The sequence below is a fragment of the Atractosteus spatula genome, chromosome 13 (assembly GCF_055471065.1).
Source record: "Atractosteus spatula isolate fAtrSpa1 chromosome 13, fAtrSpa1.hap1, whole genome shotgun sequence".
Lineage (NCBI taxonomy): Eukaryota > Metazoa > Chordata > Actinopteri > Semionotiformes > Lepisosteidae > Atractosteus > Atractosteus spatula.
In genome coordinates, this window is record NC_142718.1 from 11973919 (window position 1) to 12046007 (window position 72089).

Consider the following 72089-nt stretch of genomic DNA (forward strand, 5'->3'; position numbering starts at 1 on the left):
AACTGATTTTTTTTTATGCCCCGCTCAGTGTCATTTGTATGGTGTACGAACCCAGACACCTGGCGGTGTACAGAACAGCTGATAAAATTCGGGCTAAACTGAGAGACTTATAAATTTCGAAAGTGGCAAGCGTCACATCTTCAAACATATCTGTGTAGCCAACAGACAGGCATGTATGGCCCCGCTGACTGGGGTGGTCAATCAAACAGGCCGGGCAGTCATCAATCAGAACCCCCTTTAAACAGTGTTTGAAGATGCAATAAACTACTGCTTTCACAATCTAGGGCATAACATTGGGCTCTTGAGGGACTTCGTTAGCTTAACCTGGTTGGGCATCAGCTTTATTAACATTTGGTCGAACACACATGCATAGACACGAAATATTCAGTTGGGCTGGTAGCTTGAAGACTGATGCTTCGACCTCCTCTTTATTCTATTAAAGGAAAAAGAAAAGGAAGGCTTAACAAAATAGACATGCTGTGTACCTAAAATATCGAGCATTTAATGCCTCTTTTGAGCAAGGGTTTTTCGTTAATATTTACTATTTGTAGCGAGGTATCATCACAAACACCAGGCAGTTCTTCAATATTCGGTACCCCATCTGAACTCACACGGCCACCGCTGTCACACGTCGCAGAGGGCGGGGTTGGGTTTTGCTAAAAAGAAGACCAAGTATTAAAATGACATACGCTAAGCGCCGATACAACAATTCCACGATCAGGAAAAATATTTTAGCTGCCTACCTCTTCACTTTGTAGAGCAGTGGACCCCGATGTTTCTCCACAAAAAGAAGCCATCTTTACAACTCCCAACAACTGACAGCTCCAGGGACACGCTGCAACCCTGTCAAGCCGGAGCGTTTAAGAATATGCGCCAATGGTGTAACCACGCCTACATAACACAAGACATTTTTCAATTGGCTGTGTTGTTTTAGAACGACCCCCCCCCCCATTGTTTTATCGAAAGCGAAAAGTATTCACTTATCAGTTTATAAGTTTTAAACTTTAAAAGTATTAACACACAACACAAACACAAATGATGTGTTTGCCCAGTGTTGGTCTTAAAGTTTTAAAAATAATGTAATAAGACACACCTTATTTTTAATAACACATTTCCGAAAGTTTGAAATGAATTTCCACACACCGCGAGCGTAAAAGTCTTTAAAGTATTAACAGGCAACAAATGATGGGGTGTTGTTCTTTATATTTTAACGGATTGATCTTAAAGTTTTAAAATAATGTATTAGAGATATTTGAGAGAGGTGGGGGTCGGCGTCACGGTAGTTAAAGGCTCTGGAATGCAGAGTGGGGGTGCTAAAATTGACCACATAGCGAGGGGGGTGCTAAAATTGACCTCAGAGCGAAAGTTTATAAAATTTTTAAATTTTAAGCGGGTACAATTAACAGTGACAATAAACGGTCGGATATAGGAGTTATAGTTTTTCATTTGTTTTAAATGCTGTTTTGTATATACGTTTTATATTAATGTAAAGTTTTCTAGTTTATAATCACCACATGTATTTCACGCAAAAATGTTCTTAACATCGCATCGCGAAAAAATAAAACCTCAAAACGTCAAGGTTGTTTGTGAACACGTCGCTATAAAGAATAGATACATTTTCTTATAGCGATACCATTAATAAAAAAACATTTTGCTTAATAATATTCTTAGTGGTCTGTTGATGAATCAAACACAGACACCGGGGCACATTTTCACCATGTTTTAACCGCTATGAAATTTAGACACCGTTGTATGTCTTAAAATAATATAGATTTTAACATTATAATGGTCTAAAACGTTTTCTAAAATGTTTCTTAAAATAATTTCTACAGCTCAGCACGTGCACACCCATGATACCTAAGGTTAATGGTTTTATGGGGGGGACATGTGAGAAACGTGTTTCTTAGAAGAGAATGTTTATCGGTTTGGGGTATAAGTACCAGCGGTGTAACAGGCGAAGTTTTAGCTGGATTCCAATTCTTACAGTCTCGCGTTATCGACTAACTCGTCAGAATGGATCACACTGATCCATTACAACAGTCTGAAGATAGTCTATTTACAGACTTAACACTGTTCGATTTGATAGACGAAGACGAGGACTCCACAAATCACAGCAGTATGTATATCTGGCTTATTGTGAGAAAATTACAACGTCACGGTGCATGTCTCATGTTGACTTGTTGTTAGCTATAGTTGCAAAACGTTGTCTAATATTTGTATACAAGGCAATATTGAATTATTATAATGGAATTACCAGGGAGTTGTTCCGTAATGTGGCCGTGACTGTGTGTATCCATTCATTTCCATTAGCCCCGAAAACAACAGCTGTAAAAAGACCAGTTACGGCGCAACCCAACGCGGGTGAGTAATTACGACAATGTTTTGAATAACGCTTTACGACCATGTGAGTCTTAAAGACACACAGGTACTTTCTCCACATCAATACACATATGTGTCTATTCCACAGACGGGGGGCAAAGGGATGAAGGGCGAAGGGACAAGTCGATACACATTTAAAAAACCTTGTTTGGGGTTTATAATACCATCGCAAAACCTTGTGGAGACACAGGCAGATGTTTACGTTATACCAGAGGGTGCGGAGCATATTATCAGATCGCCTGGGAGAAGAGGTCGGTATTATATAAAACATTCTTTTAGCATGCACATTTAAACGTGTCTATAATAAAAATTCCCACCATTTTTCTATTTTTTGATAATTTGCGGTGTTGAGTTCTTTCACTAATGGTATTTTCCTTCTCCGTGCAGAACCCGAACCTTCAAAAAATTAAACTGCAATGCCGCGCTAAGACGTTAACAGGGTCAACGAACTCAAAACGTCTCAAATCAACAACCAAAGGTTAATATAATTTAAGCGTGGTCAAGATGTGTTATGATCCACTTACGGCAACCGTTACCTCATTTGTTAGAATGTTAATTCGTTGAAAGATCCTAGTTCGCGTAGTTTTCTGTTTGGGGTTATTAAAAAGCCTTATTTTAAAACTGCTTAGCCTTTAAGACTTTAAAGTGAAAAGCGACTGGTCTGTGCCAAGGGTCTATATGCCATTAACCATACCGCTTGACCCAGTAGCGCCACCACAGTCTTAAAGGAAACCGGTGTAACAACATGTCCGGGTAACTTGTTCCATTCACCCGCAGCCCTTTGTGTAAGGATGCGCCACATGTGTGGCGTTTTTATCATAGTTATCGTAGTTTTCTGATTTTGACCGTTTAGATTGCATTGATTGTTGTGTTGAAAAGTCTTTTATTTTTATCACAGTGTAGTTTTCTGATTTTGAGATATGGAGCATTGGCGTGGTATTAAAAAGTCTTTTATTTTTATTCACACAGCAGCTGTATCGACAAGGGGTGAAACAAATGTGGCGGAAACGTCGGACCCTAAGGTGGTGACTGCATCGAAGACGGCTGTTAATACTCTGACCAAAACCAAACGTGTCAAGCCTTTGGAGAGAAATAATAACGCAATTAGAGACTTGGTGTTTGGTGATGTGCAAGACTCAGTGCGGTATATTGCACAGTTACTATCAACGGTGAGCACTAATGAGGTGGATAAAAAGCGGGATTTAGAGAATCTAAGAGCAGCTTTAGCAAGTGTACATTCCATGTTTCCAAAACTGATCCAGGTTTACGCTGCTAGCCTCTTAGACGTAATTTCTAAAGAGGATGCCACTCTAAACTCTGGATTTCATAACCTGATAATGCTATTTCATGGTTCATTGGCGAAGATCCCCAGTGATAAATGACTAAACATGCGGTCTAAAAAGTGTTTAAAAGACTGACCGCTTGCCAACATCAAGCGTTTGTACATTAATAAAAGAATTAAACTGGCAAAAGCATGTTTGTTGCGCCGTAAAAGATTCAGAGAGAGGCATCAGATTTCCCAAGGGCCGCCCGAACCACGCAATGAGAATGCGTAGAAAATAACTTAATGGCCGGGGGTGCTGTAGCAGAACAGGATGTCGGTAACTTTGAAAACCGAGAACCGGTTGTGCTGAACGATGTGAATCAGATTTGTGGCGGTGCAGGAGTGAATAGAGACCCCTTAGTTTTCCTGGAGCGTATACATAGTTCTAACAGGTCTTATAATAATTTTAGAGCAACAGAGCACCATGAAGAATTTCGTTTTGTTAATCTCGACAGAATAGCCTCGTATGTACAGGCTATAGATGCTGTGCATGGTGTAGTCCAGAGAATATTGGATGAACTTTCTCCAAACATCGGGGCGAATGATTTTGTACAGCTGCGTTTGACTGCGGGTGGTTTTAACAAACCTTTGTTCTCACGCAGGAGACACCTCGGAGAATTAAATGCTGCCAATTTTTTAAGCCACATCTCAGACCTCTTACATAGCCACACAGAAGTTCTCACCGATGATAGCCTCCGATTAGTGGTGACAATAGTTAGGAATATGCAGGGGGATGCCCGCCGAAGATTTAAATCTGTTCTGTACAGCAGGGTAATTGCTCGGAAAAAAGCGCACCTTATCGACTTACATTACACGGGGGGTAATCTGTGTTTCGCCAAGAGTGTGTACGGTTTGTTGAATGGTTGTACCAATGGGGAAATGTTACAGGGCGCTAAACGAATGCACAAAGAGTTGGGTTTTCCAGAGAATCGGAAAATTAGTTTGTCAGACATTACCGCTTTTGAAAAACATTTAAAGGTGGTCATTAAAATTTTGTACCACGACCAGGGTGATTGGAAATATTTTACAATGAGACCCACACCACCAAATTCTAAAATACTTTTTGTTCTACTGCATGAAGAGCATTTTTACGGGGTTTTAAATATTAAAGCTTTTGTGGGGGCGGCGTATTTTTGCACTAACTGCCATGCGGTGTATAGCCACAAGAACGCACACGCCTGTGTTAAAGCTTGTAAAACCTGTTTAGATCCCCAGTGTTGCGAAATTGATGCAGAAATTCAGAATTGCCCGGCCTGTAAGGTCTTTTGTCGTAGCTCTCAGTGTTTGGCGAGACACTTTCAGAAGCTCACACTTACTAACGGGTGTTAGTAAGTGTGAGCGCAGGGTCTTTTGTGAGAAATGTGGGGTTTACAGATGCAGCCATTCAAAATGCGTGGGCAATACCGCATTATTTTGCGGTACGCTGTACGCAGTCTACCGCAAGCTACCGGTAAATACCGCGAGTTACCATAAATTCTCCTATAATACAAGCAAAATAATAGTATCCGGAATTTCCGCAAGGTGGAGCTAATAAAGCTCAACCTCTCATGTTTGAGCTGTGGCCATCAAAGTCTTTAACGAAGATATTACTAATAGTATTAATAATGAATGACCTTGGACAAGCTGTAAGTGTAAACTCAAAGTATTGCCCTGGTCAACATTCTTTTTTTCATTGACCGTCTTTGTAAAAGTAACACCACAGCATTTCGCAATCACGCATTTGTTTCCAATCATGCAAAGTACAGTGATTCACCATGCCTTTCACATGCTCATAAAAGAGATTGATTTAGGAACATAAACATATTACCGTATACAAACTGTACTGTATACAGTATGTATATGTATATTTAATGTCTTAACTGTGCCCGTTTAAGTATTGAATATTCATATCTAATTTTACCACTGAAGGGAAATCTTAGTAGCTGAGCATAAAAAGAATAGGAGCATACTGCAACGCGTGTGAAGGCCATAAACGATATTAATTTTGGAACATAAACATACAGTATATGGCTGGTCTCGGTACTTTAAAGAAAACATACACAAAACATGGTTTCATTATGACCAGAATCGGTCTTGAGATATTTTTAACTTGATTTACAGTATTTGAGAGGTATGTCTTAACACCGATACTACAGTCCTTAAGTACTGCTCACGTATATGTTTCTAGGTTTATATTATGCATTTCATACGGTCAAATTACTTTTGAGCAACTAATAAGAAGCGCGAAACGGTATGCGTTTTAGTTTCGTTTTGTGCTGGGACCCGTGGATTGATTAGAGATATCAAGTACATACAAGTCATTTTTTAAATGTTGTAGTTCGTCTTGAAAAAATGTTACGAGTACATCATCTATCAACAATTACACAGGTTCTGTTTCCATATTGCGGATTTTGGTTACGTAATATTATTTTCTAGATTTCACGTTGTGAATATATGATTTGGGCAAACAGAGCCGCAAAGAAGTACATTATGGGTTGTTGTTTTTTTTTTTGCAGTTTTATCTAGAACAAGCGATGCTTAAACCTTTGTCTGATTCTTGTGAAACTATCCACACGACAGTTACAGTACCTAGGAGTTGACTTCAGTGATGTCACTGATGGGATGTTTCTAAAAATCCATCCTCTGTAAAACGTCTTCTCTAGTTGTCCTGCATATGTATTCGCTAATGAAGCTGTGTGTTCTGAGCCTGGATCTCTACATTTCTGTATGAACCAGCTTAGAGGGCTAAAGACAGCTTGTGTTTAAATTGAGTGTAAGGCAATTTATGCTTCTAAAGTCATGGTCAGCATTTATTATTGTACTGTGCTGTAAACTTGTTCTGTGCCAAGTCACATTATTTTATAGCGTTTTTATAGCGTTATCAAATCCGGTGGCGCTGTGTGTTAGTTTCCTGACTCCCATGTCACATGGTCTGTGATTGAAACCTGTAATACCGGTTTAATTCGTCACAGCCAGCACTCCGGTTGTAAAGTAGAAGCAGGCGAGATTTCCAGCGAAAAACACCTCCCCCTTCTTCAGGTGTGAGGGTCTTCTGCTCAGAATGAAACGCTAAAATGTAATGTAGGCTCTGAATGGGTTCAATTATGATTTGGGCTTGATTAAGGTCGCTGCCTTTCATCTAAAACCCTACTTGAATCCTTCTAAACTAAAAATCAGTGTTAGTGAGTTCTAAATAAAGAGGTATCCAGGTAACAGTGAAACGGGCGGACAGTCTGGGGAGATCGCCCGTTTTCCATGTAAATAGTTCCCTGGTTCCGCACCCCTTGGTGTTTCTCTCGCTCTCTCTCGGGTCACCTGATCATTAGCTCGAAAGATTTGAGTGCTTTGTGTATATTCTAATGGTAGTGGGGGCAGGGTGTGTGGGAACAGGTTTGGTTGAAATTGCATTGGAGATCTATGTTCTTCACACCTGAAACATTTTCTCTGAAAGCATTTTCTTCGCAGTTTAACCGATCTTGTTACAGCATGTTACAGTTTACTATTATTAACCATATTAATTTTAAGTGCTTAATGTAAAATCTTGTAAAAATATATTTTCATTGTTCAAATATACATTAAGTCTGACTATCATATAATAAGTTAAATACAAAACTAAAGAAAAAATAGGGTTAAATATAATTCAAAATATTTTGCTAACAATGTTAACTGTTTATGAATAATAAAATGTATTAACTAAGGAGTAGGATGGCACAGTTGTTAGTATGTTTTTTGTTTTGTTTCTTTTTCATAAATACAACAGTAGTACCTGATGTCTCAGTGGCTTTCAAAATTAAATTATGCATGCAAACCTGTGAACTAGAAAGATAATTAAGATATCCATCCATTATATTCCATAATATCTATGAAATATATGGCGCTGAAATATGTGTGACGCAGTGGTGGCCTGACACGGTGAGGTGCCCTGGCAGCTGTATGATGCAGTGGTGGTCGGGTATGTAGAGGTGCACTGGCAGCTGTGTGTTGTGACGCAGTGGTGGCCTGGCACGGTGAGGTGCGCTGGCAGCTGTGTGGTGTGGCGCAGTTGTGGCCTGGCACGGTGAAGTGCGCTGGCAGCTGTGTGATGCAGTGGTGGCCGGGCACGGTGAGGTGCGCTGGCAGCTGTGTGGTGTGACGCAGTGGTGGAAATGTTCACCATGTTTCACCATGCTGAAAATGTTTGTACCAGACTTTTTTGAGGCCTGTTTAATTTTGTCTTAAGTCTGATGTTGTAAATTTTATTGTTAAAAAGATCCATGAAAATGTCACTACTAAAGTTAGCTGGTACTGTTGGTATTGTAAGTGGCAAGTAGAGCTCATATTTTAGATTTTGTGTAGTTGCTAGCGTTGAACTGTGTGTTGGATGCACATGAATATATTCGTTATATGCCAGCGCACCTCACCGTGCCAGGCCACCACTGCGTCACAACACACAGCTGCCAGTGCACCTCTACATACCCGACCACCACTGCATCACACAGCTGCCAGCGCACCTCACCGTGCCAGGCCACCACTGCGTCACATAGCTGCAAGCGCACCTCACCGTGCCAGGCCACCACTGCATCATACAGCTGCCAGGGCACCTCACCGTGTCAGGCCACCACTGCGTAACACCACACAGCTGCCAGCGCATGTAACCGTGCCAGGCCACCACAGCGTCACACCACACAGCTGCCAGCGCACCTCACCATACCAGGCCACCACTGCGTCACACCACCCACCTGCCAGCGCACTTCACCGTGCCAGGCCACCACTGCGTCACACCACACAGCTGCCAGCGCACTTCACCGTGCCAGGCCACCACTGCGTCACACCACACAGCTGCCAGCGCACCTCACCGTACCAGGCCACCACTGCGTCACACCACACAGCTGCCAGCGCACCTCACCGTGCCAGGCCACCACTGCGTCACACCACACAGATGCCAGCGCACCTCACCGTGCCAGGCCACCACTGCGTCACACCACACAGCTGCCAGCGCACTTCACCGTGCCAGGCCACCACTGCGTCACACCACACAGCTGCCAGCGCACTTCACCGTGCCAGGCCACCACTGCGTCACACCACACAGCTGCCAGCGCACCTCACGGTGCCAGGCCACCACTGCATCACCCACCTGCCAGCACACCTCACCGTGCCCGGCCACCACTGCATCACACAGCTGCCAGCGCACTTCACCGTGCCAGGCCACAACTGCGCCACACCACACAGCTGTCAGCGCACCTCACCGTGCCAGCCCACCACTGCGTCACAACACACAGCTGCCAGTGCACCTCTACATACCCGACCACCACTGCATCACACAGCTGCCAGCGCACCTCACCGTGCCAGGCCACCACTGCGTCACATAGCTGCAAGCGCACCTCACCGTGCCAGGCCACCACTGCATCATACAGCTGCCAGGGCACCTCACCGTGTCAGGCCACCACTGCGTAACACCACATAGCTGCCAGCGCACCTCACCATGCCAGGCCATCACTGAGTCAGAGATTAAATAAAACCTCACTCGCACCAAACAAATTTATATTTCTAAATATCACAACATGATCGAATTTAAGTCATTTTAATAACAATGAATAGTCACCTAGGCGTTACAATATAAACATTTATATTGATTTAAATAACGTTTTGATTTAAATCGCAAATGCGGGTTTAAATATATGTGTTTTTTGATTCACAATCAGACAAATGCAACATAAATTGATATCTTTGTCTTCTAAGTATCTTAATAAACTTTCAGCATAGCTTTCTCCCCGTTTAGATTTATTTTGGGATCAAACGTGGAAAGATTAGATTGTAATCGTTTTTATTTTTTAAATACATTTTAGAAAAGTGTAATCTATACTAAAAAGCTGTACACCACCTGCTATAAAGATACATATTGTAATACTTTCGGGTTCGGATAGGACAGACACAAGAACTCAGACTTGCGGAGATAAAGCAAGTTAAAGCCTTGATTTTATATATCACCTTTAAAAGTGGCATCTCAAAGCAAAGTAAATACCCAACACTGATTGTACCCATCTGTCATGCTAATAAAGCAGCTTGAATTGAATTGAGAGGGGGGAGGGGTATATTTGCTTTGTGTATAAAGTACATTGTGAATGTTTTCACAGCCTTCACTTTGTCGTTTTTATGCCATTTTTTGACCACGCACGAATATTCCTATGTCCGTATCTTCGCAAGGGAATCAGTGCGAATTTTAATACTAATTAAATGACCGCGGGCACTTTCCACCCCCTCTACATTCTCAGAGTAGAACAGACTAACCTTCTAATGAAAGACGGTCCACCCCCCACGGACAGGAAAAGTGCCCACAGGCACTTAAACTTAATATGGTCAGTAACAGTAAACAGTAACATGGTCAGAAGGAGCACGTACAAACGTTTCCGAAATAACCACATGTAAGACTCTGATGCTTAAAATGTTTAGGGAGAAAGTGGAATACTGGTGTGTATTTTTTCTTTAAACTACCAATACCAGCCATATACAGTCTGTAACGTAGGGATTTCTATATGTCTTTATTTAGTGGTTACATTAGTGACAAAGGCTAAACTTTTAGCTTCAGTAACGTGTACATATCTCCCCTTTTTATAAAACGACATGGTTGAAAACTGTTCCAGAGCCACTGTTGTTTCATCAGTGAAAAGTACATCATGAAATGCCTCTCCCTGTTCAATCCACTGGAAAAAAGAAAAGGAGCATAAAGCTTCTGATGGTCATAAACGATATTCATTTAGGAGCAGTATCAGAGGTATGTTTTTAACTGCACTGCATTGGAGAGAATACCATAGTGTGTTTTTTTTTTTTACTCCCTGGCGGAAACTGGCTTCCAGAAGAATCAGTATGGCTCAGAGATTAAATAAAACTTCACTCGCACCAAACAAATGTATATTTCTAAATATCACAACATGATCGAATTTAAGTCATTTTAATGACAATGAATAGTCACCTATGCGTTACAATATAAAAATTTATATTGATTTAAATCGCGTTTAAATCACCTTTATTTAAAACCCATAAATAAAGCTGATACTGTTTAGACTTTTAATTATTTAAAACTGTATTAAAGCAGCACGATACACAATGCAACGTAAATCGCTATCTTTGTCTTCTGTGTAATAATGTTCACCTCTCTGTCCAGCAAATTTACAGGTTAAAAACAATACTGTTAGGCTGGGAAAACGATTTTTTTTTAAGAAATACAAAATGAGATATAATGATATGTTCCGGCTTAGACATTAACGAAGAGCATAACGCGTGTACTGTATACACTGCAAGTACAACCCCCCTCTCTGCAGGAGTGCTGGCTGTGACGAATTGAACCGGTTTCACGGGTATTTTCAAAGTAGGAGGCGAGATTTCCAGCGAAAGACACCTCCCCCCCCCTCAAAAACCCAGTAAGTACAGTACTTACTAGTTAAAGGCTAGGCTCCTCAATGAAATCGCTTTAACATGCTAATGCGTTGGTGTAACAGTCCGGGCGTGGCAAGCTTCTAATTTCAACCCGACTACGGCGAAAGGAACCCTTCTTTCATTAGAAGACAATGAACATATTTTTGCCCTGAATGAATTAATAGCAAACATGGTTTACATAAAAGACGTTTTTCCAAGAAAGTTTAGCCTTTGTCACTAATGAAACCACTAAATAAAGACATAAATATAAAAATCTTAAGATTTTTAAAATACATGACTTTGCTAAAATTTATTTGAAAATAAAAACAATTACAACCGCCAGGGGAGGGAGAGAACAGGGGAGGGATGTTGGTTTTGCATAAGGGGCGGGGCTATGGAAATTAGGTCTGTTTGGGAATGTGTAGTTACATGTTCTGGCTGTTTGTGAATTATCGTTGTTGAGTATGGAGTGTTAAGGTATTGATTTTGTGTAATGCTTTATGTTGAAAATTGAGGTGGATTTTGTTTATGATAAACAGGATAAACTGGGATGGGAGGAAGGTTTGGTTTTGCATAAGGGGCGGGATTATGATAATTGGAGGACTTTGCGAGAGTAAAATGGTTTGATATATTTGATTTTGTATTGTGGTTGTTATCTATGTTTTTGGTTGGTATTATGTTTATATGGTTGTTTTTGTTGGTTGGTTGTTATTATGGTTATTAATAATACGATCTATAGTTGAAATCTGAGCCTAAATAAAAAGAAAAAGCAAGTGATTAGGTTTATGAGCAATCTAATTACTTATTCGTTTAAAACGCTATATAAAATAAAGTTTATTATTAATTTGCTGGACAGAGCGGTGAACATTATTATGAATAAGACAAAGATAACGATCCTGATCAGTTTAGAAATCTGTGTACGCTGTAAGGTTTTTACTTCTTAAACTTTTAAAATACACGTTTTGAATAGAAAGAAATCCTCTTCCTGGTACAGTATGTATAGCAAACCAGCACGTCTTTTTTCTCCAATCAGAGGGGTGTCAGATGGTGTCAGCCAATCACCATTCTGAAGCCCTACCATAATCTCTGGTATGGGGAGACCCCAGAATTCTGTCCCATAGTTTAGACAGATGATAGATACTTTTATTGATCCCGTGAGGGAAATAAAGTAAATCATTTTCATTTTAGGAAATTATTAAACGCTCGGTTAAAAGCAAAGGAGATTGTCTGTTATAGTGGACATAAAAACAAGAGTTCGCTGGCATTATATCCTGGAAGACACAGACCGGCGCCAGACCGGTAAAATGCCTGATGAACTAGGGATTGGACAGTTTCCAAGCGCTTGTACAATCGATGGAAATGTTCAAATAAATGTGCAAAAGAAATAAACAAAATAATCATTTATTTCTTTATCATATTGGGTAGCTAATGTCCTCTCTTTGCTAGTTAGTGGCTGTGTTTCTGCATTGGGTAGCAACGGGTGACTGTTCTCAGGCGGAAGATGTAAACAGCTTAATGTTCGTGTTAAATAATTTTTTTAAATTAAAATTCATTCTATACAGCAATTGCATATTTGGGTACCATTTCATAAAACTTTCATGCTTAAAATGTTTAGGGAGAAATGGAAGACTGGTGTGTATTTTTTCTTTAAACTACCAAGACCAGCCATACACAGTACAGTTTACATACATACAGTAATGTTTATGTTCCTAAATTAATATCGTTTATGACCTTCAGATGCATTATGCTCCTCTTCTTTTTATGCTCAGCTACTAAAATTTCCCTTTAGTGGTAAAATCCATATAAATATTCAAAACTAAGCGGATTAAAATGTGCACAGTAAAGACATTAAATGATTAAATCTTTGCACTACCAACCAATGCACCACGAGTGTACCTGTCGGTCATTTTGGCCAGCCAATCACTTACCGCGGTGCCCTCCGGTGCCCTGCGGTGGCTTGTGGGTAGGTTACTGTACCGCGGGTTTTTACCGCGCATTTTGAATGGCTGCATCTGTATAACCTCGCAAGTCACAAATGTAAAGAGAAACTGTGCTTGCATTGTAACAACGTGATCGACACCCCTGACACACATTTGTGCTACAAATGTGTAGCACAAATGCTTGCCTTTGGACAAACCCAAAATTTCAAACAAGTACATTTTTTTAGACTTTGAATGCATGCAAGAAACGGGGACACACATACCAAATTACGTCCATGCCCTTCATGTTAACAATAAACGAAGCTGGGAATTTTATGGTGAAACTTGTTTAAAGGCTTTTGTGTGTAAATTTATCGACGGGCGTTTCAAAAACTATACTTTCATATCGCACAATGGCAAAAGTTATGACAATTACCTAGTAATCAGACAGTTGCTAGATGAAAAGATGGACATTGAGCTAATTAATCAAGGTGGTAAGATAATGTGTATGACCGTAAAAGCTCTGAACATCAGATTTATCTATTCTCTAAACTTTCTCCCCATGAAATTAAGCAAACTGCCATCAGCCATGGGGTTCCCCGGGGGTAAGGGTCATTTTCCACACTTGATGAACACTTCAGAAAACCAAAATTATGTCGGACCGATGCCGCCGCCAGAACTTTACGGCGTTAACTACATGCTGCCAAGCGAGAAAGCCGAGTTTTTGGTTTGGTATGATGAATGCAGGGGAACTGTGTTTAATTTACAGACTGAGTTGATACGCTACTGCAAGTTGGATGTGTCAATTCTAAGATGAGGCTGTGTCAGGTTCCGGGACGAGGTCATGACTATGACCAGACAGACACGCGTGACTGAGTCAGGGGCCGCCTGCATTGTGTGCATCGACCCCTTTCAGTTTGTGACCATCGCTAGTGTCTGCATGGCCATGTTCAGACTTACGTTTTTACAGGAAGAGACAATAGCGTTGCTACCCCCATGACAATTACCACTGCCAACAAAAATGATTTTCTAAACCCAGCATTCAATGGCTTATGTACATCGAACACACAGAGCCTGTTAAAATCCAACACGCGTTAACCACGGCCGTTGAATTCAAGGTTGGACCATATTTTCTGGATGGTTATGCTGTAATTGACGGAATGCAGACAGCCTTTGAGTTCAATGGTTGCTTTTTTCATGGTTGTAGCGTTTGTTATTGTGAAAACGATTTTAATCCGCTGACAAACACTACTTTTGGTTGGTTGTACAGAAAGACGATAGTGAAAATTAATTTTCTCAAACGAGAGGTTTTAACGTGCGTGTTTTGTGGGAGCACGAGTTCAGAGACATGCTTGTTGAAAATGAAGACTTGGGTAAATTTCTAACAGCGGCGCAGTTACCAGAGCCTCTACAACCGCGCGATTCGCTTTTTGGGGGGAGAACAAATGCTATTTGTTTGCATTACACAGCGCAGCCTGGTGAAAAAATTCATTACTATGATTTCACTAGTCTGTATCCGTTTGTGAACAAAACTAAAAAATACCCACTGGGGCACCCCTGAATAATTTATAACAACTTTGGAGATTTAAAACGGTATTTCGGTTTAGCAAAAGTGAAAGTTTACCCACCCAGATGTTTGTACTTTCCAGTTCTTCCAACCAAAATTGACAAAAAACTGTTTTTCACACTGTGTCATACATGTGCTGAAACAAAACAGACCACTCCCTGCGAGCACAGTGATGAAGATCGCGCTTTGACTGGTGTCTGGTGCACCCCTGAATTACAGATGGCCTTAGATCTGGGGTATAGAGTGTGTAAAATTTACGAAATTTGGCATTTCGAAAAGGCCTCAAACAATCTTTTTTCCGACTACACCAAACTGCATCTGAAAGGGAAACAGGAAGCTTCAGGGTTTCCAGAGTGGTGTACAGATGTCGCGAAACAACAAAGATATATCTGCGAATATTATGAAAAAGAGGGTGTCCGGCTGGACCCCGGCAACATTATAAAGGATCCGGCCAAAAGACAGCTTTCAAAAATTGCCTTGAACAGTTTGTGGGGCAAGTATGGGCAAAAAGACAATTTACCACAGACCACCATTGTGAGAAACCCCGATGAATTGTTCAGGTACTTATTTACACCATATCATTAGGTGTCAGCCTGCGAGTTTATCGATGAAAACACAGCCTGTGTTACGTGGAAACAAACTAAACACCACTATACAGGCCATTCAAACACTAACATTTTCATCGCTAGCTTTACAACCGCCTATGCCTGCTTGGAGTTATACAACCTGCTAAATGCTTTGAAAGGCCACTGTCTGTACCACGACACAGATTCCGTTATCTTTGTGAGCCGGGAGGGTGAGTGGAATCCGGGGCTGGGTGACTATTTGGGTGAGCTGACCAGCGAAATCGATCCTGGACAACACATCACCGAGTTTGTGTCAACAGGACCCAAGTCGTACGGGTACAAGCTGTCTGGTGGGAAAGCCTGTTTAAAGGTGAAAGGCATTACGCTCAATGTGAACAATTGTGAAAAAGTTAACTTTGAGAGTCTGCGGGACTTGGTTTTTGACCACGGCGTTAACCCTTATGCAGAGTGCCGGGAATTTAAACACATTTCTATTCAACAGCCGATGATCGTGCGTGTTAAAAAGGATTGGCGCATTGAGACCCGGACCTTGAAGAAAACCCAGAAGGTGGTGTACGTCAAGCGGGTGATGCAAGAAAATTTAACATCATTGCCCTACGGATATTAACACGATGGATGTCAGGTTAAAACACCCTTTTTCATGCATTTTGTCCGTACCCTCGAGTTGCGGTAAAAGTTATTTTATAAATCAACTCTTGGAGAACGGTGATACCGTTATGACTCGTAAACCCGAAAACATAGTCTGGTGTTACAGCTGCTGGCAACCTCTATACGCTGAGTTGCTTGTGAAATTTCCATACATTCAGTTAATAGAAGGACTACCGACATCGTTTTCCGACGACCAGCTACTACCACCGGGTAGAGTAAATTTGATTATAGTTGATGATTTGATGGAGTCTGTGTGTGAAAATAATGAGATAGAAAAAGCTTTTACCAAACACGTACACCACCGAAACCTCAGCATCATGTATATCATCCAAAATGTGTTTTGTCAAGGTCGGAAAAGTAGAACAATAGCGTTAAATACAAAGTACATGGTGCTGTTTAAAAACCCTAGATTACAACCCTGTCCCGGCAGATGTACCCCAAATTTTTTTTGGAAGCATTCAATGACACTACTAAAAAACCTTTCGGTTACTTGTTGGTGGATTTAAATGCCGACACCCCAGATGACTATCGCTTGCAAACAGGTCTTTTCCCCCCAGATGTACCCACGGGCTTATGTATTTAAAAAATCTAAAAGTCGGTGATCTCGCAAACACAGACTCAGTCGAAAAGACATGTTCGGGGCGTCGTCATGTCTTCACGCGTGCAGAGAAACCTGACTCTCTTACATTTTCTGGTAAAAGCCACCCCCAATCAGTGGAAAGCTATTCTCTGCGGGGCTTCAAATAATCTTGTACAGGCCATAGCTGAAATCGCCTTGAATACCTTGAAAGGGAACATACCGTTATCTGCTAAGCAGTTTGGTACCCTGAAGAGAAAGTGTAAGCTTATAAAGACTTTTAAAGTTGAGTTTAAAAGAAAGAGACTCTTGGTGAACCAGTCCGGCGGTTTTATCAGGACCCTGTTGAGTATTGCAGTACCATTGATTACGGGGCTTCTACAACGTCAATAATGGAGCACGCTGAAAAAATGTACCTGGTACCTCAGAAACAGCTCGATCGACTCCGAGAGCGGTCTGGCCTCGAAAGCGATGTAAGAAAAATAACAACCCACCGGTTGGATGATGAAATGAGAGAAATTCTTTAGAACTCACATCTGGCTGATTATGAAAAAGTGAAATTGTACAGTCAGGTGTTACAACGGTATTTGACATTAGTACGCCAGGAGACTTCCGAAAAGGGGACTTTTAACTGTTCTACTACCGGAAAATGCACCCGCTAAGCTATCACGCCCGTTAGCACAACCGCTGTCATCGAGCGACACTGACTTTGGGTATATTTTGGACAGCGTGTCTCAGCGGTTCCGGAGAAATGCCGAGATATTGTTAAAGACCATGGCCCGCAATGAACCATTAACAGCCTGGAATGAAAAAGGGGAATTTGTGTACAAGGGGGCACCCGTTGAGGGCTCTCACATGATTGATCTTGTCAGGGCTCTCACGCAGCAGCAAGCAATTGCGGTCGATAAGAAGCCAAAAGGTTGGGATGTGTTCATGGAGGCTATGGCAGAAATCAACGTGCCGGGCACCTTGCTAGCCAACGCTGGTAACCGAGAGCTACTTGAAAAACTCAAGGCTACCCCGCTGGAGTGTGCAGCATCGGTCAAAACTTTAAAACAACCAGTAGAGTTGTTAACGCCCGACCCGGTCTCTAAGATAACCGCTAAAAGGAGACGATCATTAATACCTAGACCCGCATGGTTATCTTTGTAACATTTTTTCTCTGGGTATGTGTGTTTGTGATAAATGACTTGAAATGTATATTAAAAAGCGTGAGCAATATAGTTAAAAATGTTTGTGATAAATGACTTGAAATGTATATTAAAAAGCGTGAGCAATATAGTTAAAAATGTTTGTATTAAATGGCTTGGATGTGACATGTATTAAAAAAAGCTTGAGCGCTATAACCGTGACTGTATAATAAAAATAATGTATTGATTTTAATTCATATTTTATGTTCTTTTTTAAATAATAACCACACAGACAATGAAATGGTTCGATTTCATTTTTATTTTAGACGGTCGATTAACATTTATGACATGTTTTAAATTGTCGTAAACACCCGCATAATTGAACATTCGTATTTTCAAATGGCTTAAAAGGGTACAGGGGTCTCCGTCTCACACGGCGTCGGTTTTTCAGAAACATTTCCACCATGCAGTCATTCTGGATTCCATTCGTAGAATAAAGTTCTAAAATGTTTCTAAAAGATAAGCCTTTACATCTATGGTATAGAAAAAAGACGCAATGTAGTCCGCAGGTCACCGCAAAAGAATCTTGCAATTGTCTGTTGTTGTAAAATATAGAATTAGCATTTCTGTTTAAGAAATCAATAATGTTCTTGGGAAAGAAAAAGGCTTCGGGTGAAAATCCGTAGGAGTAAAAAAATTCTGCTCCCTCGTCATCGGGTAAGTAAATAGCAAGCAAGTGTTCACCGGGGCGGTCGTGTGGGTGAGTATTAACTATTTAACTCAGAGGGCGCCGCACCAGTCTCTCGCGCGGTAGGACATCACTGGGGAACACGCCTAGAAAGCAGTCTCGGGTTAGAATGTCTTCCAGCTGTTTGGTGTTCATCTTTATGTGCAGGTTGTGTGGTCTCCCATGCTTTTTAGCTGAAGTCGTAAATGACTTGACATCTCATATCCAGCTCTATCACGTTGTTGAACAGCTCGTACACAACCATGTTAACTGTAGTGGGTAGCGGTTGCGCGAAGCGTATTTCAGCTCTCAGATTACCCATTTTGATAAGTGAATAATGCCCTGTGCACTCATCGTCGGGGCTGAGATTGAAAGCGAACAATGTGTAACCGCGCGCGTACTCCTCACGGTCCAACAGAAGTTGTTTGTCTTTCAGACGCTTCCCGGATGTTTCCACTAGATTAAAATATTCACGGACACAATGGCCATTCTGGAAGTCTGGTTGAAGCGTTTTAGTGGGGATTTGTTCACCGTCAGCGTAGAGAGCCAGAAAGTTAACGTTGTAGTGTTTAAAATTGAAGGGGTTTTCTGTAAAAGTGCCGCTGAATGCCGCGTTGTCCACAAACCCCAAAATGACCACTTTGGGTAACTGTCCGAGAAAGAGGTTTTCTTGGTTACACACACGGCTCCCTGCAGGCAGACTGAAGACTTTCATCTGTAGGAGGTCTATGGGGTATTTAGCGTTGGCCGTCAGGAGTGCTTCGGCGTGTCCCAGTCTGACCCCTGGTGACACTCTGACTCTTTTCACAAACAAAGATGCCACGAGTACGCTCAGTTTGTGTTCTCTGATGTTGTTCATTAAGCAGAAAGCATCTCTGTTGCGCATGAGTTTTATTTTTAGGTCTACGCCATTCAGTAGTAGTTTGTCCTGAAAAAACAGGTCTGCGTGAATGTGACCCAGGAGCTCCAGTTTTCGGCTTTGCGTCGTGTATGATGCTCTTTTTTGGAACCCCTGATTGGGTCCATCCAAAATTGTGGACTCGTGTTGCCCGGCTGTGTCTTTGTAAAAGAGCCCTGTTGAATACTGCGTCTTCAGCGTCTTTTCACTGTAGTTCAGGACAGACTCTATAAAGTCTCTGTAAGGATAACAGTTGTTGCTCAGTTGTGCGGCTTAGCTATTTCAAACCTTCGTTTCAGAAAAGGCATGGCTTTTCTAAATAGCGCTCTGAAAATACCCCCGATACCCACGCAGTACTGAACCGGTAGCCCTGAAAATCCTGGTAATCCATAACCAGCCTGTTGTTTGTAGTAGTGCGTATACAAAGAAGGATCCCCGTAGCTCTTGATGACCGTCATCCTTTTAGATGTTTGTCGCTTTCACAGGTCTGAAATGCAGCTTGACGATGACCTTTCCAAATGCAAATGACACGTGCTCATTTTGATCCATCTTTATTTCAATAGTGATGTTGTTAAAATGATCGATGCTCACCGGCACGTAATGGGGTTTGTCGTACAATACTGTGACGAATTCACCATCCACGCCTCTGAAGGGCACACAACGCAAAAGCGGTGCATAGACGTCATCTATTAACTGGTGTTCTATGATATCGGTGTATATATACATGGTGTTAAATCCGCCAGTCATATCGACGGGGTGCTGCGATTTTACACTTCCGACACCCGATTTGAAACCCAACATCCTCGCCAGGCGGTTATGCACCTGTATAACAAACCGTTTATCACTAACAATCCTTACCGACCGGCTAATGGGGTTGTATTTAAGACTTACACCCGTTAACTTGGATTTTTCTGCAGCCCGTTTCATTTCATGCAAGAGCTGCTCGATGTTGCTGTAGTACCCTCTCGGTAAGGTACATCTCCATATAGTCTTGAGCTCATCGCTGACGAACAGAAAAACTTCGTCTTCATCAAACGTGTTTAGCGTGTGCAGATAGTGCAGCTCGACCAGCCCCACTTCCCAGCTCCCGTCCAGGTCAATTGCCTTTGCCAGATGCTTTGTGAAGCATGCTTTGGTGTTCTTTGGAAACATCTTTGAGGATGAATTACTGGCCAGCGTAACATAGAAACCATTGGGGTTCATTTTCACCACCTCTATATGTCTTGGACCTCGGAAGCCTTTACCCAACTATTGAATTTATCGCTCCAGCCGCGCCACATTACCAAAAGCTGTTTGTTTTTGCCACGACCCCTGGCTGCTAAAATCTTTTGGATGTGGTAGACGTACTCAACAGCGGGGTTTATCTTCTGTAGCTCTTCTGCATAGAAGGAGCCCTTAATGTCGTCGCCTGCGTAGTCCTGCAGTTTGAAATAGGGTCTCAGAGCCGAGGTCCGCTCTTTGACAATGAAAATTTCATCTGTGAAGGTCTGTTCATATCCCTTCTCAAACACTCCCTTTATTTTGGACACCTGCACGCGATCACCCACATTAAATGAAAACTTTGACGGTTTTCTCTTAGACCGTTCTCCACACCTTAAGGGAGTTGTCGGGCGTAACTGAAGCCGGGGTTCGTTTAAAAGTCATGTGAAATAAGATCTGATAGGACGTCGATATATCGAAAGATGTTTTTGTGTGTCAGGTACCTCCACATTTTTGTTTTAATAGTTCTGTTAAACCTCTCGACCACGCTAGCCTTCACATCGCTGGCCGTAACGAAATGTTCAATATTCTCACGTTTGAGAAAATTTTGGAAGGTCCTGTTAAGAAATTCTTTACCCTCATCTGTTTGTAGCTTTTTAGGAGCACGCCCCTCTTGCAGTATATTTCGGAAGGCGCCTGTCACGACCCCTCCAGACTTGGTTTTCAGCGGCACGGCCCAAGCGTATTTAGACAGCATGTCTATACACGTTAAGATGTAACAGAAACCGTCATTGAACTCATGGTGTTCTCTCATGTCCACCAAGTCGGCCTGCCACTGCCAGTCCATTTTGGACACCAACGTCCTGTTTCTCTTAAAACGTACGCGCGCCGGACATCCATTCCGCCACCCGGCCGCGGCTGGCGCCGCTCACAACCCGGGATTTCGCGGCCCTCACCAGACTCCCCACGCTGCCGTAACTACCCGATTCCCTAGGGTTATAATAGAGCGCACTCAACCCCGCTGCAGACATGGCCCCCTTCCAAACCAATACACGCTTTCACACACCTAGAGCGAGGGATGCGCCGGCTTGGGGCTTTTGGACCCTGCGGCTCCGGACCGACCAGCCGGGGGGAAGGCGGGAGTTCTGACCCTTAACAACACACCATTGGCTCCTGAAGAGGCGGGACATGCCCCCATAACAACATGCCATTGGCTGGCAAGGGGGTGGGACATCTACCCACCGCGGACTCCCATTGGCTGGAAAAAGGGGCGTGGTACCTGTCAAAAGTTTGACGAAAGGTGTCGCTTTATACTACTAATGTATTTTTCTTGCCCTTGATGTTTACAAAACTAATGTTTTTTTTTAATTCTTTTAACAAATTTTATAAGTGTGTTTGTTTTAGCCTTTAACTGTCAGGTCTCACTTTGCGTAGAAAATGGATTTAAGTGAAGTCTAGTCTTATTCTAAGGATCAACAGAGGCATATACTCTGCAAATAGTGTTAAAGTGCACTATAGCTGTCTATTAATCCCTGAAAGAAGGGTGAAGTTTTCTTTTTGTATTTTTCCTTTTCTTCTATTGTTTGTGTAATTCATCTGTTTTTTTGTTCCGGGAATACTGCTGCAATATTTTTTTCTCCCATAGTGCTACAACAATCTTTGCACCCCTAATGGGCAAATAAAATTTTCTTAACTGTTCTCCCTTGGTTCTGTGATTGATTCTTGTTTCCCACTGAAAAATACATGCCAACCACACATGTTGGCTTTTCAAAATAGAAGATGAAAGGGTTCCACTATACTGTATAAACATTAATACAAGAAACCTTGAAAGAAATGTGTGTTTTTGTATTTGTAGGCCTTTTCACACTGGTGGGAATCCTACATTCTATCCTCATTAAACAAATATATAGACATATTTTAAATTTTAGAAAAAATGGTTATATCTCAGAAAAGGGGGCAGGGGTTTCATAAATAAAAAGCTGACCCCAACTCTAGGTAGGTATGGTTTGTGGAAGAGCTGCAAGGAGGTAGAACTGCTGACTCCTTTGTTGAATGCTCTCAATTTAAGAATTTGTGATTGCTGCATTGTTCAATCACTTTCTGGACTAACTGCTTCATGCTTCATCCAATAATATGGCGCTGGCAGCAACAGGTGCAGGGCAGTGTAGTGATGTGGGGTTTTAATTGACTGTACTAGAATTTATAACAAGCTTTTGGAGCTGCATCTGAGACTGATTTGGGCTCAACTTTAAGAATTCCTCATGTGGCTACAAGGATGTTTAGTCAGAGCCTTGCTAACAACCCAGAATTAAGAACCCTGCTACTCCCCCAGAGCACTCCAACTACTCTCCTTGCCAAAGCATACTACTTTTTTCTTCTTCTCTTCCTACATAAAGCACCTCAACATGTACAGTAAATGCTCTTTACACACATTATTTTTCTTTTCTTTCACCTCCCACACTGATCTCACACTGGTGTCTCTGTCTGGTACAGGAAGACATCTACACAAACCGGAATATGCCATGGCTCCAAGAACTACACTGTTATATATAGTATTAATATAATACTGTAATATACAGTGGTGTGAAAAAGTGTTTGCCCCCTTCCTGATTTCTTATTTTTTTGCATGTTTGTCACACTGAAATGTTCCAGGTCATCAAACAAATTGAAATATTAGACAAAGATAACACAAGTAAACACAAAATGCGGTTTTTAAATGAATGTTTTTATTATTAAGGAAAAAAAATCCAAACCTACATGGCCCTGTGTGAAAAAGTGATTTTCCTAAACCTAATAACTGGTTGGGCCACCCTTAGCAGCAACAACTGCAATCAAGCGTTTGAGATAACTGGCAATGAGTCTTTTACAGCGCTGTGGAGGAATTTTGGCCCACTCATCTTTGCAGAATTGTTGTAATTCAGCCACATTGGAGGGTTTTCGAGCCTTAACCGCTTTTTTAAGGTCATGCCACAACATCTCAATCGGATTCAGGTCAGGACTTTGACTAGGCCACTCCAAAGTCTTCATTTTGTTTTTAAGCCATTCAGAGGTGGACTTGCTGGTGTGTTTTGGATCATTGTCCTGCTGCAGAACCCAAGCGCGCTTCAGCTTGAGGTCATGAACAGATGGCCGGACATTCTCCTTCAGGATTTTGTGGTAGACAGCAGAATTCGTGGTTCCATTTACCACAGCAAGTCTTCCAGGTCCTGAAGCAGCAAAACAGCCCCAGACCATCACACTACCACCACCATATTTTACTGTTGTAATGATGTTCCTTTTCTGAAATGCTGTGTTACTTTTACGCCAGATGTAATGGGACACACACCTTCCAAAAAGTTCAACTTCTGTCTCGTCAGTCCACAGAGTATTTTCCCAAAAGTCTTGGGGATCATCAAGATGTTTTCTGGCAAAACTGAGACGAGCCTTTATGTTCTTTTTGCTCAGCAGTGGTTTTCGTCTTGGAACTCTGCCATGCAGGCCATTTTTGCCCAGTCTCTTTCTTATGGTGGAGTCCTGAACACTGACCTTAACTGAGGCAAGTGAAGCCTACAGTACTTTGGATGTTGTTGTAGGTTTTTTTGTGACCTCTTGGATGTGTCATTGCTGCGCTCTTGGGGTAATTTTGGTCGGCCGGCCACTCCTGGGAAGGTTCACCACTGTTCCATGTTTTCGCCATTTGTGGATAATGGCTCGCACTATGGTTCGCTGGAGTCCCAAAGCTTTAGAAATGGCTTTATAACCTTTTCCAGACTGATAAATCTCAATTACTCTGTTTCTCATTTGTTTGGATCGCAGCATGATGTCTAGCTTTTGAGGATCTTTTGGTCTACTTCACTTTGTCAGGCAGGTCCTATTTAAGTGATTTCTTGATTGAGAACAGGTGTGGCAGTAATCAGGCCTGGGTGTGGCTAGAGAAATTGAACTCAGCTTTCCAAAGATGTGATAAACCACAGTTGATTTATGTTTTAACAGGGGGGGCAATCACGTTTTCACACAGGGCCATGTAGGTTTGGATTTTTTTTGTCACTTAATAATAAAAACCTTCATTTAAAAACTGCATTTTGTGTTTACTTGTGTTATTTTTGTCTAATATTTCAATTTGTTTGATGATCTGAAACATTTTAGTGTGACAAACATGCAAAAAAAAAAGAAATCAGGAAGGGGGCAAACACTTTTTCACACCACTGTAATAAGGCAGCTGGATATAGGAGTGTCACTGTCAGTTTCATTGGACAGAGTACATCTTAGGGACACTCACGACAGAGAAGAAAATAAGTGTATTAGTGTATATAAGAGGAATCAAATATAGTTATTGTTTATCCAGTTCTTTTATAAATGGGTTTAACATATTGGGATTATTGTCTAGCCTTATGCTGAGAATAAACCAGTAAACACACAAGTGGTAAAGTAAGCATTCAATTTAACAAAGTAGTGGCTGACTGATTTAGCTCAGGTATTTGCATATATCTTATATACCTGTAAACCAAGTTTATGAAAAGAAACATTTGTCTAACAAATGTTTTACATACTGCTACTTGTTCATTTGTTCCTTTTATGTTTGTCAGTAATAAATTATTACTTGGCACAAGCCAAATTGTCCATGTATCAAAAGCAAATATTAAGTTTTAAAAAACAGACATTCAGGAGGAAGTCAAACTCTAAAACTTCTACTGTCTTGGATATAAACTTCTGAGCACTACTTTACAGCTCTTTTGCAAAATTTGTTTAATCGGGGACGATCTTTCTCATTCAGCATTGGTAAACTATAACTTTTTATATTCTGTTGCTCCTAACCTCTTCAATGTTCCTCACTGTACTACCATCCCCATCATCAACATCTTATCACATCTGAAATCAGCAATCCACCTTTTAAACACTCCAAGCCATGTCGCTCTACCTGAAACATTTACAGATCCAGCCATTTAGAATGCATGGTGAAAAATACAGAATAATATGGTATGCTTACCACACCACACCACACTTTTAAACAAATATTCTGTTGCAGGACTGCACTACTTTGAAAAACTGCCAGGTGGCACAGCGAATGCTTAACATGATGTGTGGAAGCATTTAGACTGTCACCAGAAAATGCCTGGTTTTAAAGCCAGGTCAAGGCTGAGCCCCTTTAATTCTTAATAGAATTTAAGTTGTATACTGTTTAGACTTGTATTAATTTTATACTGTATATTGAAGTAAGTTAAATATTACATTTATTTTAAAAAAATAAAGTTTTACAAAAACAAAACCACTCAGCCAGATATATTAAAATAGTTTATTACAGTTTTTTCAATCGTTAAAATAAAAAAAGACTGATAATTTGAAAACAATTCCCCAAACCTTTTCTTCAGTTACCAAAAGGAAAACTATTTTGGCAAAACTATAAGCAATAATCACCTGATACACAGGTATCAGATCATCTAAACTCTTTTTGCATAACCGTAAGCAAAAGTTTCATCACAAAGCACAATTAACCTTATATTGTCATGCAGAAAGCACTGCTATTCAATACACAAAACTCCAGTCTCTACAATGAGACACAAATAACACACGGTTGTCATGGTTTAAGCACTAACAAGCTTAATTGTTTACACATAGTTCTAAAGGTGCATCAACCAATTAGAAAACAGTAATGCAGTTTGAATACCTACATAAAAAGGAACTAGGGTGAGCTCTTTGGTATGTTTGGTGAAATGGAAACCAACAATCAAGCAAGGACCAGCGGAAGAGTGCAGGTGAGAGAAGGTGGTCATAGAAGAAGAAGAACAGGAGGAGCAAGACAACATATTAAAGATGAGATACGTGCAACAATCATGTACCATGTTCTTGTTCATGGCATGACAATGAGAAAAGCTGGACAAAGGGAACAGCCAAATCTGAGCTGCTTCCCGGTTGCTTTGATAATTAGGGCGTTCAGAGAAGAAAATAGGTGATTCACAATACTGTATATCCGCCTTTTATTTGCTCTTGCATATTTTAGCATGTCACTCCATTGATGCAGGTGGGAATAGAAAATTTTTGAACACTTTGTAAAAGGCAAACGTATTCTATTTTAACAGAATTGAAAGGCAGCCGGCTTATGGTGGTAGACTACATATTTTTTCACAAGATCAGGAGAATGCCATTGTAGACATGGTCTGTCCCAACAATTGTATGAGGTTAAGAGAAATACAAACTTAGATAATTGAGGACAACAACATGTTCCAAAGATTTGAAAGGGTCAGCCTGAGTACGGTTCACCATGTTCTTCAGTGCAACAGAATGTGCATGAAGCAAGTTTATTGTGTCCCATTCCAATGGAACACTGACAGAGTAAAAGACCTGCGTTTTCAATATGTACAAGTAAGACCTTTTTTAAAAAATCTGGGTTGTCTACAGTAAAGTGTGTCAGTAACATTATAGTACTATATACTGTTCAAAACACTTGATCTTCTCCAGTTTGCCTATCGCACAAACCGCTACATGGAGGATGCAATCTTTATAGCTTTACACACCACACTAACCCACCTGGATAAAAGGAACACCTATACAAGAATGCTATTCATTGACTTTAGCTAAGCATTTAACACCATCATACCCATAAAACTTTCTACCAAGCTCAGGGCTCTAGGTTTAGATACCACCCTCTGTAGCTGGATCCTAGATTTCCTCACCAGCAGACCCCAGACTGTCAGGATTGGCAACCTCACCTCCAACACGGTCACCCTTAACACCAGTGCCCCTCAAGGCTGTGTGCTCAGCCCACTGCTTTACTCCCTGTTCACCCACTACTGTACTGCCGAGTTCAGCACAAACAGCATCATCAAATATGCTGACGATACCACAGTCGTGGGCCTGATCACTGACAACGATGAGACTGCCTACAGGGAGGAGATAAAACAACTTGCAGATTAATGTGGAACCAACAACCTATGTCTCAACATCAGCAAAACCAAAGAGCTGATCGTTGACTCCAGGAGACAAGGAAAAGTCCACTCCCCCATCTTCATCGAAGGGTCTGCGGTGGAAATGGTGAATAACTTCAAATTCCTAGGTGTTCACATCTCTAAGGACCTCACATGGGCACTCAACACCTCCAGTCTCATCAAGAAGGCACAACAGCGGCTGTACTTCCTGAGAAGGCTGAAGAAAATATGCCTGCATCCACAGATCATCACCAACTTCTACAGATGTACGGTGGAGAGCATACTGACTAGCTGCACCACATCCAACTGTAAGGCACTGCAGTGGGTGGTCAAAACTGCCATCATCGCATATCATTGCAGTGCCTTACCATCCATCCAGGAAATTTACAACAACAGAAGTCTTAAAAAAGCCACCAAAATTATGTCTGACCCCACTCACCCCAGTCATAACTTGTTTGTCCCCCTACCATCTGGCAGAAGGTTCCAGACACTCCAGTCGCACACAAAAGACTCCAAAATAGCTTCTTCCCCAGAGGCGTCAAGCTGGTGATGCCCCCACTCCCTCCCATCATACTATGATCTCTCCTAATTCTTCCTGTACCCACAATGACTGTACTCCAACACCACTACCTACAAGACAACTGAATGTAAGCTGAAATTGTACTTAAAATTGTACTAGTTGTAATATTTATTAATCACTGTATTATTTTTGCACTGTTCCCCAAATTACTTTTGCACTGTTTTTGTCCAGTTATATTATTTTCTCTGTTTGTGTATGTGCACAATTTTGATTATACTGTTATGTTATTACACTGTTATTGTTATTGTGTTACTGTCTATTGTGACTAATGAGAAACACTTTTCACTATACTATGCACTTACTATGTAAGTATTATGACAAATAAAGTTGAATTGGATTAGTGTATAATACTGTATTAATTATAGTATACCAACTAAAATTACTTCTGTTATCACATCCTTGTTCCAGAGACTTTTTGAGATGGAGTCTATGGACACTCCACAGGAATTTATCTTTGTTGATGAGGCAGGCTTAAGCCTCACAAAGAGAAGGAGAAGAGGAAGGAACATCATCGGCCATCATGCCATTGTGGATGTCCCTGACATGCGTGGGGGCAGTCTCACCCTCTGTGCAGCATTCAGCCATTGTGGAGTACTCCACCGCCATGCCACCCTAGGACCATATAACACAGCACATCTAATGACATTTCTCAGTGGTCTTCGGGATGCTCTGATTATCATTTGGGACCACGTCAGTTTTCATCTCAGTACTGTGAATGGTTAAAGGACAATCCACAATTCTCAAATGTTGTCCTGCCACCTTATTTCCCATTTCTCAACCATATTGATTTTTTTTTTTCTTGGCAGAAGGTATATGACAGAAATCCCTATGAATGGTGTAGGTATCATCTCACGAGGCACCAGTAAATGTAGGGGTTTGTGCATAACTGGGACAATTATTAATTGTGGCAGTAAGTCACAAAAATGATTCTTATTATGGCTATTAGAATCCAACCTTGCGGGATAACTCAAACAACGCACACACACAGATACTAATACATGAAATACATTTATTAATACATAAAATGTGCATATAACATAACAGATCTTACCGTGAGGGTTAGCAGAATACAACAGGTATATATTAAATCACGAAGAGTTACAAATACCAAGAGGGACATACTTTCAGTATATCATTCATTTAGACCGTTTCGTAAATGAACTTGGTTATAACTTCTATACTAGATACTCAAAACAAGTACATCACTCATAGGAATTAAATTGATATCAACTGGTTGAGGTAACAATTGAATTCTCAAGCGGTAATGCAGAAAGTTGAATACTCATCCAATCTGTGTGGATTCAGATCTCCTGCAGACACAAAGAAGCAGTGGCAGGCTTGTTGCTGTCCAATCGGCACTCTCTGGCTCGGTGCCAAGCAGTGCTCGGTGTGGCTTGAGAGAAATTCCCGCAATGCTCTGCTGATGCTCTCTGAAGACCAGCTAGTTAGTGTTGGCTGAAACTAGCAGAGTTTGTGCACAGGAGGAAAGTGACTGTGGGTCCCAGAAGGTCAGGAAGAAGACCGGTTCGTTCCTGATGAAGTGCTAGTCCTGAATACTGATTCAGCTGTCCACAGTTCCGACTGTAGTTCACGAGGCCTGCTGCTGATGGTAACCTCGGGTGGATCCTTTGGTTACGCGATGGCAACCTCCGCTCTCGACTCTTAGAACAAAGGAAAGTTCTGGCACTCGGACACACTGGCCGTTACGTGGTGGTCCATGCTGAGTCTGAGGATGTTCAGGAGGAGTCCTGAGGCTGAATGTCCAGCAGGCGCGCTGCGAGAATGTCCTGCGTTTGGGAACTGTTCTACAGGCGCTCTGTGTTGCCTGTTTAACTGGAGGAAATGCAGGTCGTTCATTGGTTGAAAGTTTCATGGGCATCAGAGACCCACGTGGGGTTAACCTGCCCTACCGGTTCCTGATTGGCTGATGATGAGTAACCATGCCCTCTGACCTTAGAGTTGTAAACAAACTTTGAATCAGACTCTCCCTTGGAATCTCAGACTTTAAGGCGCCAGATAACCATTTGTTAAGGTTGCTGGAAAATCTCAGGAATTGGGGAGCTGTTCCTTATCAGGACACTCTATCAGCTAGAAAAACACTTTAATTGTGAACCAAATGGAATGGCCTGCCTGTATCAAGCACCACTGAGATGAAAGAGAGAGGGACTGGCAAGGGAGCAGAAAACTTAATTCCTGTATTTTAATAAGCCTCGCCGCTACAATGGGAAAATCTTCTCCATGCTATGGAGATGTCTTGTGGTGACATACAGATCCAGCTAATCAAAATGAGCGAGGTACGCTGCGTTAAAACGTGCTGGGCATGGTGCAATATACCGCATCATAACAGATATTAATTGAAATATGATAATAGTATCCGGAAGCACCTTGTAAAACCACCAGGTGAAGCTAATAAAGCTTAACATCTCATGTACAGGACTTGAGCTGTCGCCAGAAAAAGCCCGGTTTCAAATCCTGGTCATTGCTGAGGGACAATCTTTTTCCAATTAAGAATTTAAGTTGTATACTCTATATACTTTTAATCATTTTAAACTGTGTATTACAACATGTTAAACATTAAACATTAAAAAGTTGGTAAATTTTATAAAAGCAAGATTGTTCAGTTGGACCAAAGTATACAACCTTCCACCTTCATCATAAATATTTTAATTATACATAAATATTTTATGCATCAAAGTCTTTAACTTAGTAACTTGGTTCTGGTTTTAATGTGCTTGTTCTAACATTATTAAGCTTATATTCTGTACTTCATAAGAAGTCATAACGTTTTAACCTTCTCTAAGTATATGTAGTAAGAACACCACTTGCTGTTATTGTAAAAAGATAAATGTTGTAGTGATTTAACATCACTTGATACTACTATATACACAATACTGCTGACAGCAGGAAAATTCATATTCTTTACTCAGCAGCTTATTAAAAACAGCTCTCATGATGTTCAAACCGATTTTTTTTACACAGAAGACTGACACAGTTTTGCATTGTGAATGTCTTTTTCTCGTGCTTTTATTTAATGTGGCACGATGCACTGGGATAGGGGTATGCTGTTCATGAGCCAATAGCATTTAAACCACAGCACCCACAATGATGCTAGTGTTTTACATACTAAGCAGGTCCTCTGATCCTTCCAAGCCTTGCTTTGGCTTGTGAAACCTCTTTTTTTGTTTATGATTTTTTCAATATGGCACCATTAGACATGCAATGCACTGGGATAGGTGGGTCTTCTTCATGACTCAATAACTTTTTAAGCACAACATTCACAATGCTGCAACCAAGTGTCTTACACACCAGACAGCCCCCCTCACCTTATACAACCTTGCGTTGGGTTGTTAAACCTTTTTTAATTTTTTTTAGGATTTTTTCAATATGGCACCATTAGATATACAATACACTGGGATAGGGGGTGCTATTCATGAGTCAAAAGCTTCATCACAACATCTGAATTTTTTTTTTAATTTATTTTTATTATTTTTTTATTTCATATGTTTTCTTTTAGTTTTTTCCTAATTTCAGATTTTAAATAAGCTGTTTCTGTAGCAAATCACAGTGAAGGTGTGGTATCCAGTCTTGATGATGTGACTGTGTAACCATCAGGCATGAAGGAGAGAAAAACAAAAAACTCCAAAGGAGAAAAAAAATCTCTGAGGGTCCAAGGCCTGATGGTTGACCTCCCCTCCAGGTCCTGGCTGTGTATGACAAGTAGTTACTAGAAACAGTTCACATGCACAACCACGCAGATTGACAGGGTGAATTATATTTCATATATTATGTGAGACTAGATGTTAATGTTGAGTGTGTCCCATCCACTGGGTTGAGCAGTACAGGATCTTGAGTTTTGTAGGGACTCATTTTGGCTGGGTTCCTTGCTTCAGAAATCCAGGAGGATCCCTTGTCATGGGGGACAGAGCTCGATATCAACCAAGGCACCAAGAGAGAACAGTGGCAGATAAGGTAGATAGGGTACTATTTGGGAAACCTAATAATAAGGAATCACGCTAGATACATCTCTATTTGATAGAAGCCAGTTTTCTTTGATCTTTTTTACAACGGAATGGAATTTCTTGATTAATCTATCTTTCTAGGATGGATAAAATTTAATCTGGAAACACGCTTTCACATAAATCATGTCATGGTGACATACTGTTGATTTAGAATTCTTTGTACTACTACTGTGATGTTGACAGTGTTTAGTGATCATATTTAAAAGGGACTGTGTTGTGTTATGATGAACTTTTTTACTGTTTTCATACAGACTTTGTTTGGTTTCTGGCAATAGATAACAAATGGTCTCTAGTGATTTTTTGTGTTCTAGTGTTTTTCATTATTTTTTCGCAATGTGTCTGAAAGTTTACTCTTACCCAAGATAAATATTTTTGGGGATATTGAAACTTATACTTACGTGTCCTTTGGAGGTGAATTCTGCTGAGAACTCGTTGACAGTCTTCTTGAGTTTCCAACATGTCTATTATGTAAAGCTCGGGAGTAGGGGGTGGTTGCTCACTCATCAATAGTGCCTGAAATATAAAACCGTAAGAAGGGTTACAAACTGCAAAGGATTCAAAGAGTATAAACGGGTCACAAATCAAGATCTAAGTATTTGCAGAATTTGCCAGATCTCTCTTAATCAAACTCCTTTTATCTTATTTTGTTTTTTTAAAGCAAGACGTTATATTGTTTCTGTGCTAAATGGCAAGCTCTTTTTGGAGTTCATGGTTGTGCCTTTTTTGTTTCTATATTATTGGAAAGAAACCTAATAATTGATTTGATGCATCCATATCTTATCATCAATCAGATAATTCTATCTTTGAGATGCCTGTGTCAGTAAGTGTAAGTTAGACAGATTATCAATAATCTTTTATGTGTGCCTTCTTTGGAGTATTTTTTGAAAAGTTATCTCTAATTTATAGAACCATTAATGCCAGAAGATAACCCTGCAATCCAAACTTCCTAACAATAACAATTATAATGTCCACTGAAATATGTCATCCCATATTTCTGTTGAATCTTTTGAGAAATGTAAGCATTAAGGAGGCAGACACTAGCTTGGACTTCAGTTGTGAACCTCCTGGTTGAGAGCACATGTGTTTGGAAACATTTTTGGTGACACTCAAAGTTACACTGTTTTGCAGGATGGCAAAGGAAAATGTTGCAAAGTCTTGCAGTCCTTTGTCTGTTGTTTTTTTTTCCTAATTGCTTGAGAAACAGCCTTTATGACATGGGCAGAGAAAAGGTGCAGAACAGTGAACATCTGAAGTTTTGTGTACTTAAGTTTGCCTTGGCAGACTTCCATTGCACGATTTAAGTATGCATGGATGGTGTCCCCATTGAAGGCAGAAAGAACACTGAATCAGGGCCCAGCTGTAGTCAATTTCAACATGCTGCACTCTCTTGGTAGTACATGTTGAGATGTCAAACATGAATTTCTGGAGGCAACCTTCTATATTGACTATGGTGTGATCATTTGTCAACATTTCAGACACTGGTAATGGAGGCTTTTTTTTCCACCTACAGGTAATGTAAGACTATAGTACAGAATTCTTTTGTTCTCCAATTGAATTTTTGTGACTACCCCTCCTATCACATCCAGGTAAAGGCTCACTTTCTCCTTCATCTTTCGATGGGCAATAAGAATTCGCATACTCTGTTCTGTGTAAAGATAGGCAGCAAATGTGTCTATCTGCAAAATCTGTACATATCTTGGAAAATGGACAGTGTTGAAGATGCATTCTTTCATAAATTTTTGTGTCATATGTAATTCAATCACCATCTCATAGTGAAGGTGTTTACTGCTCCTGAACTCTGATGAGATGACTTTCAGGACATCCCGTGTTAGTGGCTTAGATAAATTGCCTGCTGCAGTTTCGGCAAACGGAGTTCTGCTCATCTGCTTATAGTACACATCGCTGATTTCTTTTGTGAGGGCATGGGCAATGTTTCGACGATAAGGCTGACGTGCTTGTCGAAATTTTGTTTCCCTTTCACTGTGCTGTATTTGCCCTACTCGTACAACATAAATTGTGATGTCATCATTGCCCATTGGTTTGTGTCTTGTTGTCATTATGTATTTTGCATTACAGGCACTGAAGGTACAGACTGCTTTTATCACCAGAAAGTTATTTTTTTCTACTATTCTCTTTCCTGATGTATTGGTATTTGAAGGCTATTGGGCATCAAGGATTTATCTTCCTGAACTTGCTATATAAGATCTGGGTCCATGGTCATTTTAGTTTAGATGTACCTTTTTGAGGTGCTATTTTTCTCTATTGTTCAGCCTTTAGACATACTTGGAAAGCTTTAGGCACAGACATAATCTTTCTTAATCCCCTTTTATCTTGAGGTGACGTCCCAGATAAGCTTTCCCCCTGGGAATATTCACTGTGCTCTTCAGGGTTTTTTTCTGATTCTACACAGATTTTTTCTCTTTCTAGCTTAGAAAACTTCAGAAATTCTTTGATCACATTCCCTACTCCACCAGCCCTTGACCACAGGTCTGGCCTTCCACTCCTCTGTCCTTCTTTAACATGTGGCATTGCCAACAATCTGAAAAATAGAGAACACATCTGAATGAAGTGGAAACATAATTAAAATTCAACACCCAATGGATATTAATAGTGTAGGAGTGCAACGGGTGTACAAGTCCATTAAATGTTTTTATTTCTGTGTTTAATTTTTGAGGGACCCTATATTTTGATATAGCATCAATCACAAAACAGCATTCTGTCACCACATAAAAAACTAGAAAAGAAGTATGTGTTTCTTAAAAAAAATACCCCCAATTTTTTTTTAAAAAAGTGAACATATCTGGGTTGTCTTTGCAAGATTTTTAAAAATTGCAAAGTTTGTGCGGGTATGATTGTGAAAAATAAAATCATAACTGAAGAAGGCTCCATGGCCAAAACATTGTATTTTCTTTCTTTTCTTTTCAGCATGGAATAAACCTATTACTTGTTTCTTGGAGATTACCATGTGCCAATAAGATAAGATATGATCACTTTATTGACCATATACAATTTCTTGCAGTAGGAATTCATATTGTAACGCCCTCGCCTGGTGGTGAGGAGGAAGTGCCCCTAGCCGCTCGTAGTACCGCCGGGCATGCTGGGAGTGGTAGCCGGGGAGAGTCTGAGGGTCAGCACGATGACCAGCGGCTGACCCTACCTGTATAAATAATGTCCTAGTAAATCTAGTGCCCTGTGTAGTCCTGTAAAAGTATAGTGTGTTGTTAGGTAATTACCACCCTAAATATGTGTATGTGTTCCGTCAGTCTCCTCATGTGTGTGTAGACCCTGTGTTTGGTTTTGGTGTGGTTGTTAAATAAAGTCAGTGCTTGGTTGGTTAATCGCGTCCCCACTGTTCTTTAGTTCTGAAAAGAACCTGCAACGCTACATTGGTGTCAGAAGCGGGCAGAATGAGCAACTTGTGGCAGACATTACCCGACTCTGTTAAGCGCCGACAGACGCAGAACCCATCGGCGGCACGCATAGGGAGCCTGAGCAACTCCTGGGTGCGACAGGTGGCCACAGCCCTTACCAGGGCTACCCAGTAGTGGTCCCGCCAGTAGAATTGGGGCGGCTGCCCCAGAGAGAGGATGCCCTCCCTGCCGGAGCCGATCAGCGATTCCCACACCCATCGGCGCGGGTGCGACCAGGTTGCTACGATGGTGAAGCGCCTTGGGAGACCTTTGAGGCGCAGTTCCAGCTCGCGGCCCAGACGAATGGCTGGAGCCGGGCGGAGATGGCCGGACACCTGGCGGCGGCGCTGGAAGGAGCGGCCTGCCAGGTGCTCCTGGACGTCCCGGAGGAGGACAGAGGCGACTACACGGCGCTGGCAGCAGCCCTCCAGCTGCGCTTCGGTGTAGAGGAGGCGCCGGATTTGATGCGGGAGAGGCTGGCCCTGCGGCGGCGCCGACCAGGAGAGCGACTGGGCCCGGTTGCCGCGGATGTCATGTTCCTCGCCCGCCGAGGATACCCAACTTTCCCCCGGGAGGCGCAGCGGGAGATGGCTCTCCAGGCCTTTCTCAAGGCCCTCTCGCCCGAGGAGCTGCGGCGCCACGTGCAGCTGGCTGCGCCAACATCGCTGGAGCAGGCCTTGGCCTTTGCTACATGGGCTGAGGCGGTGTTCGGGGTGACTGGAAGTGCCAGCAGATGCAGTGCGCCCTGCCGGCTGACCGAGACGGCGACGGAGGAATCCAGCGAGGGGGAAGAGGAGCCAGCCCGGGCAGCGACCCCCGCGGAACAGCCCCGCACGCTGATTTGCAACCACTGCGGGAAGAGAGGACACCGAGCCCGGTTCTGCCGGGCACCCGAGCCTCGCACTCCCCAATCGGCGTCGGGAAACGGGAACAGGGCGGCTCAGCGCGGGGAAGGCCGCCCTTGAACACCTCAACCCCCGCTCCGGAGAGCGCTGTAAAAACCGGCGCCCCTCACGCCACCGTGGGGCGAGTCGGCTGTAGCCGGGGCCTGTACCTCCACTGCCGAATCGAGGACCAACCCTGCCTGGCCCTACTCGACACCGGTTCTTCAGTAACCCTACTCCGGCCGGGCGTCCTCCCCGACACCGAGGGCACCAACCCCCCGGGATGGGAGGCCTCCGGCCTGCGGCTGAGGACCATGACGGGACAGCTCGCTGCAGTCCGGGGGAAACAGGTGCTTGCCTTCCGTCTGGGTGCAGCGACGATGCGCCACCCCTGCTACCTCGCACCCATCCAGGAGGACTGCATTCTGGGGCTGGACCTACTGCAGCGAGTGGGGGCCAGTTTGGACTTGGACCGGCAGGAGTTGGTGTGGCAGGGGGAGCGACTTCACCTGGTGGAGGGCAGGCCCGGCGAAGGCCGAGGGATGCGGGCTTGCCGGAGCCGGGGGAACAAGAGGCAGCGGCGGCGGCGGCGGCGGCGGCAGTCGCCGGGGCAGACCAGGCCTGCGAGCCGGGGCGCGAGCGTGCCGGATCCTGCTCCCGAGTCAGCCGGGGGGCCAGACAAGGCGGCGGCGGCGGGGGCCGAGCGTTGCGTGGAAGCAAGGCGCGCCGTTGAGGATCTCTACCAGCGGAGCTGCGAGGGCCTCGATCAGGACCAGCGGCAGCGGCTCCAGGAGCTACTCGCCCAGAACGAAGACCTCTTTGCGGCGAGAGATGAGGACTGCACCCGCACTGCCCTGGTCCAACACGAGATCAACACCGGCGACGCTCGGCCCATCCGCATCCCACCGGGGCGCATGATTCACGCCAAGCGGACCGCCGCCGAGGAAAAGATCCGGGAGATGGCCGCAGCGGGGGTGATTGAGCCCTCCGCGAGCCCATGGTCGGCGCCAGCCGTACTGGTCAAAAAAAAGACGGCTCGTGGAGGTTCTGCGTCAACTACCGCAAGCTGAACGAGGTCACCCGGAAAGATTCCTACCCCTTGCCGAGGATAGATGACGCCCTGGACTACATCACCGGGTCGACCTGGTTCAGCTCCCTGGACCTCCGCTGCGGCTACTGGCAGGTACCGCTTGCTCCCGATGCTCACCCGAAGACGGCCTTTTCCATCGGCCAGGGCCTCTGGCAGTTTACTGTCATGCCTTTTGGCCTGTGCAATGCCCCGGCGACGTTCGAGAGGCTGATGGAGAGGGTGCTGGCATCGGTCCCGCGGAACCAGTGTGTGTTGTATCTGGACGATCTGCTGGTTCATGCCCGGAGTTTCGATCAGGCCTTGACGAACCTCCAGGCGGTGCTGGCCTGCATCCGCCGTGCTGGCCTGAGGCTCAACCCCCGCAAGTGCGAGCTCCTGCGGCGGGAGGTGACCTTCCTGGGACATGCTGTTGGACCGCGAGGGGTGGCTACGGACCCAGGTAAGGTCGCCGCAGTGAGGGGCTGGCCGACTCCACGCACCGTCGCGGAGCTGTGCAGCTTTCTGGGGTTGGCCTCGTACTACCGGAGGTTCGTCCGGGACTTTGCCAGCATCGCCGCCCCGCTGCACCGCCTCACCGACAAGGGCCGCCGTTTTGACTGGGACTCGGGCTGTGAGACTGCCTTCGGCCGGTTGCGTGAAGCTCTGGTGGGGGCCCCCGTGCTGGCCTACCCCGACCCGCGGTTGCCGTATGTTCTCGACACCGACGCGAGTGACTCAGGGGTGGGTGCGGTATTGGCGCAGGAGGGGCCAGATGGGGAGCGCGTAGTGGCATACTATAGTCGGGCTTTGACTAGGCCTGAGCGGAACTACTGCGTGACCCGTCGCGAGCTGCTGGCGGTGATGGCGGCGGTCCACCACTTCAGGCCGTACCTGTTCGGGACCCGGTTCCGGTTGAGGACCGACCATGCGTCCCTCACCTGGCTGCTCCACTTTAAGGAGCCAGAGGGGCAGATGGCGCGATGGATAGAGATCCTGCAGGAGTACGACTTCACTGTCGTGCACCGTGCGGGGTCTCGCCATCTCAATGCTGATGCTCTCTCGCGGCGCCCCTGCGAGGCCGCGGACTGCCACCACTGTGCCCGGCGGGAGCAACGTGAGGAGGCTGTCTGCCCCGTGGCGGGGGTGAGCACCGCGGCCACGGCCCGGGAGGGGCCGCTGGGGGTGGGCCTGCCAGACCTGGCGCAGCGTCAGGCAGCTGATCCTGATGTGGGGCTGGTGCTCCGCTGGAGGGCAGCAGGAGTGCGGCCTACGCGAGAGGAACTCGCCCCGCACCCGAAGTCCGTCAAGGCCCTCTGCGCCCTGTGGGAGGCCTTGGAGGTAAAGGACGGGGTGCTGCGCCGGGGGTGGCGGGTACCCTCCAGTGGCGAGGTACGGTGGCAGCTGGTGGTGCCTCGGTCGCTCCGCGGGGCGGTGCTCCGAGCAGTGCACGGCCAGCCGGGCGTGGGGCACTTCGGCGGTAAAAAAACCCTGCAGCGTCTCCGAGGCCATTTTTATGGGGGTCTTTGCCACCGGGACGTGCAGCGGTACTGCCGAACGTGTGCGGTGTGCGTGGCGCAGAAGGGTCCCCCCGAGCGCTCTCGGGCCCCCCTCCAACAACACCAGGTGGGGGCTCCTATGGAGCGGGTGGGGGTGGACGTTTTGGGCCCGTTTCCGCGCACCGAGGCCGGGAACCGCTACGTCTTGGTGGCCATGGATTATTTTACGAAGTGGGCGGAGGCCTACGCCCTCCTGGACCAGAGTGCCCCCACGGTGGCCGATGCACTGCTGGAGGGGATGTTTGCCAGGCTGGGGGTGCCGGAGGAGTTACACAGTGACCAGGGGCGTAACTTCGAGTCCCAGGTCTTCGCCAGAGTGTGCCAGCGCCTGGGGATCACTAAGACGCGGACCACACCGCTGCATCCCCAGAGCGACGGGTTGGTGGAGCGGTTTAATTGGACGCTCGCCACCCAGCTGGCCACCCTGGTGTCCCGGCACCAACGGGACTGGGACCGCCACCTCTTGCACTCTGGGCGTACAGGACCGCGGTCCAGGAATCCACCGGGTGCACCCCGGCCTCGCTCATGCTGGGCCGGGAAATGCGAACCCCGGTGGACCTGGTCTTCGGCCCGCCGCCCGGAGACGGGTCGGCACCGCCGGCTGGACCGGATTACGAGTGGGACCTGCGGCAGTGGATGCACCGGGTGCATAGCTTTGCACGGACCCACCTGACGCAGGCGGGGGTCCGGCAGAAGCGGTACTACGACCTGCGCTGCAGGGGGCCTGCCTTTCAGCCCGGGGACTCGGTTTGGGTGTACAACCCGCGCCGCCGCAAAGGCCTCAGCCCTAAGCTGGCGCCGTCGTGGGAGGGGCCTGCTGAGGTACTCGGGGTGGTGGGCGAGGTCTGCTACCGTGTCCGGTTTTGAACACGGGGGAGGGTGGTGGTCCTGCACCGAGACCGCCTGGCCCCCTACCGGGCCCGGGAGGAGGAGCCATGTGGGGAGGCTCTAGAGGAGCCGCCGGGGCTGGAGCCGGCCGATAGTGGGGCGTCCGTGGGTCGCCAGCCGTCACCGCGGCGCAGCGGCCGCTCACGCAGGGTTCCGCAGCAGTTGGCCGAATACGAATACAGCCTGAGGGGGGTGTTCGACGTCGGCGAGACGCCAGACGCTTCAGGTGGGGGCAGTGTAACGCCCTCGCCTGGTGGTGAGGAGGAAGCGCCCCTAGGCGCTCGTAGTACCGCCGGGCATGCTGGGAGTGGTAGCCGGGGAGAGTCTGAGGGTCAGCACGATGACCAGCAGCTGACCCTACCTGTATAAATAATGTCCTAATAAATCTAGTGCCCTGTGTAGTCCTGTAAAAGTATAGTGTGTTGTTAGGTAATTACCACCCTAAATATGTGTACGTGTTCCGTCAGTCTCCTCATGTGTGTGTAGACCCTGTGTTTGGTTTTGGTGTGGTTGTTAAATAAAGTCAGTGTTTGGTTGGTTAATCGCGTCTCCACTGTTCTTTAGTTCGGAAAAGAACCTGCAACGCTACAATATTTTACATACACCAGCTTGCTCTCCATAAGACACACAGACGGGGAGAGAAGCTTGGGGTCAGAGCACAGGGTCAGCCATTTATACAGCACCCCTGGAGCAGTTGAGGTTAAGGGCCTTGTTCAGGAGCCCAACAGAGTAGGATTCCTCTGCCAGCTGTGGGATATGAACTAGCAACCTTCCAGCCACAGGTGCAGATCCTTAGCCACAGAACCACTGCTCTGCCCAATGTACTAGTTCTTTAAAATAAGTCCAAAATGCAACATTTTAAAAAAAAAATAGCTGTTGTAAATAACATCAATGGCTATTGAAAAGTATATACAAAAACAGAGATAAGTTAATAAACTTGGAATGACTACTTACAGCTCTGGAAAGACCAAAGATAGTGTTTCCGATTGTTGTCCTTTAATTGGTCCGCCACCAAAACATTAATCCTCAACAAGTCGAACAACTCTTATGCTCTTTAATGTTTTTTTATGAATTGTGCATCGTACTAAAAATGTTTTCCACTCATCAGCTTTTGGATGAGAGATTCTGACCACTGTATAAGATCAGCAGCAGTAGAATAAACAGGCTTCTTTTCTCCTTATTTAACACACTCCTAATGCAAACAACACATTACAAATACAATGGAAAAGTTGCACCCAATGGGATCAAGCAACTTAAAATATATGTTCAGGGGATAGGAAAGTTGTTATAGAGATGAACGGTATTCATGAAACAAATAATTTTGTTTGCCAAAAAGTCACAACCCGTTTAACATTTGTCAGACAGGTTGAATCAGTTGGATATCTCTTAGGTTCAAAATGCACTCCAATGACTGTATGATACAAGCTCAAGAGTCAAAAGAACAGTAGCGAACTACAGTTCTTACAATAATAACAAACAAATTCTTGTGAATGATCTATCCTACACCCTTGAAATGATTTTACAGATTTGGAAGTTTGCACAGCTTGTAGTCTTTCTAATCCAAAATTGGTTAAATGTGAAATATACGGAATGGTTTAAATAACCAGACAAAACAAACAGTAACAAACATGCCTAACCTTGGTCTCACATGACACAGTTTGTTTATTTCAGGCTTTACTTTTTACTTTAAAATCCCTTCTAAACACGACATGTCCCATAACTCCCTATGTACCATGTGAGGCCTATTTATCATTTAATTTAATCTTTTGATTGTTAATTCCTTACAAGAGCAAGCAGCTTGGAGCATGCACTCTCAGCACTCTACTTGCCACACGGAGAAAGGAAAACTTTTTAATGTTGTACATTACAACTACATGAGTTAAGCTTCTGAAGGCTGATCTGTAGAGAGGTAAAACAGATGGAACTGGTTCATGACAGATCGAAAGTTCAAGAGAGAAAAAATGTATTAAACTGTGTCTCAGATATCAGAGTATGCCAGCTTGACTGCTGTAAAAGTATTAAAAAATACCAATACCTCTTGGTTGTATTATATTGTGAAATCCAAGTGTAACTAATATTTAACAGGTAATAGGTTTATTCCATGCTGAAAAGAGAAGAAAGAAAATGCAACGTTTCAGCCAAAGAAGGCTCCACAACTAAAATGTTGTGTTTTCTTTCTTCTCTTTTCAGCATGGAATAAACCTATTACTTGATCCTTTGCAGCCTACGCATTCTGATGCAGATACCCATCTGAACTAATATTCAACAGGTTCCACTCACATAGAGATTCAACTGCTTTATTACCATGACTGTTAAATCACAGAGTTGCCAAGGCCTATACAACATCCAAAAACATTCAGAAAGCAAATACAACATAAGCAGATATTCTGCTACAGATTATTGTCTGTGTGGCGTTCTAGTTTGTGTTGTGTTTGTGTACTCCTGTGGTTTTAGAAGTGATTTTTATTTATTTTTTTCTGTGATGTGTTAGATTTAGAACTGTGTTCTTTTTGTTGTTCTGTACTTCTTCCTCCGTATGCAATTGCATTCCACCTCAAATACAGGCAGCAAAGCTATTATTAAACTTTGGTTTTGATCTTAATGTCATCAGAGGGGTTACAGATTTCTTAACAGACTTAAAGTGTGGGAGTCAACAATGTGTTATCCAACAACAAGTATCGTTCTACTGGGTCCCCCAAGGATGTATATTGTCTCCCTTACTCTCTGTCCTATACACAAACACCTTCAAGAGCTCTCACCACTCCAGACACTTAATAAAATTTGCAGATGACTCTGTCATTGTTTGTCTGCTGCAAGTAAATGAGTGTAGCTATGGACATGTCAGATGAGTATGATCGGAGGTGTGAAGAAAACTTCCTGAAGACAAATGTGCCCAACATCAAAGAAATGATAACAGATTTCTGGAAAAACCCCATGTCACCACCCTAAGCTAAATGGGGGGAGATTCAGCTGAGGTGGTAGAAAATAATTAGTACTTGTGAAATGTTCTGAACCCTAAGTGAAATTTCAAAACAACTTAAAAAAAACAGGTCCAATGTGGACACAATCCTCACAAAAGGACAACATTGCCTTTTATTATAAAGGCAACTTAAGCACTGTAATGTTAATGATTCATTGTTAATCTTCTCCTATCGGTCCTTCCTTCAATCTGTTTTAATTTTCACTCTGATGTGCTGGTTTGGCAAAAGCAAGAATAAACTGGGCAGACTTGTGAAATTCGGTCCGTCTATTGTTCACCTGTTTTGCGTACAGCAAAATCCATCTGTAACGATTCTTCATACCCCTTGTCTAACAAGTTCCAAGTACTACCATCCGAATGCAACCCCCCAACTCCAAAACCAATAGATTAAAATTCATTATTCATAGCTGCAGCCATTTCCTTACTTCATACTTGATTTCTAGGCTATTTTTTATATACATGTTATTGGAATTTTATGTATGTTATTGTTATCGTAGACAGTAGTTAGTACACCACATTTAAAGACTTTAAAAAACAACCTTAGGCCTTCAAGGCTTGAATATATAGAGCTCTAAAATATTGGAATTATTTGAAGACAGTATCAGGAGTGCAAGTGGCAGGAAAGAGATGAGCACCACATGTATTCTTATATTATTTAGTATGTTGTTTAAGAATAAAATAAACTATGTGGGAAGACTGCAATAACAGCAATAGTACAATAAAAGAGGAGAATAAAGTAACAATGGAAAAAATAACAGGATTACTAAAAAAAAATAAGTAACTTAAAATGCAATCCAACATCAGACAATACTGATACCAGAGAAGAAAGTTCAAGAGACTCAACAACTGAGGAGAAGGGCAAGATATCACATTGAGATAAATAAGGAAAAATAGGTGACAGGAAAAAATGAAATCAAAGAGCAAAAGGAAAAAACATGGAAAAGCCAGCAGAAATTCTAACACCAGCACAAAAACAAGACAAAACAGAAAGAATACAAAACAACTGAACAAAGGAACAAGACATGGAAGAAAAGAAAACCCATGCATTCATGAACCTACACAAATGAAAAGAAGAGAAAAATAGCTTATCTCCACAAAGATGTTAAAACCCATCGTAACCATACTGTAGGAAAAAAAAGTCCCTAGAAAGGCTGTGTCCTGTTTTTTCTGGTTATCTCACCATTTGGAAAGGGTGATTGTATTCAAAACATTAATGCTAGAACCTGTTTACATATACTGTATCTACAGATGCAGCCATTCAAAACAAACGGGTGATACCGCATTATAATGCAGTACACTTGTCGCGGTGTAACGCAAGTTACTGTATTAATACCGTATATTCTCGCATAGTACCACATGGTACCGCATGGTACCACAAGTAAAATAATAGTATTCGGAATTTCCGTAAGGTGGAGCTAATAAAGCTCAACCTCTCATGTTTGAGCTGTTGCCATCAAAGTCTTTACTGAAGATATTACTAATAGTATTAATAATGAATGACCTTGGACAAGCTGTAAACTCAAAGTATTACCCTAGTCCACATTCTTTGTAACCGTCTTTGTAAACGAAAAGACTTTATTTTTTCATTGACAAAAAATAACACAACAGCATTTAGTTGATCCGATCACGTATTCATTTCCAATCATGGAAATCTCCATCTCCGATTCACCATGCCTTTCACATGCTCATAAATTATATTAATTTAGGAACATAAACATATTATGAGAACTGTACTGTATATTGCTGGTCTTGGTAGTTTAAAGAAAAAATACACACCAGGATTCCATTTCTCCCTAAACATTTTAAGCATCAAAGTCTTACATGTGGTTATTTCATAAACGTTTTTACGTGCTCCTTCTGACCATATTAAGATTATGATTATATACTTTGTGGAAAGTGATAGTCTTTTAACCTTTTCTGTGAATTCACTTGTTATCGGCTAATACAAATGCATACTTTTAGAATTTGATTAACAAGGAATATAATATGGAATCGCGTATCTAAACAAATTAATAATGATATAATTATATTCATGTACTGTCTGGCGGAATAACCTGAAGAGTTAGTTAATGTGACACGGAATTATTAAGAATTATTACCTCTTTTTACAGACAAATGAGAACATTCCACTCAGTGGGCGATGCATTGTTATCTCAATCACCTACTAATTCGTTTTACACCACGGGAAGACAGGAGACTGTGATTGTACTGTATCTGTACGGAATATGTGTTTCAATCAATACAGTAATGGATTAAAATCGCAAACACGTGTTTAATTAAATGCCTTTTTTTATTCACAATCTGACAATGAAAACCAGAGTAAAGTTAGCTTGAAGTTAATAATAATTAAATGATCGCGGGCACTTTCCACCCCCTCTACATTCTCAGAGTAGAATAGGCTAACCTTCTAATGAAAGTACATTGTGACTGTTTTCACAGCCTTCACTGTCGTTTTTAAGCCATTTTTTTTACCACGCTCGAATATTCTTTTGTTCATATCTTCGCAAGAAAAACACAGAAAGCCTTCAACCGAATGCTTTTTAAAGACCACGACATGTGAAAATGTTCACAGCCTCCACACAAAACTATCAGTGAGCTAATTCTCTTTTTTTAAACCTCCGGTTTTTCATCGATGTGTAATTACACACTAACTGGAACCCGGGTTGACCGCTGTGTACACACGTTCACAACACGAGAAATACTGCTCAATACGGCTTAGTGCGAAAAACCTGTATATCACCATAGGAAGCATAACAGCGTAGCCTCCAATAACCCAAACTGTAAGCACAGAAATAAAGCTTTGTTTGATTTCTGAAACCCTTTCTTTATGTCCTGTTTTCATTCAGGTAAGGGTCAACTATATACACAATACTGCTGACAGCAGGAAAATTCCTATACTTTACTCAGCAGTGTCTTAAAAACAGCACCCATGGTGTTCAAACCGATTTTTTTTTTACACAGAAGACTGACGCAGCTTCACATTGTGAATCTGTTTTTCTAAGAAAACGTGTCTTTGGGGAAAGATGGAGTGTCTTTCATGGAAGACTCACCCTATTCTACTTTGAAAATACCTGTGAAACTAGTTTGTTTACAAACTATGTAGACACAGAGACTCAGACTCATAGGCACAGCCAGCACTCCCAGAGAGAGAGAGATGCGAAAACCACGCAGCGCCAGGTGAATGCACATTAATGTATGGCTTTCGGGCTCACGTGGATTTTCGCCCTACACCCTGCGGTACCACTGTATACATACAGTACGAACATGTTGTGATATTTAGATATTATAAAAATGTCAATATAATGCCAATAATATTTGCTATTTTAATTTTTCAAAGAAATGTTTTTGTTAAAAGAAAACTGATGGTGAGAGCTGGGTTTGAACACTCAACCTCAGGGTTATAAGTCAGTCATTTAACTTATCACACTACCAAGGCACTCATGTGACACGTGCATATCAATGGAAAGTCTTATACTACTGTTTGTGCAACAGTGCGTGAATATAGTTATACGGTTATTAATTTATTTAGATACGCGAATCCATATTATATTCTCTATTAATCCAAAGTATTAATCCAAAGTAAAAGTATGCTTTTGTTTAATCCAATAACGAACGTATTTGCAGAAAAGGTTAAAACAATCAATTTTCACAAAGTATATCTCTCTCATCCTAGTGTTAATCCCGCATCAGCAGGGTCCGCTTGTCAGCACACCCATCTCCATTTGGTGGTTTGAATCAAATCTTTAACTGACGTTGCCATTAAATGCAACTGAGAATACTCCAACCGGCGCATCGCTCCGCCTGCCGTCAGAGTGGGGGTGGGGAGGAGAACAAAGTAATGTAGCTAACTCATAGAGGGGGGTTATTAGGAGGCATGGGAAATTTGGCCAGGACGCCGGGGTTACACCCCTACTCTTTTCGAGAAACGCCCTGAGATTTTTAATGACCACAGAGAGTCAGGACCTCGGTTTTACGTCTCATCCGAAAGACGGCACTTGTTTACAGTATAGTGTCAATTTTCAGTGTATAAACATACAGTAATATGGTCAGAAGGAGCACGTACTGTAAAAACGTTTCCGAAATAACCACATGTAAGACTTTGATGCTTAAAATTTTTAGGTAGAAATGGAATACTGGTGTGCATTTTTTCTTTAAACTACCAAGACCAGCAATATACAGTACAGTTCTCATAATATGTTTATGTTCCTAAATTAATATCGTTTATGAAATTCAGATGTGTTATGCTCCTCTTCTTTTTATGCTCAGCTACTAAAATTTCCCTTTAGTTGTAAAATTCCATCTAAATATTCAATACTAAGAGGATTAAAACGTGCACAGTAAAGAGATTAAATGATTTAATCTTTCCACTAACGACCAATGCACCACGAGTGCCCCTGTCGGTCATTTTGGCCAGCCAATTATGTACCACAGTATGGCATGGTGGTGCACGCGTAGTTGGAATAATTGGGGCAGAGCGGTGGCTCTGTGGCTAAGGATCTGTGCTTGTGACTGGTGGGTTGTTGGCTCAAATCCCGCAGCCGGCAGAGGAATCCTACGCCCTTGGTCCCCTGAGCAAGGCCCTTAACCCCAACTGCTCCAGGTGTGCTGTACAATGGCTGACCCTGTGCTCTGACCCCAAGCCTCTCTCCCCGTCTGTGTCTCATGGAGAGCAAGCTGGGGTATGTGAAAAGATGAATTCCTAATGCAAGAAATTGTATAGGGCTAATATAAGTTGTGGTCTTTAAAATGCATTTGATTTGAAGGCTTTCTCTGTTTCCATTGTGAAAATATAGACAAAAGAATATTTGTGCATGGTCAAAAAAATGGCATAAAAACGACAGGCTGTGAAAACAGTCACAATGTACTTTGTACACACAGCAAGTGTTTTCGTAACTCTAGGAGGTTTCGTGAAAACACTACAGGCGTGCCAAAATCGTTTTCGAACTTCAAGCTAACTTTACCCCAGTTCCGAAGGCTTCAATTGATGCATAAAAAATATAGCATAATGCCTTCTCGCATTGTGAAGTCACTTGCACCTGGGATCCGCTTTATTTTTATTCAAACTAAGGTTTCTAATAATGCAACCAGGCACTAGATATTGTTTAAATAAAAGCTGTGAAATTTTTCACAAATCGTGATCTTTAAATCTGTAGGTTGCAGCCTCTTTGTCATTCACGTTTTTATTTCATTATCAATGTCACTTAACATTGAATATGTTAGAATATATTTAAAAACAAAAACATTTTAATATAGTGTACATAATATTTACTATTTTATTTTTCAAAAAGTCTTTGTTAGAAGAAGAACTTGTGGCTTATGCAGGTATTGAACTCAGATCATCTACACAGAACACATATTGAGAAACCCACTACCAACAGGCTGCTCGGAAAGACAGCTGAGATGAACCGTTTAAAAATGTTTCTAAAGTAATCATGCATGAATGAGTCAAATTAAAAATAAAACATGTTTGCAAAGAAAGTGGATTACAGTAATACTACCAGCTGTATAAACACATATATTTAGATCCTTAAATTAATATCATTATTAATTTCTTAAGTTAAGCAATTGTATATTATATATTATAATTATATTATATTTCCTATTTAGTGGATTCTAAAAAGTATGAGTTTTTCTGTCATAACAAGCACAAGTATTTATAGATAAGGTTAAAACATGAAATACAGAGGGAATTTCATAAATTAAACAGAGGTCTGGAAGCCCTGTCTCAAAAATAGATGTTTAATAAATTGAAGATTGTGAAAACAGTGACAAATTACCCCAAACAAAATACAATTTTAAAATACAAACAATTTGAAATTATTAGTTGTTATTAATTAATCACTTAAGTTTGAACGTGTTTAGAAATACCAACAAATTAAATATAGTGTCGATAATATTTAGTATTTTAGTTTTTCAAAGAAATGTTTATTTGTTGAAAGAAAATTCATGGTGACATCTTGGGAAAGCTAAGGCTGCTGCTGGATGAGGTATTAGTGGGACCAGCAGGTCTGTATTAATTTCTGATGCCCAAGGATAGTTGGGGGAGAAAAATATTATACAAAAGATGCCATTTTTCAGATGAGAGGTGTAGCGGCAATGCTTGTTAATAAGACAGAATTAAGCGTTGCTGTGCTTTCCTAAAGGAGGCCCCATCTCTCTCTTCATCTCTGTGGTGCAGCCACAGAGAAGCTATTCATGCAGGCTGATTTAAGGTTTTTTCTTTTGATAAGGAACAACTTCCAAATGGGGATGCACTTAGCTAAGCCTGGCTATCATGATCAATGGTCATCCCTGGTGCCTATCTGTCTAGGGAGTGCCAGAGGACATCTGGACTGCATTCCTAGGTGTCAGGAGTAAGTGATCAGGGACTGGCAGGGCGTGGTAACACCATGTGGGTCTCCAATGCCCGCCAAACTCTCAACCAATCATCACACATCTGTGTCTTGGTCAAAAAGGTAGCACAAGCTCAGGTCGGGGCTCTCCTTGGCCATTTTTGCGCACCCTCAGAGACAATCACGTGACAAGCGGTGTTGTCTGCACTGGGACTTGGACTTTGTTCTAAGCGTGAGGCCGAGGATCCCGTACGTACTCAGAATTCTACAACGACCAACGTGAATGCTCTGCTTGATCAATGGCAGCCTACAGTTGGACCCTCGTTGACAACCTGAATAGCTTATTCAGAAGCAGCGCTGGACTGGGAACGAACCAGTTTTCTTCCCGTGCAAAAGGGTGACTTGCGAGGACCCGCGGTCACACTCTGTGCATAGAGACTTTCTACTAGTCAGCCGGACTACTAGTAGACCCCTGGGAGCAACGATTGCACTGCGCGCCGCAGTTAGATTCCTCTGCCCGTCCTACTCCGAGCTGCACCTCGACTGGTTGGCCGGTAGACAGAGGACCCTGAGACGACGCCTATTGGACGACTGCTGGGACAGAGTTTGCAACAGTGCCTGTCAGCTGGTTTGGTGTTCGTGCCGGGAAATCCAAATCCATACATAGTGGATAAGTAAACCCCATGTCCTACATTGCATCTCGAGAATTTAATTGTTACCTCAACACAAGTTGTTATCAATTTAATTCATGAGTAATGTATTTACTTCCGAGTCTAGTGTAACAGTGGGTAATAACACTGATTAGCGAATTGGTATAGCCGATGGTATACTGAAGTATATTCTCTGTTGTGTATCTCTTTGTGTTTGTATTTCTTCGAGATTATATACCTTGTATTTTGATAACCCTCACAGTAAGGTCTGCTGCCTGTATCCAGGCAGACTGATATATGTTTGGTGCACAATTTACGGTTAATAAATGTATTGAATTTATATCGTGTATTGAATCTGTGTGTGTGCATTGTTAGTTGTTCTGATGATTGATTGTCTAAAAGCCATAATGAACCACCTCATGATTACTGCTACAATTAATAATTGGCTCAGTAAAATCACAAAACCCCTACAGAGGTAACACCCAGGTCATTGAAAAGCTCAGGGTGTTTCGTAAAAAGAGTAGGGGTGTTAACCCCGGCCTCCTGCACAAATCTTTCCCCCCACCTTTACCAATCATGGCCTACAATATAATCTGTTAAGCGCTTTAAGCCAAATGTCCAGAAAAGCACCATATGAGTGAAAGGTATGCGGTACTACTATCAGCAATACAAATATATTATATTTAGATCCATAAATTAATATTGTTAATGACATTCAGAAACTATTTTTATTTTTAGCTACCAAAATGTCTTTATATGACACATTGGATATATGAGTCCATATTAATATTTACTTCTGTGTGGATTTAAAAAAGTACTACAACTACAACACAATAAGTGACCTAATTAAAGACTTTGATGCAGAAAATGTTTATGAAGAAGGTGGAATAAAGTTGTGTATTTTTTATTTTTAGCTACCACAATAAATTAATATTGTTTATGACATTCAGAGATGTTATGTTTCTGTCATTTTTAGTGCCAGCTACCAAAATGTCCCTTTAAATGCAAAGTTTCATGTTGATATTCCATATTAAGTGGATTTAAAGTTAATAATTCTGGTTATGTATGGAATTCACTCTTTAGTCCTGGCATCTTAAACAAAAATTAAAGATCTAACTTGAAAAGCATTAGTTACAGTTACATGATTGATGATGTCAGTTTACCAAGGCGAGTAAACTGAGCAGTGCGAGTGCGAGTGAGAAAGAAAGTAATCTCTGTAGTACAATGTGAACCAGGAAATGACAGGTGATGACTGGTTATGGCGTCATCAAGTGTAATCATTCATTTTTAGGGAAGTTGAAAATGGACTCAGTTTATGATATTCTGGTCTGTATTACCATCTTGGAATATTACAGAGAAGTCTCTTTTTGATGCATTCCTTGTGTTTTACACAGAGGCCTAAGCTGCTAGGTTATTGTTGAGGCAAGAAAAAAGAAAGAACAGAAATCTTAATAACACTTAATTATTAGTGTAATAATATGCCTTACAATTCTATTTTCTACCTAACCATTTTAATCAAAACAATTAAAACATTTTTAGGAGAGTTTTTTTTTCTTTTTTCATGTGCTCAAGAATCAGGGAAGTAACTTTGAATATATTTATTAGCCCCCTTCTTACTTTTATTTGTTCAATTATACAAATTATATTTTCATCCCTTTTAGGAATCAGCATCTGATATAATTAATTTAGAAGCATCCAGGACCAAGTAAAATTAAATTTACTATAGCAACTATAAGATTACTTTCATTTAAACAATTACTAATTAAGGGATTTTGCATACCTGGGGGCTTTTAGTATGAACCCACAAAATAAAATAGATTTAATTAAAATTTCTGTTTTTAGTTAAATTTAAAATTATCTGGTTAAAGAGCGTCTTCGAGTGCTCTGACTTCAGGATCTGGGTCCTGAAAACTGGAGGGGCTTGCAAACAACAGACACAAGAGCATCAAATGATTCAAATGTTCTTGCCTAGTCCACCCCTACACACACGAGAGGTATGTGGGTGTAAAACGAATGCACTTAAAAATCACAAAGTAAAATATATTTTCAATGTTTTTAGATTTACAATAAATGCAACTGCATAACTACAGAACATTCAGATTTATCATTATTTAGCTGATGTAAATACATAATAAAATTTAAACAATAACCTGTTTTATTAAACTTTTTTTATGTCACTGCTGACTGTGTCAAAGAAAATCTTACTGAAAAGTGGCTATTGACCTCATCATTTAGTTAATGCATTTTCATGAAGTGTCACAGTTCATTACTGGGTCTGTATACACTGAATGATGGTGCCTGCTTACTTGGCATTCATGTATTCCAGTTTCTGTAATCTCGCTTTAATAGACTGCTTGTGGGAGGCATAATAAACCTTTTAGGAGGATTATTGTAGTCAAGGCTGTTGCTTGCATAACCTAAGAGCTTATTTATATTGAAATGAAAAAAATGAAAATCTCCTTTCCAAATTTGGCAATAGTGAAATTTATAGAATAAGTGCATTTCAATGTGGTGAGTTCAATCCCCTTACTTTGAAGTGAGAATGTCATGTGTTGAGAGACCTTAATACAATAATCCCATGGAGCCATCTAACAGTATTATCTATCTATATGGAAATATAAATATTACTAAAATTACAAGGATAGCCTCCAATCTTGTGAGGGATTTGCAGTAGAGGTCATGTGCTAAATAAAGTTTAGGGTGGACTAAGATATGTAAATGCTGTGTGTTACTGCCAGCATACAAATTTAAGAAAACAGTGTTTCATTGTGGAATGCTTGTTGGAAATTATATTAAAACTGTAAAGATTTTTCAAGCACTTTCAGTTCCATTAAATCAAGGTATGACTACATTTGGATCCAGCTGTGCTAAAAAGTGGCAATGTGAAGTTGTGATAATGGACTGGATTCTACACTGTGGAATATTGTAATAGTTATGTCACATAACGTGATTTACGCCACTGAGTAATGCCTCTATTTGTAGAGAGCAAAACATATTTCATTATAATGATCAACAGAATAGTGATCTTGTACTAAGTACAAAATAGGCTAACTGGTCAAGTTCATAATTTAATGTCCTGATGATGTTCTGGACATACACTGCTCTGTAATTAAACTGCTATTTTTACTTTAAAATATTTCAAATCAAAATAAACTTTATAATAGCCAGTTGCCCGAGCTCCTTGATTTATGCATTAATTAACCTAAAAATTATATTAAGCACAGAAATGTAGATGAAGACAGATGTGTAGTATAAGGATACACTTTTATTTCTTCAGTGCTGGAAAAATCTAAATATATTCACCATAACCCCATATGTTCTACTTGCAGTAATTTTGGTTCTGTTTCAATGACTTTATTTGGTATAATATACAGTATTTACTGAGGCAAGCAGGAAATTTATAAACAATTCCGTTACACAGCAGCTAAGAAGAACCCAAATTAGAATTAACTGATGATTTCATGGCCTGAGAAATGTTTCAGACAGAAAAGGATAAGGGATGCTACATGCCGGAAGTTAATAAGACCTGCGCCACATTGAATGAAAACTTTCAAACACCAGATACTATTCAAACACTAAACAATATTTAATCAAATTCATGAAGCAAAAGGCAGACATACTTTAAGACAAACTTTTAAGCAGACGTAAATACACTAAAATCATAGACATAACACACTAAAGTTTTTTTACTATTGTCAGCAAACTATGTATTTTATACCATCCATCCATTTTCTCTTTCTTCCAATTCAGGGTCACATGAGAGCTGGAGCCTATTCCAGCAAGCAATGCATGCAAGGCAGGGTACATCCTCGACGGGATGCCGGTTTATTGCAGGGCAGACAGGCACAAACACAGACATTGTTTCTCTCACACCAGGGCTAATTTTCCCAGAAGCCTAGAGGAAATCCATGCAAAAACAGGGAGAACCTACAAACTCCACACATATAGTACCACAGGTCCAAAATTGAACCCAGGGCCCCAGGGCTGAGAGACAGCAATGTAACTGCTGTGCCACCATGCGAATCCTGTATTTTAAACATATAAGTATATATAAATGTAATATACAGTATATGTAAAATTAAGTTCACTACTTTACCTTATAATGTAAAACTCACTTCTTTTCAGTTTGACTTAGTTATACAGATGTACAAACATGGTGTATTTGTGCCACTGCCTTATTCAAAAAGTACTTTTATTACTCTCCTGTTTTACAATTTCCCTTCTAAAAAAGCCATCTAAGAGAAGATGGTATTTTTATGTATATCATATTGGTATAGCTAAAGGCTAGATATCTCCTCAGGCAAAATCTTCAAAGTAAGAGTTTCTTTCAACAAATGTTTATGCTATTTCAATCCAAAAGCCTCTCAAGGCTTTAAAAGATGTAGCAGAAAAAGTTTTTCACCATTTGGTTATTAGCTCAGACCATATTATTACTCAGCCCCTTGAGTCAGAAAAGCCACCTATGTCTGGAACAAGAAAGAAATGTACTTTTACTGACACTATATGCCCATTAGGGTGAGCATGGATGCTTTAGAAACATTAATGCAACCCACAGTAGATTTTAGGGCAAAAGCAGTCTCATAAATTTCTAGGTGGCAAAATTCTTCATACATTTAATAAGTGGATTGCTAAATCATGCATACATGCCATTACCAAGCATGTAGGTGTACAGTATATAAACATTTATTATAATGATAAGATGAGTAAATAAAGTGTTACTAGCTAGTAGTAGTTAGTGACTACTTTAAATAATAAGTGGACAACTATTTGAGCCCTAGCTTTTCTGTTGACATTCCCTCCATACAAGATTTTTCTGAATTAAACTTACAAAAAATTAACAACTGTATAATAACTTGTTGTTGCATAGACCTCATCTCTGCCTCATTACTAAAAACCTGCCTATCAACTGCACATTAATTGTCAACTTCATCAACAGTTCCCTTTCCTTGGGTGTGATTCCTAGTGCGTGCGTGTCTTATAAAGACTACATCAATCACTCCTGTCCTACAAAAACCTGCCTGGACCCTGATATTTTGATGAACTACAAACCAATTTCAGATTTAACATTTCTATCTATCTGTGTGGTTGCACATTAATCACAGACTCACACGATAGTGTGTAATGTGAAAGAGTCTGGTTTTAACTTCAATGATAGCACTGAGACTGCTCTTGTCACGGTTGTGAATATTTTACTTATTGCATCTGACATAGGGTCTATAAGTATCCTTATGCTCTTTGATCTTACTGTGGATTTTGATACGATAAATCATTCAGTGTTGCTAAATTGCTTACATTTTTAATATCAATAGTACTGTGTTTATCTGCAACATTTTGTTTCCCTTGGTGCTCCTTAGTCCACAATCACCTCAGTCAATTGTGGTGTGATGCAACGTTCAGTCTCAAGTCCATTGCTTTTTATTATTTTTATGTTTTCTCTCAGTCAGATTATATGCAAACACCATCTTCATTTTCACTATTATTCAGACAATACTCAGATTTACATTAAAAAGTCTTCCCCCTCTGGTCTCCTCCCTCCATCACCGTCTTTTTGTTTGCGCGGCATCCAACACTGGTTGACATAATCCCTGACGCTAAATGACTAAACAGAAATTTAACTGGTTGGAGGCAAATGTCAGCTGAAAAAGCTGAGGAGCTTCACAGTAATGGCAAAGTGGATGTCTTCCCCATTTGTGCATCAACCATAATCAGAGTCACACTTTATCCTCTCCTGTCTTGAGTCCAGTGTGAAAAAGTTGATTAAGACATCTTTATTTTTTTCCTTAGAACTATTGCCTGCATTAGGTAATTTAGGTAATTTCTATAAATGTCCAATGCTGAGTACCTGATTCATGCATTTGTAACATCAAGGCTTGATTTCTCTATGGGCTCCTTAACATTATTCTCAGTAAGTTACATTATGTCCTATACTCTGCAGCTAGACTTCTAACTCACAACAGTTCTTTGCAGCACATCACTCTTAAACCTAAATCTCTCCATTGCCTATTAAGTCACATATTCAATCTAAGATCTTGTTACTGACTTTTAAGGCTTTAAAACTTTGGCTCCATCATATATCTCTGAACTCTATCACCTTGATAGAGGATGGCCTAGAACTGTGTTTATAGCAGGGAGCATACCGTTCGTTCCATTCTAATACATTTAAGTTACACTCAGACTAAAAGCAGAACTATTTACCCATGCCAATAAACCTAAAAAATCACCTCCTCTTAAAGGGGATTACTCCCATGAGCATCTTTTATAGTAATACAAACCCAACATGAGCTCTGATTATTATTTGTGGCTGATTGATAAAGTATTGATTCCATATCCCCATTTATCAAAGTAAAACTCCTTACACTAAACAGGCACACTGTAGGCCTCCCTCAGGAAGCTCAACAAACACAGAAACAGTAACAACATCATAATGTTCACTCAGTCTCTGGTGAAGTGGCTCGGTGGCAGTGTGACGCGTAGATCCAGCGATCTCATCCTGTCACTCAGATGGCAGAGTCTGTAGTCAGTTGCACTTGATACAACTGCAGCCATTCAAAACGGGTGGGGTATTTCGCGGTATACCGTGGTGGGCATGTCGCATCAAAACGCAGTGTATCGCGTCATTTGACGTCATGCCGGAAAGTATCCGGAATCACCTTGTAAAACCGCCAGGAGGAGCCAAAAAAGCTTAACCTCTCATGTACAGCATTTGAGCTTTTAAATTTAAACTGTGTATTACAACATGTTAATCATCAGTCATTAAAAGTTGGTATATTTTATGAAAGCAAGATTGCTCAGTTGGACAAAATAACACAACCTACCTTTATCATAAATATTTTAATTATGCAGAAATATTTTATGCATCAAAGCCTTTACCGAAGATATTACTAATAGTATTAATAATGAATGACTTTGGACAAGCTGTAAACTCAAAGTATTACGCTGGTCTACATTCTTTCTAACCGTCATTTTAAACGAAAATACCTTTATTTTTTTCTTTGACAAACACCATAGCATTTCGTTGATCTAACTAACAAGGACAGGACATTAGCTAGCCAATACGATAAAGGAATGACTTTTTTTGCTAATTTCTTTAGCGCATTTGTCCAAGCCCTACTTTGTCAGGCATTTTCTTTTACTGTAACAGACATAAAAACTCCCTTGCTTTTAACAGAGCGTTTCATAATTTCTAACTACAAAAATTATTTAAACTGCGACACTTATCATTCAACCAGAGCTCAAAATATCACAAGGATCCTCAAGAGCACAACAAAGACTGTATTAAAAGATACTTGTATCAGATACATGAGAATCCAAGCTTTTTTATCTACGCTTTCTTTTCCACATACCAGATGTTATGGTACCACTTCAGAAGGGTGTCAGCCAGTCAGATTCCAGGAATCGGTACTTTAAAGAAAAAATACACACCAGTATTCCATTTCTCCATAAACATTTTAAGCATCAAAGTCTTTAACTGACATGTGAAATAGTGTGTAAAAAAGTGGTAGTTTTAAGCTTTTCTGCTAATATAATATGGAATCACGTATCTAAAGAAATTAATAATGATATAATTATATTCGTGTACTGTGACAGGGCAGTTTCATCTCTCTCTTCATGTGACTTCCCCAGTAGCCTGCTGGTTTAAGTGCCGGACTAGTAACCCACAGGTTGTGTATTCAAATCTAGCCAGTGCCGTGACTTTTCTTTTAACAAACATTTCTTTGAAAAAATAGAATAGCAATATTATGGACAATTAATTGACTTTTTATATTTCTAAGTATCACAACATGATTGAATTTAAGTCATTTTTAATAACAATGAATAGTCACCTTCTTTCCTTCTGACAACTGTCCCTGCTTCCTGCTTCTATCGTGTGTGTGTGTGTGTGTATGTGTGTATGTGGTGGGATCCCTTTGTCTTCTAAGTATCTTAATAAACTTTCAGCTGAAAACTTTCAGCTTTCTCCCCGTTTAGATTTATTTTTCTTGGGATTTTGGGATCAAACATGGAAAGATTAGATTGTAATCGTTTTTATTTTTTAAATACATTTTTGAAAAGTGTAATCTATACTAAAAAGCTGTACACCACCTGATTTAGATACATATTGTAATACTTTCAGGTTCGGATAGGACGGACACAAGAACTCAGACTTGCGGAGGTAAAGCTGCCTTTATTTTGTTTCTCCTTCACCACCTGCCAGCCCGCTCTCCCGCGCCCCCAACCAGAGACAGACAGCCCCCGCCCGCCAACAGCACAAGCCAACACACACCGCCCGCGCGCCCGAGAGAGAGAGAGAGAAAAGAGAGAGAGAGTAATACCCAGGGGTGCAGAAGCAGGGAACTATTTACAAGGAAAACAGATACCTTCCCAGACTGTATGCCCGCTTCACTGTGGGACAGCCGCACTGGTCAGCGGCCTTCCAAAACCCCGCCCTGACCACTTTCACTCCTGTCCTGCCCCTCACCGCGCACCCCAGCCGGGCTTCGGCCTTTGCCCGGGGCGAATGCGCTACAATATGTTTAGATATTTAGATATTTAGACCCGGCGCGGCACCAAGAGAGTGTCTGCATTTATAACTTAGTTTTTAAAATTAGTCAAGCAATATGAAGCATCTCTTTTTACTTTTAAGTCCCTTAATTATCATTAAGCACAGCTTTCTCACCACTTAGACTACTTTTTGATACCATCCTTAGACAAAGCAGACTTGTTGTACTTTCTAATGACATACAAGTGGAAAGATTACAGATTTTAATCGTCTTTAATTTTGTTACGTTATACATTTTAGGAACGTTTTATCTATACAAACACCACAAAACTATTCTAGATTGTATTTCTGAATGTTATGTTACACTTAGTTCACTGTTTTAAATACATCTAATTAAGAAAGTTAGATGTTAGCATAAACTGTTAGTAATCAATAATATTGAATTTAGCACTGTAATAAGTTGTTGCACTTTCCCCCGCATCTTGTAAAAATATATTTTCATTGTTCAAATATACATTAAATCTGACTATCATATAATAAGTTAAATACAAAACCAAAGAAAAAACAGGGTAAAATATAATTCAAAATATTTTGCTAACAATGTTAACTGTTTATAAATAATAAAATGTATTAACTAAGGAGTAGGATGGCACAGTTGTTAGTATGCTTTTTGTTTTGTTTCTTTTTCATAAATACAACAGTAGTACCTGATGTCTCAGTGGCTTTCAAAATTGAATTATGCATGCAAACCTGTGAGCTGGCCTGTGATATTGGCCATGTAAGGCTCTGCATTGTGGAATAATAGTTTATTTTAAAGGATAGAGAAAGCACAGAAAACAGGCAGTTAGATTGATCAGATTAGTATGAAAAGCCATTTAGCAAAGAGGGAATGAGAAGAGTGACAAACTAGTATACTTTAGATCTTTTTTTCTGAACCAGGGAAAATCTGATCATGTTTCTCTATAACAATAATAAAAAACTTTATTTTATATATCACCTTTAAAAGTGGCATCTCAAAGCAATACAGTAGATGTAAAAACAGTTAAAAGGACCACAGATTACAAAGTAAATACCCAGACAAACGCAAACACGTTTTTAATAAAATGCTTTTATTCATTCAGCCGAGAGAAAGAGATACACACACCGGTTTTCACTGACAAAAAGTAATTGTTTTTTTACATTCTTCTTGTCTAACAGGAAGCTGAGCTGAGAATGGGTTATGTTCCTACTGTCAGAGGGGGTGGAAAGTGCCCGCGGTCATTTAATTAGTATTACAATTCGCACTGATTCCCTTGCGAAGATATGGACATAAGAATATTCGTGCGTGGTCAAAAAATAGCATTAAGCACTTAAAATTAATATGGTTAATAATAGTAAACTGTAACATGCTGTAACAAGATTGGCTAAACTGGGATCTATCGCTTACGCCTGAAATTGGAGCTGCTCGCCGCGCCGTGAATAGCAACTAATAAGTCTGTCTTTCTGTGGGGGGAAGGGAATCTGATCTGATCTGAAAACCTCCAACAGAGCTGTTCAACCGGTTTTTATCGGGCACCTCAAGTGTCAGGTGTAAGCGATAAATATATTTAGCTGAAAAGCTGTACAACGCAAGACATTTCGTTTCTTTAGGTTTCATGAAAAAGCACATTGTGCTGCTGTAATACAGTTTAAAATAATTAAAAGTCTAAACGGTATCAGCTTATGTATGGGTTGTAATTTTAAAAAAGTCAAAAATCGCACTCAAAATGCAATTTAGCGCTTTCTGGCAAGAGGAGACACCCAAATTAATAATGTAACATGCTACTGTTTGTGCATGGATATAGTTATACTGCTATTTCCTTAGACACGCGATTCCATGTTTTATTTTGAATCCCTGGCGGAACCGGGCATCCATAAGAATCAAGTACTGTAATAGGTTTATTCCATGCTGAAAAAAAAGAAGAAAGAAAACACATTCCATAAGAATCAGCGCCTTTATATAGCGCCTTTAAAGGTGGCTTCTCAAAACGCTTTACAGGATAAAAACAACAATAACAACAACAACAATATTGTATTTCATTGCACTTTGACAGATCGTCTTTAAATCAACTGTTGATTTAAAGTTTGACAGTAAATGTTTATATTGTAACGCATACAGCCTCCATTTCTTAATAAAAATCGTTTGTGCAGCCTAAGAGGGGGGGTCTGCTCTCACAATCCTCCATACACTCAAGTGAAAAATTAATAACACCAATGTAAACGTCATATTTACAAATTGTTGATAATAAAAATGTTAAGTTCTCTAAAGCTTTGTGATAGTTTACCCAGTTTACCCATTGTTATTAAAAATGACTTGGATTCGAACATGTTGTGATATTTAGAAATGTAAAAGAAAATTAATTGTCCATTTCTATATTTATGTCTTTATTTAGTGGTTTCATTAGTGACAAAGGCTAAACTTTCTTGGAAAAATGTGTTTGCTCTCTTGCTGATAGGTTAAGCTTTCGAAACTCAGCCCCAAAGTCATGTGACTGATTTTTTCGCCCTGTTTCGTTGGTTAAACGCAATGATCACAAGCACCACCATGGTAACTGGGATGTGTAGTTTTTAATTCAGTTTGAATTATAACTGTACGTACTGTACTGTCTTCATATTTGGCCAGGGCTTTAAAGAGAGGGGGCACCAAAAATTTTCGGTGCCGTCGTCTCCGCTTTAAAGGTACCCCCGTGCTGGAAGAATTTTACCTCGGAACGTTTGCCCAGCGTACTTATATAGGCACATCCCGGAATTTTGACTTCACTGTGTAATGAAGAAATTTTAAAGACTACTTAGCGTAGATAAAAAAGCTTGGATTCCCATGGACAGTATCTTATACACATATCTTTTTCTGTTGTCTTTGTAGATCTCTTGAGGATCCTTGTGATATTTTGAGCTCTCGTTGAATGATAAAAATGTCGCAGTTTATATAATTTTCGTTGTTAGAAATTATTAAACACTCTGTTAAAAGCAAGGGAGTTTTTATATCTGTTATAGTTGTAATCATTCATAGCCGTTCAGGGACGCCAAATATGTAATCATAGCCGTAGCAAAATTAAATGTAGTGGCTCTCTGAAGGCACCAGTTCTGTAGGGTTTGGGCATTTACTGAGACAATTATTAATTGTAGCAGTAGATCACAAAGTTGATTCTTTTGATGGCTTTAGAATCCAACCATGCGACATAACTCAAACAACGCACACACACAGGTACTAATACACGAGGATACATTTATTAATACATAGAATATGCATGTAAACTAACAGATCGTATCGAGAGGGTTATCAGAATACAAAAGGTATATATTCAATCAGTTACAAAGAGTTACACATCAAGAGGACATACGTTCAGTATATCATTCATTTAGACCGTTTCATAAATGAACTTGGTTATAACTTCTACATTAGATACTCAAAACAAGTACATAACTCTTAGGAATTAAATTGATATCAACTGGTTGGGATAACAATTGAATTCTCGAGCTGTAATGCATTGAAGTTGAATTTCTGGGGATTCATATCTCCTGCAGGCACAAACAATCAGCTGCAGGCTTGTTGCTGTCCAATCCGCGCTCTCTGGCTCCGTGCCGGGCTGTGCTGTGCGGCTTGCAACAGTGCGCTGCTGATGCTCACTGACCGGCTAGTTAGTGTTGGCTTTAACTAGCAAAGTTTGTGCACAGGAGAAAAGATGACTGTGGATCCCAGCAAGTCAGGAAGAGGACCGGTTCGTTCCTGATGAAGCGCTAGTTCTGAATAGTGATTCAGCTGTCCACAGTTCCGACCTGTTCACGAGGCCTGCTGCTGTTGCTAACCTCGGGTGGATCCTCTGGTTATTCTCTGGCAACCTCCGCTCTAGACTCTTAGAACAAAGGAAAGTTCTGGCACTCGGACACACTGGCCGTTCCGTGGTTGTCCGGGCTGAGTCTCAGGATGGTCAGGAGGTTACTCGGCCCTACCAGTCCCTGATTGGTTGATCAAGGTGAGATATGAGTCACTTACTCCTGACACTTAGGAATGCAGTCCAGATGAACATCTGGCACTCCCTAGACAGATAGGCGCCAATGGATGACCATTGATCATGATAGCCAGACTTAGCTAAGTGCATCCCCCTTTGGGAGCTGTCCTAGGAAACCTTATCAAAAGAAAACATCCTAAATCAGCCTGCATGAATAGTTTCTCTGTGGCTGCACCACAGAGATGAACAGAGAGATGAGGCCTCATTTGGGAAGGCTCAGAAACACTTAATTCTGCCTTATTAATAAGCCTCGCCGCTACATATCCCCCCTTTTTGAAGGTCACGAGGTCCTGAGGCGTTGTTGCCTTCAAAACAAAACAGAGTTAAGTGATGTCCCTTGCCATTAGAACATTAATCTTAAATGTCCACATTACTCCTCGAGAATTCATACCGGAACCAGCATTGGATACAAACAGGATGAATAACATCTGGAGTATGTATAAACATGGTAGGAGACATTATCTAAGTCTAGGAATTACACATCAGGAAGCTCACTGTCAATATCTGATACCTCTGTAGTAGATATTTGGGGAGAAGTCACTTCCTTTCTTTTGACATGCTACCTTTGACTCATTCATGCTACCCAGAGTACATCTTGATGTAAGAGTACAGCATTCAGAGTACATCCAGTCATGATCCAGCTACCCGGCAGTAGTGTTACAATAACAACAGTTCCTGTTCCCAGCCCCCCTGATGAACCACAACACCTGTGTTGGGCACCTGCTAGGGTGGTTTGGAGGTTTGTTCCATTAAAGCCAACTAACTATCTGTACCTCTTCAGGGCTTACTGTTTCTTGGATTTCTATCCAATTCCTTAGTGTGGCACCTGAAGGCATCCACGACCTCAAGTTTGGTCTTATGTTGTCTGGTTCTAGACAGTACAGTGTTAAGTTCAAGCGCACTGTGGCCTCCTCGGGAACTTGCAGGAACTGTTTTATTAGGTAGCTGTATCATGCCTGTCACAAGTCATAGTGACAGTTAAGTGTGGTGTGCTGACCAGCCATTTACTTCCCACCTGCTCTTCATGGGGTTCATTAACCTCCCTCTACTCTTTAGTAGCTTTACACCCTTCATTGGTGAATCGTTTAGACACAGCCAATGGATAACTTTGGTAGCCATACCCATCTCAAGATTTGGAACCGAATTCAATCTTGGATTGCCTTCTGGGTGAGCTATGAGCGATGGGGTTAATGTCACATACTCCTCTACTGAGAAGCGTGGAATCAAGTGGGTTGGGATTTGTGCCGTGGTTAGACTGGCTACAGTGGCACTAAACTCCCTTAACAGGTCTTGTGTCAACATTCTGGCCTGTTGCACACAAGCATAAACCCACTGTATAACACCAACAATCATGTCCACTGGTTGGGGAATAAGGTTTAACCCTGTTGCATAGGAAGTTGCCTGTAGGATTTTCCCTAAGCTTTCCAACTTTTGCTGCTGTCGATACAGTCTGTCACTACCCTCTGGCATCTCTGACACCTGCCTTCTTGGGGCAGTCAGGGTGAGAGTGCCAGTAGCACACAAACCTACCAGAAAAAGCAAACGTGCAACAGTGGCAGCAGCAATCAGTCCTCCCAAAAGTCTTTTCGGGTGGCTGATCCCAGTCATCTCCTTCTGAGTGACTGTTGCCTTTCTAAGCTGGCGCAGCGTGTACATGGTGTCTTTCTCAGTATGCCATGTGGCATCTTGGGCACCAACCTGGAAATCTGGGGAGATCTGACGCAGCTGCTGATGCTGCTCCTCCTTTTCCAGAGCATCTGCTTTTTCGATTTGTTCATGCCTGTGCTCTAGGAACCCTGCAGGGAGTGGTGCAGCGGTGGAGCATGCCTGACCCTCGGCTGAGTGGTCATCTGGAGCACCTGAATGATCCGGGATTGTTACCCCATTCTCACTGTTCAGGTCCACCCTGCACCCCTCCTGATTGAGGAATCCCTCTATCGGCATGTTTACAATCGTTTGCTGGGCGTGGGTGTAGGACACCTGCTCGCTCCCCCCTTCCCTCGCTAGGGGTTCAGGGAGCTGCCCCAGCACTGGGATAGCTAGTTCACTGTCTTTGAACTCGCTATCACCCACCAGGCCCATGTCAGTGCAGGCGGGGATTCTGACACCCCTCTTTGCGATGTTCTGCACTAACAGGCGGGTGGCTTGACCATCCAGCTCCAGTCTGGCTGAACCACTGTTGGTCAGACTCAGACTGACAGACTGAGCTGGTGGCTGTAAGAAAACCGGCTCGGCTTTCATTCCCTGTCCCTTCTGGGGGACTGGGTGTGTTGGCAACCCTGCCGTTGAGGCAGGAACAATCAGGTCAGTCTCACTCACTACCTGGTAGTTGTGAGAAATAATGTTACCTGACTGCAGGTTCCCTGGGTCACAGCAGAGGGAATCGGCATCTGGGATCAGGTGTGTCCACAGTGCAGTAGTCTCAGCGTCCAGCTGGACCTCCTGTCTAACCTGTGAATGTTGCACCAGGGGCACCTGGCAGTGGCCCTGTGACAGCTGCTCAAGCAGATCCTCACTGATAGAGGACCTCTCAGGGCTAAGGCTGAGGGCTACATCACCAACCTGCTCTCCTGCCATCTGGATCCCTTCCACCACTGCAGGGTGGTGGTCCTGACCCCTCTTGGGTGCCAGGGTGCACAGGGAAAGCTCCTTTTCATCGCCAGGTGGGGAGATCTGCTCCTCTTTAGGGGTGTAAAAGGGGTGTGCTTTACCTGGTGGATCAGGCGGCTGCTTGGAGCACCGCTCCTGTGGCATGGAGGCTGTTGGGACCTTGGCCAGGGCACGACTTCCCTGTATATCCGGGGAACAAGAAAATATTTTTATTTCTTGTCCAGAGGGAACAGAAGGAATCTCCGCATGGGCTTCTGTGTTCGGTGGGCACTGTGTGAGCACAGTCTGCCTCTTGGCCCCCCTTTCCTTCTGTACAGAAGGCTTAGGAGCCTTGACCTGTTTCCACACTTTGCCTTTCTGGTGATCCATCAAAGGTTCCACTCTGAGTCGCATGCCCTTTTCTTTTTCAACCCGTTTGAGCTTGCCGTGTGACATCAAACACCTTTCAACCTCAGTGTCAATCAGTGTCTCACTGGGTAAGACATCTCCCATGGCAGCCTTGAGGTAAAAGCTTCCTGCTTTTCCTCTGTGTTTTACTGCCTGCTCTGTGACTTCAGGGGTGGAGTCAGCACTCGCTTGGGAGTGGCTGACCTCATCCAGGCAGGAACCCTTCCGCTCAATCAGATAGACTGAGGGAGTGGGAGGGGGCGGGTCTCCGCCTCCTCCAGTGGAGAGTATCAGCTCATTCACGCTTCCTGCAGCCTTGGGGAGCGGTTGTCCCTGTCCAATCCGCACTCTCTGGCTCCGTGCCGGGCTGTGCTGTGCAGCTTGCGACAGTGCGCTGCTGATGCTCACTGACCGGCTAGTTAGTGTTGGCTTTAACTAGCAAAGTATTTGCAGCGCTCTCACCTCTGCATACATGCTTCGCGAGTTATTAAATCAAATCTGTCTCCGCTCTCTGTAATATCAGGAAAGCATAGTTGTACATTCTTGGCAACATCAGGTTTTAACCCACTCAAGTAAATTTGTTTTATTACTGTGTAAGTATCTTCATTCACTTCCTTTTCATCGGCTAACCCTGAGTATACTATCCATAAAGTTATAAACCTTTCCGTAAAATCTGAAACATACTAACTTTCTTCTGCTGACATGCTGTTACTTTTTTCCAATCAGTTTTTTGGTAGGTAATGTTCTTTCAAAAATCTCCACACTAATTCCCACCCTTCTCCCAGGTTCTTTCTTTCACACACCTGTTTTAACTGTCCTGCCTTTCTTTCACCGACTCTTCTCAAAATCATTGCAGCTTCTATAGGTCTAATCCAATATGTATCCTTTAATTCTTGAAGTGCACTCCAGGTTTGCTGCATGCCTGACTTAGGGTGTGGCACTTCTTTAGCCCATCGGTCTATATCCTCAGGCTTGGATTTGTACCCATCTTTTTTTTCTGATCTTTCACTACTAGATCTCTCAGCCCTGCTTATACCCCTAACTGGGCCTGGAGACTCTTGTCTTTTCCCTGTAAAAACATTATGACCTGGGGGTTGCCAGGACCCGTCTCTATCTCTATCATATGAAGTGTCTTCCATATCCGACCCCCCTTCTGGATACGGCCAGTCGGGATATCTGTCCCAGTCCTCATTTTTGCCTTTTAAAGGTCTCAGATCTGGATATAATTTAGGTGTTACGTTCACATTACTACATTTCCCTAATTCGTTCTTGAGGCATTCTATTTCTTCTTTTGCTTTTTCTTTTTCAGTATATACAATTTCATTTCGTTCTGCCAAAGCTTTTAGTTTTTCCGTCAGGGATTTTAGTGTCTTATCCCATTCCGTTTTCTCTATAATATTCTGTCGAATTCTCAGATGTTTCCCTAAAATAAGACCCGTCTCTGTCTGTTTGTTTTTCGACCAATGTTCATACATTTTTCTACACTCCTGTTCAGACCAAATTCCGTCTGACATTCCATATTTCTTTTTAAGTTTCGCTTCGCACTCACCTAGTTTCTTTTTTTCTGATATCCAGTCAGACACCTCCACTAATTTTTCTTCACACCAAACCATTATCTATCCTCTGCCAGTATATTTCAACTGGGAGACTACATCCAGTATATTTCAACTGGGAAAACACGTCCAGTATTTTTCAACTGGGAAAACACATCCAGTATCTTTCAACTGGGAAAACACATCCAGTATATTTCAACTGGGAAAACACATCCAGTATCTTTCAACTGGGAAAACACATCCAGTATATTTCAACTGGGAAAACACATCCAGTATCTTACAACTGGGAAAACAGCTGGCACACTACAGACGTCTACCACCACATACACCATAAACTCATTACTTATTTTGTACTTGCTTCAGCTTCAGAAAAACCCTTGACAGCAACATGGAGAGGATAAGGGACTTTTTAGAAAAGAGGAGTCCTTACCTCTTTTTAGAAGCGGCCGCCTAACTTTTCCTCTCCACCTCTCAGTCAGAGTTCCCTCAGCTGGGAGTACCCTGCTCGCAGTGCCAAATTGTAGTGTCAAACAAATGACAAAGTTCAGGTGTCTGTGAAGCAGAAGTCCCTTTATTCATATGCATATGGAAGTCTGGCTTGCAACCACCAGAATTAAAAAATAAGTAGCTGAAGATGGTCCTTTATACCTTAAAACACAAAGAGTTACTATGACATATTCTAAACAAATGATGAAAAAGCAACACCTACCAATTAATTATATCTAAGTTGCAGACTAGACAACAGTTACAGATGCAGCCATTCAAAACAAGCGGGCGATACTGCATTATTTTACTGTGCGCTTTACGCAGTCTACCGCGAGTTACTGTAAATTCTCGTATAGTACCGCAAGTAAAATAATAGTATCCCGAATTTCCGCAAGGTGGAGCTAATGAAGCTCAACCTCTCATGTTTGAGCTGTCGCCATCAAAGTCTTTAACGAAGATATTACTAATAGTATTAATAATGAATGACCTTGGACAAGCTGTAAACTCAAAGTATTGCCCTGGTCCACATTCTTTTTTTCATTGACCGTCTTTGTAAAAGTAAGACCACAGCATTTCGAAATCACGCATTTGTTTCCAATCATACAAAGTACAGTAATTTTTGAGAATCTCCAATTCACCATGCCTTTCACATGCTCATAAAAGAGATTGATTTAGGAACATAAACATATTACTGTATGCAAACTGTACTGTATACAGTATGTATATGTATATTTAATGTTTTTACTGTGCCCATTTAAGTATTGAATATTTATATGGAATTTTACCACTGAAGGGAAATTTTAGTAGCTGAGCATAAAAAGAATAGGAGCATACTGTAACGTGTGTGAAGGCCATAAACGATATTAATTTTGGAACATAAACATACAGTATATGGCTGGTCTCGGTACTTTAAAGAAAACATACACACCAGTATTCCATTTCTCCCTAAACATTTTAAGCATCGAAGTCTTTAACTAACGTGATACCGGAGTCAACAAGCATACTTTTAGAATTTGATTAAAAGGGAATATAATATGGAATCGCGTATCTAAAGAAATTAATAACGATATAATTATATTCATGTACCGCAACACAAGCCGGAATCCAGCCGGAGCCATGACTTTTTTTTTAACAAACATTTCTTTGAAAAAATCAAACGTTTCCCTGGCTCAGAGATTAAATAAAACTTCACTCGCACCAAACAAATTTATATTTCTAAATATCACAACATGATCGAATTTAAGTCATTTTAATAACAATGAATAGTCACCTATGCGTTACAATATAAACATTTATATTGATTTAAATCACGTTTAAATCTCCTTTATTTAAAACCCATAAATAAAGCTGATACTGTTTAGACTTTTAATTATTTAAAACTGTATTACAGCAGCACAATGCACAATGCAACGTAAATTGCTATCTTTGTCTTCTGCGTAATAATGTTCACCTCTCTGTCCAGCAAATTAACAATAGTAATAATAATGAACTTTATTGTATATAGCGCCTTTAAAGGTGGCTCCTCAAAGCTCTTTACAGGATAAAAACAATAACAACAATACTGTTAGGCTGGGCAAATGATTTTTTATTTTTTTTTAAAGAAATACAAAATTAGATATAATGATGTGATCCGGCTTAGACATTAACGAAGAGCATAACACGGGGGCGGTGTAGCGGTCGGCTCTGGCTTTCCCATCTATAGCGATGCACTGCAAGTACAACCCCCCTCTCTGCGGGAGTACTGGCTGTGACGAATTAAACCGGTTTCACAGGTATTTTCAAAGTAGAAGGGGGCGAGATTTCCAGCGAAAGACACCTCCCCCCCTCAAAAACCCAGTAAGTACAGTACTTACTAGTTAAGAAAGGTAGGCTCCTCAATGAAATCGCTTTAACATGCTAATGCGTTGGTGTAACAGTCCGGGCGTGGCAAGCTTCTAATGTCTCCTGACTACGGCGAAAGGAACCTTTCTTTCATTGGAAGACAATGAACATATTCTACCCGTACATGAGAATATAATGCTGGCGCGTGGGCGCGGTGGGGTGCTGTACCAGCTGTCAAAAAAAAGTTGGTTTTTTTTAAAGTCAGTTGAGTGTCCATAATATTGCAGTAACTGAAAAGACCGCGGGCATTCTTCCTCCCCCTACATTCTCAGAGTAGAATAGAATTTATTATTAGCCCAATTTATTACAGTGCTAAATTTAATATTATTGATTACTAATAATTTATGCTAACACCAAGCTTTCTTAACTAGTAAGTACTGTACTTACTGGGTTTTGGAGGGGGGAGGTGTCTTTCGCTGGAAATCTCGCCCCCTTCTACTTTGAAAATACCTGTGAAACTGGTTTAATTCCATATTAAATTCCATATTAATTCCATATTTAATTCCTTCACTCCTGCATAAGCTTTCTGGAGGAACAGTGGATGGGATGCGGCTCTTTCTGGGAATACTGCAAATTCACAGGTGCCTGACTTGATGGAATTCACATTATCATATTCACATATCACCCCCCCCCCCTCTCTCTCGCTTGCCCTCCCCCCTGTGTGTTGTCTGTTTAGGGCAAGCGAGAGAGAGTGTGCTGTCCTTTGACAAAACAAGGCTCACCAGATAATGTGAATCGAAACCTGTTTTTCGAGCTTTTAAAGTCGTGCAATGTGTAAGCAGGAACACATCATTATATCTTACATATGAAAAATACATAATATAGCTCCCAAACAAACGCAACGTGTTTTTAATAAAATGCTTTTATTCACTCATAATCTGACAATTTCAGGAAGACTAAGGAAGGACTAAGGAAACTGTCATCTGTTGTTAAAGCTCTGTGAGCTCGGTGACTTTGAGACCACTTGTTTTCCCAAGTTGTTTGAATCGCCACAATTCAAATAGAGAAAAAAGAGCTGACTGACAAGATTTAAGATGTGGCTGTCAATGTTGGATTAAAAAAAAACACGTTGCCCGACGTTAGTTGCATTGCTTGAAAAATAATTTTATTTCGAGAGACTGGATAAGTAATTCAAGTGTTTTTTTAACTTCCTGAAAAACAGGTAATAATTTAACAATATGTGCAAACGTTTTATGATATGTCGCTGTTGTGAACGTCTGTGGAGTGTATCTTATTTGCCTGTCTGTTCTGGCTGTGCTCTCTTGCTCGCCCTCCCCCCCCTCAATTCAATTCAATTCAATTCAAGGTGCTTTATTAGCATGACAGATGGGTACAATCAGTGTTGGGTATTTACTTTGTAATCTGTGGTCCTTTTAACTGTTTTTACATCTACTGTATTGCTTTGAGATGCCACTTTTAAAGGTGATATATAAAATCAAGGCTTTAACTTGCTTTAACTCCGCAAGACTGAGTTCTTGTGTCCGTCCTATCTGAGCCCGAAAGTATTACAATATGTATCTTTATAGCAGGTGGTGTACAGCTTTTTAGTATAGATTACACTTTTCTAAAATGTATTTAAAAAATAAAAACGATTACAATCTAATCTTTCCACGTTTGATCCCAAGATCCCAAGAAAAATAAATCTAAACGGGGAGAAAGCCATGCTGAAAGTTTATTAAGATACTTAGAAGACAAAGATATCAATTTATGTTGCATTTGTCTGATTGTGAATCAAAAAACACGCGTTTGCGATTTAAATCAAAATGCGATTTAAATCAATATAAATGTTTATATTGTAACGCTTAGGTGACTATTCATTGTTATTAAAATGACTAAAATTCGATCATGTTGTGATATTTAGAAATATAAATTTGTTTGGTGCGAGTGAAGTTTTATTTAATCTCTGACCCAGGGAAACATTTAATTTTTTCAAAGAAATGTTTGTAAAAAAAAAAAGTCATGGCTCCGGCTGGATTCCGGCTTGAGTTGCGGTACATGAATATAATTATATCGTTATTAATTTCTTTAGATACGCGATTCCATATTATATTAGCAGAAAAGCTTAAAACTACCACTTTTTTACACGCTATTTCATGTTAGTTAAAGACTTCGATGCTTAAAATGTTTAGGGAGAAATGGAATACTGGTGTGTATGTTTTCTTTAAAGTACCGAGACCAGCCATATACTGTATGTTTAAGTTCCAAAATTAATATCGTTTATGGCCTTCACACGCGTTACAGTATGCTCCTATTCTTTTTATGCTCAGCTACTAAGATTTCCCTTCAGTGGTAAAATTCCATATAAATATTCAATACTAAAACGGGCACAGTAAAGACATTTCTACGACAGACCAACGCACCACGACTGCCCCTGTCGGTCAACCAATCACGTACCGCGGTATTTTGCGTCATCGCGCGTCACGATGCGCGAGGTCGTAGCCAATTACCTCCGGTACGTGTCTGTGCCGCGCACTTTGAATGGCTGCATCTGTAGTTCTTTTCATATTCTGGGCGTACAACCAGCTTACCAAATACATGCCCTTATCTTACTGACCAAGGCCAGGCAGCATCTTTATATACATTTGAGCACAAAGCCTACGTAAAGCCACTAGACTGCATAGTTTGCAAAAACATATAAAAACAAGAAAATTATATTATTATCTCACTTCCCAGGCATCTCTCTTATCTCTTCATTCTTCATTATTAATAAATGACTTAGCTTCGAACATGTTGTGATATTTAGAAATATAAAAATTGTCAATGTAGTGCTCATAATATTTTCTATTTTAGTTTTTCAAAGAAATGTTTATGACAACAGCTGGGTCCAAACACCAGACCTCAGGCTTATAAGGTACACATTTAAGCCATCACGCCACAGACATAATCACATGAGAAGGAGTGAAACTGAAGCACACATATCCATAAGTATATCATTATTAATTTCTTTAGATACGCAATTCCATATTATATTCCCTATTAATCAAATTCTAAAAGTATGCTTTTGTTTACTGCGATAATGAGCATATTAGCAGAGAAGGTTAAAAGATTATAATTTTTTACAACGTAGA

General features: G+C 41.5%; 2 pseudogenes; both read left to right on the forward strand.

Annotated features, from left to right (window-relative positions):
- The first annotated feature begins 26107 nt into the window (after nt 1-26107).
- On the forward strand, nt 26108-28675 carry LOC148821783 (uncharacterized; annotated as a pseudogene).
- A 2175-nt stretch (nt 28676-30850) lies between these two features.
- LOC148821784 (uncharacterized) lies at nt 30851-36203 on the forward strand (annotated as a pseudogene).
- Nucleotides 36204-72089: the final 35886 nt, after the last annotated feature.